Here is a 72,089-nt window from a genome sequence, read left to right as displayed (position 1 = left end):
AGTTGCTTTTATTTGTCTCATTGATACTTGTTGTATGTTCACCATGTCTACTTTATGCACTTTCATTATTATTATTGACCTCTAGTAAGTGTCAAGTCGACCTATCGTTACTACTTCTTCGAGGTTAGACTAGATACTTACTGGGTACACGTTGTTCTTCATACTCATTCTACACTTCTGCACTGATGTGAAGGTACTGAGACAGGTTCAACCAATGGTCATGCAGGTGTGTAGCCGGTCATTACGGAGACTTAGGGGTGAGCTGCTTGCCTTGCTACGATCCGCAGCACCGGAGTCTCCTTCCATCTTATTTACTATTGCTGTCTATTACTTTCGGATATTAGTTTTTAGTAGTTTTGTATATTCTTTAGATTGCTCATGTACTTGTGACGCTGGGTTTTGGGGATTTGCATCACTTATGTACTATTGTACTTGTCATTTTGATCAATGTAGACTGGGTACTTATTATGTTGATATTTTGTTCAAAAAGACTTGTCACAGTTGCATGAAATTTACCATTCCTGTCTATTACTTTCAGACATTAGTTTTTAGTAGTTTTGTATATTCTCTAGATTGCTCATGTACTTGTAACGCCGGATTTTGGGGATTTGTATCACTTATGTACTGTTGTACTTGTCATTTTGATCACCGCATACTAGGTACTTATTGTGTTGATATTTTATTTAAAAAGATTTGTCACAGTTGCATGAAATTTAGTGTAGTTAAAAATATGTTAAAAAGGGATAAATAAATAGTAGCTTCGCTTGTGAGCTTGCCTAACGCAGCGTTAGGTGCGGTCTCGACCTAGTACGGAATTGGTTCATGAAAGCTTGGTATCAGAGCTTTAGGTTCACATAGGTCTCACAAGTCATGAGCAGACCTAGTAGTCTTGCGGATTGGTGCGGAGACGTCCATGCTTATCTTCGAGAGGTTATTGGGTGTTAGGAAACTTCTCTTTCTTCATCTCCTATCATGCAGTTGATATTACAAAAAGTGTCTTTCTATTGATCTCCCACAGATAGTGAGAACGTGCATGGCAGATGTACCAGGCGGTCGAGGGGCTGCTCCCCATGTTGCTAGAGGGGGATGCAAAGGTCGGGGGAGGGCTTCAGCTCCAGTCAAAGAACGAGGGCACCCTAGGGTTTCTCCTATTGCACCACTAGTGGATCCAGTAGAGGATCCTGTTGTTGAGGAGCAGGATGAGGTGCCTGCAGCTGTGCCAGTCCCATCAGATTTCATGACTGCGCCAGGATTCCAAGAGGTCATGGGCCGTATGCTACGGTTTGTGGACTCTATGATGCAGGCTAGTTTATTTCCAGCGGACCCTGCCATATCTCAGGCGGGAGGGGGACCCCTATCGCTCAGGCTCTAGGGCACGTCGCTTCCGTTAATCAGACCCCAGGTACACTACCTACGGATGGAGGCCAGCCTGTTGCAGTGACTATGCCAGAGGCTGTACCAGTTGCGACCGATGATCAGTAGAAGCGACTGGACAGATAGTCTATGCTTTACCCCCTACCTTTGGGGGTGAGCAGTTAGAGGAACCCCAGGATTTCATTGACCGGTGCAAGGATATGCTCCGGAACATGGGGATACTGGAGTCTTACGGGGTGAACTTCGCTACTTTTCAGCTAGAGGGCAAGGCCCGTAGATGGTGGCAGGCTTATCTTCTTAGCAGGCCAGCAGATTCACCTCCTTTGACTTGGGATAAGTTCACACATATATTCTTGGAGAATTATATACCACCTTCTGAGAGAGAGAGGAGCTTCAGGGTCAATTTGAGAAACTCTGTTAGGGTCACATATCTGTCACTGACTATGAGGCGAGGTTCACCGACTTATCTCGCCATGCAGCTATTATACTCCCCACAGATGCAGAGAGGGTGCAGAGGTTCATTGCAGGTCTGCACCCTAAGATTCAGGTACCTATGGCCCGTGAGGAAGAAATGGGGTCTTTTTTTCTTCAGGTTGTGGATATAGCTCGGAGGATCGAGCGTATTTGAAACCCTAGTGGAGAGTTTTCACCGAGGGACAAGCGACCCCGGCAGTTTGGAAGATTCAGTGGCACCCAACCTGGGGGCATAGGTTAGTTCATGAGGGGTCAGCCCAGCAGGTCCATGCAGTCAGCACCACCGCCTGCTCGGGGTGCTCCAGCACGACCCTATTTCAGTGTCATTCTGGAGAGTACTTACCGCTCGTCAGCTATTCAGGGTTCCTCCAGGGGATATTCAAGCCATCAGGGTCAGACTTCAGGCCAACAGTCCACCATTCTGAGGGCTTGTTTTGAGTGCGAGGATCTTGACCACATGAAGAGGTTTTGTCCAGAACTTTGGGGCAAGGCTGAGCAGCAGGACTATCGGCCCGTGATTATAGCACCAGTTGTCGCACTAGCCGTCCGGCCACCCAGAGGAGGAGGTAAGGTGGGTAGGGGCGGTCCTAGAGGTGGAAACCAGTCAAGTGGCGCTCCATCTAGGTTCTATGCCTTTCCAGCAAGACCAGATGCAGTAGCCTCAGATGTCGTGATCACATGTATTATTTCTATCTGCGATAGGGATGTTACAATACTATTTGATCCAGGGTCTATGTATTCATATGTTTCATCTCTGTTTGCTCATTTTCTGGGTGTTCCTCGTGAGTCCTTGGGTACTCCTTTATATGTATCCACCCCAGTGGGTGATTTTGTTATTGTGGATCGGATTTACCAGTCCTGTATAATGACTTTCTGTGGTTATGACACTAGAGTGGATCTTCTGTTACTCGATATGATCGACTTTGAGTTTATCCTGGGCATGGACTGGTTGTCTCCATATCATGTCGTCCTTGATTGCCATGTCAAGACTGTTACCTTGGTGATACCAGAGTTGCCTAGATTGGAGTGGAAGGGTTCATCTGTCAGTGCATCTAGTCGGGTTATCTCTTTTCTGAAGGCTCGACACATGGTCGAGAAGGGTTGTTTGGATTATCTATCTTATGTTCGGGATACTGATGCAGAGACTCCGACGATTAATTCAGTGCTCGTGGTTCGGGAGTTTTCCGATGTATTTCCTTCTGATCTACTAGGCATGCCACCAGATCGTGATATCGATTTCTGTACTGATTTAGCTCCAGGTACCCAGCCTATCTCCATTCCACCGTACAACATGGCTCTAAAGGAGTTGAAGGAACAACTTGAGACGTTGCTAGTAAAGGGGTTCGTCAGACAGAGTGTGTCTCCTTGGGGTGCACCGGTGTTGTTGGTGAAGAAGAAGGATGGGACTATGCAGATGTGCATTGATTACCACTAGTTGAACAAAGTTACCATTAAGAAAAAGTACTCGTTGTCGCGTATTGATGATTTATTTGACCAGTTGCAGGGTGCCAAGTTGTTCTCTAAGATCGACTGGATATCTGGGTGTCATCACCTGAAGATTCATGCTACAGATGTTTCGAAGATGGCCTTCCGGACAAGATATGGCTACTATGAGTTTTTGGTGATGTCCTTCGGCTTGACTAATGCCCCAGCGGTGTTTATGGATTTGATGAACCGAGTGTTCAGGCCATATCTTGATTCTTTTGTCATTGTCTTCATTGATGACATATTGATCTACTCGCGTAGCATGGAGGAGCACAAGCAACATTTGAGAGTTGTGCTCCTGACCATACGGGAACAGAAGCTATATGCTAAGTTCTCCAAGTGCGAGTTCTGGTTAGATTCTGTGGAATTCTTGGGGCATGTTGTATCAAGCGAGGGCATTAAGGTAGATCCCAGGAAGATCGAGGCAGTCTAGAGTTGGCCTCGTCCTACCACATCGACCGGGATCAGGAGTTTCTTGGGGCTAGCAGGTTACTATCGCCGATTTGTAGAGGGCTTCTCATCTATTGCAGCACATTTGACTAGATTGACCCAGAAGGGTGCTCTATTCCGGTAGTCCGATGATTACGAGGCGAGCTTTCAGAAGCTCAAGACAACTTTGACTACAACACCAGTTTTAGTGTTGCCTTCCGGTTCAGGGATGTATACTGTATATTACGATGCTTCATGCGTTGGCCTGGGTTGTGTATTGATGCATGAGGGGCGAGTTATTGCATATGCTTCACGTCAGCTGAAGCCCCACGAGAAGAATTACCCTTGTCACACCCCAAACTCGGGGAGCGCGACAGGCGCTCAACCGAGAGAACCCGGCCGAGCAAGCCTGTTAGATTACCTTCTGCCCAAACTCATCTATGAATAAAGAGGGGATGTACTCCATTAATCAAACACTGAAAATTTTTTATTAACAACTTCCGTTTCATTCCCATTAGCAGCTTCATTCATAATTTCCAAACTTTTACGAGTTTATAGAATTAATGAAAAAAAACATGATTTCCAAATACCAATATTTCCAGTTCAATTTCCAACATCAACCACAACCCACAACCTATCTATGGAGCCTCTAAGTACAATAGAAGAGTAATAGGGATATAGCATGGAGAATCGAGCGTATTTGAAACCACATTGGAGAGTTTGCACCGAGGGACAAGCGGCCTCGGCAATTTTGAGGATTTAGTGGCACCCCACCTGGGGGCATAGGTCAGTTCATGAGGGATCAGCCCAGCAGTCCCATGCAGTCAGCACCACCGCCTCCTCGAGGTGCTCCAGCACGACCCTATTTCAGTGTCATTCTGGAGAGTACTTACCGCTCGTCAGCTATTAAGGGTTCCTCCAGGGGATATTCAAGCCATCAGGGTCAGACTTCAAATCAGCAGTCCACCATTCTAAGGGGTTGTTTCGAGTGCGAGTATCTTGGCCACGTGAAGAGGTTTTGTCCCAGACTTTGGGGAAAGGCTGAGCAGCAAGACTATCGGCCCGTGATTACAGCACCAGCTATCGCACCAACCGTCCGGCCACCCATAGGCGGAGGGAAGGTGTGTAGGGGCGGTCCTAGAGGTGGAGACCAGTCAAGTGGCACTCCATCTAGGTTCTATGCCTTTCCAGCAAGACTAGATGCAGGAGCCTCAGATGCCTTGATCACATGTATTATTTCTGTCTGCGATAGGGATGCTACGATACTATTTGATCTAGGGTCTACGTATTCATATGTTTAATCTCTGTTTGCTCATTTTCTAGGTGTTCCTCGTGAGTCCTTGGGTACTCCTTTATATGTATCCACCCCAGTGGGTGATTCTGTTTTTGTAGGTCGGATTTACCGGTCTTGTGTCGTGACTTTCTGTGATTATGAGACTAGAGCAAATCTTCTGTTGCTCGATATGACCGACTTTGAGTTTATCCTGGGCATGGACTGGTTGTCTCCATATCATGTCGTCTTGCCATGCCAAGACTGTTACCTTGGCGATACTAGAGTTGCCTAGATTGGAGTGGAAGGGTTCATCTGTCAGTGCATCTAGTCGGGTTATCTCTTTCCTGAAGGCTCGACACATGGTCGAGAAGGGTTGTTTGGATTATCTATCTTATGTTCGGGATACTGATGCAGAGACTCCGACGATTGATTCAGTGCTCGTGGTGTGGAAGTTCTCTGATGTATTTCCTTCTGATCTCCTAGGCATGCCACCAGATCGTGATATCGATATCTGTATTGATTTGGCTCCAGGTACCTAGCCTATCTCCATTCCACCATACAACATGGCTCCGAAGGAGTTGAAGGAGCAACTTGAGAAGTGTCTCCTTGGGGTGCACCGGTGTTGTTGGTGAAGAAGAAGGATCGTACTATGCAGATGTGCATTGCTTACCACTAGTTGAACAAAGTTACCATTAAGAAAAAGTACTCGTTGTCGTGTATTGATGATTTATTTGACCTTTTGCAGGGTGCCAAGTTGTTCTCTAAGATCGACTTGGGATCTGGGTGTCATCACCTGAAGATTCGTGCTTCAGATGTTTCGAAGATGGCCTTCCGGACTAGATATGGCCACTATGAGTTTTTGGTGATGTCCTTCGGCTTGACTAACGCCCCAGCGGTGTTTATGGATTTGATGAACCGAGTGTTCAGGCCGTATCTTAATTCTTTTGTCATTGTCTTCATTAATGACATATTGATCTACTCGCGTAGCATGGAGGAGCACAAGCAGCATTTGAGAGTTGTGCTCCAGACCTTACGGGAACAGAAGTTATATGCTAAGTTCTTCAAGTGCGAGTTCTGGTTAGATTCTGTGGAATTCTTGGGGCATGTTGTATCATGCGAGGGCATTAAGGTAGATCCCAGGAAGATTGAGGCAGTCTAGAGTTGGCCTCGTCCTACCACATCAACCGGGATCAGGAGTTTCTTGGGGCTAGCAGGTTACTATCGCCGATTTGTAGAGGGCTTCTAATCTATTGCAGCACATTTGATTAGATTGACCCAGAAGGGTGCTCTATTCTGGTGGTCCGATGATTGCGAGGCGAGCTTTCAGAAGCTCAAGACAACTTTGACTACAACACTAGTTATAGTGTTGCCTTCCGGTTCAGGGATGTATACTGTATATTACGATGCTTCATGCGTTGGCCTGGGTTGTGTATTGATGCATGAGGGGCGAGTTATTGCATATGCTTCACGTCAGCTGAAGCCCCACGAGAAGAATTACCCTTGTCACACCCCAAACTCGGGGAGCGCGACAGGCGCTCAACCGAGAGAACCCGGCCGAGCAAGCCTGTTAGATTACCTTCTGCCCAAACTCATCTATGAATAAAGAGGGGATGTACTCCATTAATCAAACACTGAAAATTTTTTATTAACAACTTCCGTTTCATTCCCATTAGCAGCTTCATTCATAATTTCCAAAATATTACGAGTTTATAGAATTAATGAAAAAAAACATGATTTCCAAATACCAACATTTCCAGTTCAATTTCCAACATCAACCACAACCTACAACGTGTCTACAGAGCCTCTAAGTACAATAGAAGAGTAATAGGAAAATGCCGGCAATAAGGACCCGGCTATACCTCTAAACATAGTGCGTGAGAAACAAAAGATACATGACCCCCAAAATGAAGGGGGCTCACCAAGTCAGCTGAAGAAGTGTACCGCTATCACATATCAATGCCGCGTGCTGTGGATCCACCTTCATCCATTAAAGATGCAGTGCCCTCGGCAAAAGGGACGTTAGTACTGTCGAATAGTACTAGTATGTAAATCTAAAAGTCCTCTTTCTAAATAGAATGACCATATAAGAAAAGACAACACATAGAATCAACAAGTCACAATCAACAATATCCAAATGTCCAGTTAAAACATAATAATTTTCAAAATACAAACTTCATATACAATTTTGGTTGGGAGATCATTAGCACCGATATACCGCCGTCTTTGTTAGCACGGAGTCCGATCACGCCCGATCGGCTAGGTCATCTCCCCACGAACAATGTGGTTTGACGAGTGATGCGAAATAAAGTTGTTACCAAGAGTAGTACCACCATGTGCGCAACATGGCGTCTGATGTCCACCCGATCAGCTAGGCCGCCTTCCCACATATACCGTGTGGGTTGACTTTTCCAATCCACAATTGTTACCAGTTTCATCCCAACTAAGGGGAATAATATCACAATTTTCTCCAATATTTCAATTTCATCCCAAATAAGGGGAATAATCACAATCCATCCCTACACCGGCACATGTAGTTTCAGGTGTGGGCCTTATGATCCACCCTTCCTCAATTTTGCTAATGATGCTCCCAAAAACATTTTTGATTTGATTTGCACACAAAGGTAACATAAATACAATTGTACTCACCTCAACATCTTTCACATTGTATAAATTCTTATTAGTATTTCCAGACACTCACAACAACAATATTTCCTTGGCTCATTTGGCCATTCACAAGATTCTTTGTTCCTGGCACGATGGCCATATTTCATATTTCACACTTTCACCTCTTTCAATTTCAAAGATCACCATCAAATATCAACATATAGAATATTTCAGCAATCATATAACTCAAATTTATTAGTAATGAGAACTTTAAACACAAAAGGTTTCTTCCCAAATAATGGGGCATACCGACCAACAATACAAGCGCACATCAAAATCATAAGCAATCAATACACCATTTATTCTTGCAATACACCTTCCCAGAAATGACAATATACAATTTCAACACCCGAGTATGTAAGAACTCGAATCACACTGGATATATTTATAAAGAAAAGCATTAGTTAAAGTAGCAACTTATGGGCATGAATTGAGTACAAAAGCTTTTAGGCAATTCTATTTTCGAAATCTTTTTAAATAATTGAGTCGAGGCTCATTTCATATTCTTTATCGCATTTTCTCAAATCATTTTCACTACCAGCCATAATCATAACTTAAATTCTTGGCACGTTGGCCTCACACTATATCCCTAATTCAATCATTTCATTTTCAGCCACTTTTATAGGTTATCAATAATAAAACTTTTCCAATCAAGACTTTAGGTACACATATGAGCAATTAAGAATCTTAAGAATATTGAGATTTTTTCATACAATTTGGCATACCAGCTTTCATTTGAAATACGATTCCAAGCCATAACATTTTAATATGCAACCCATACTTTGAAACTCACGGGAACATTATGGAATTCGATTCTAAGAGAGAAAGTTTAGTCAACATACCTCAATTGAGCTTCCTTTAAACTCTAAAATATTCCGTAATTCTTAGCACTTCGATCTATTTTAGAAATATAACAAGTTAGACAAAAAATTAGGAAGATGGTCATGATACTAGCTCATTTGAGCATATTATCAAACACTAGATGTGCATCTATGTTCTTAAGGCCTTTTTGTGAAAGATTCCATCATTCCCCAACCCATTCTCTACCATTTTTAGTTCACAACCTTCCCACATAATTCAAGAATACATGCATGCAAGACAACAACCACCACACCCAAAACTTATCTCTCTAATTATCCCATTATTTGTAAATTTTTGAAATTGAGAGCTAGGACATAGATTCTTACCTTTAGGATGAAGACTTCCTTTGTTAATCCTTAATTATTGAGCAAGAATTGATGGATAATAGGTTAAAGGTTACTCCCCCACTCTAAAAACTCTCTCTCACTATAAAAATATCAGAAATGTGCTTAAAATTGGCTATGACATATGTTTTAATGAAGAAGGGTGGGGTTAAAAACCCCAAAAAATGAAGCTCCGGGTTAGGATATGCGGTCGCATATACGACTGCAGAATGGATATGCGGTCCGCATATCGGCCGTACAAATTGGGTGGCAAGACTGGAAAGAAATTGACTGGGTCTGCGGTCACTATGTGGCTCGCAGACCTATTCTGCGGTCGCATAATGCACTGCAGAACCTCCCTCTGCAAAACTCCAAAGCTGATTGTGCGACAAGAGTGCGGTCCGCGAAATGGTTATGCGGTCGCATAATGGGCCGCGAAAATGACATCAAAATGACCCAGAAAAACTACCTCACTCTGCGACTATTCTGCGGCCCGCAGAGTGATTATGCGGCCGTAGAATGGGCCGCAGAAATGCCTATATCTGCCAAATATTTTCTTTCAACACCCCAGCGCACTGTTCAATCCAAAAAGTCTGAACCACGGCTCGTAAGCTCGCCGCGAAGAATTTCTACTATTATTAACCTCTATACCTGCCCCGGCATCACAGAACCCCGGTTTTTAGGAAAATTTTAACTAGGCCTTACAACCCCATACATGATTTGGAGTTGGCTGCGATAGTTCATGCTCTTATGATCTGGAGGCATTATCTTAATGGGGTGTCTTGTGAGGTTTACACTGATCATCGTAGTTTGCGGCATTTGTTCAAGCAGAGGGGTCTCAATTTGAGAAAGTGCAAGTGGCTTGAGTTACTAAAGGACTATGATATTACCATACTTTACCATCCGGGAAAAGCGAATGTGGTTTCGGATGCCTTGAGCAGAAAGGCTGAGAGTATGGGGAGTTTGGCATTCATTTCAGCAGAGGAGAGGCCATTGGCTTTGGACATTCAGTCCTTAGCTAACCGACTTGTGAGGTTGGATATTTCTGAGCCCAGTCGAGTTCTTGCATGTGTAGTGGTTCAGTCTTCATTACTTGAGCGGATCAAGGCTCGTCAATACAATGATCCGCACTTGTTGGTTCTCCGGGAGATGGTACTACAAGGTGGTGCCAAGGAGGTTACTATCGATAGGATGGTGTTTTGTGGCTCCATGGTCGCCTATGTGTTCCTAATGTTGATGGTTTGAGGGAGAAGATTCTAGAGGAGGCACACAGTTCTCAGTATTCTATTCATCCAGGTACCACAAAGATGTATCATGACCTGAGGCAACATTGTTGGTGGCGGCGGATGAAGAAGGACATAGTTGAGTATATAGCGAGGTGCCTAAATTCCTAGCAGGTTAAGTATGAGCACAAGAGGCTAGGTGGCCTACTTCAGCAGATGGCTATACCTGAGTGGAAATGAGAGCGCATTACTATGGATTTCATAGTTGGGTTGCTGCGGACTTTGAGGAAGTTTGATGAAGTTTGGGTCATTGTCGACAGGTTGACCAAGTTGGCACACTTTATTCTGGTTATGACTACATATTCTTCAAAGAGATTGGCCTAGATTTACATTCAGGAGATTGTTCGGTTGCATGGCGTGCCTGTTTTCATCATTTCAGATAGAGGCGCTCAATTCACTTTGCACTTCTGGAGAACAGTTCAGAGCGAGTTGGGTACCCCGGTAGAGCTCAGCACAACCTTTCATCCGCAGACTGACGGGCAGTCAGAGCAAACAATTTAGATTCTGGAGGATATGCTCAGAGCATGTGTCATTGACTTTGGAGGTCAGTAGGATAGATTCTTGCCCTTGGCCGAGTTTGCTTACAACAACAGTTATCAGTCCAGCATCGAGATGGCTCTATTTGAGGCTTTATATGGTCGGTGATGTCGTTCGCCCATCAGATGGTTTGAGCCCGGTGAGGCTAAGTTATATGGTACTGATTAGGTGAGAGATGCCTTGGAAAAGGTAAGTTGATTCAAGAGTGACTTCGCACAACACAGTCCAGATAGAAGAGTTACGCGGATCAGAAGGCGCGTGATCTATTATTTATGGTGGACGAGAAGTTTCTCTTGAAAGTTTTGCCGATGAAGGGGATCATGAGGTTCGGGAAAAAGGGGAAGCTGAGCCCATGGTTTATTGGCCCATTTGAGGTGTTGCGGTGAGTTGGGGAGGTTTCTTATGAGCTTGCATTCCCTCCCAATTTATCGGGAGTTCATCGGGTCTTCCATGTGTCTATGCTCCGGAAGTATCATGCCGACAGGTCGCATATGCTAGATTACAGCACGGTTTAGCTAGATGAGAGTTTGGGTTATGAAGAGGAGATAGTTGCCATTATTGATAGACAGGTTTGCCAGTTGAGGTCCAAGAAGATTGCTGTGGTGAAGGTCTAGTGGATGGGTCAACCAGTCGAGGAAGCGACTTGGGAGTCCGAGGAGTACATGAGGAGAATATATCCGCACTTTTTCATCACTCCAGGTATGATTCTAGACTCGTTCGAGGACGAACGTTTGTTTAAGAGGTGGAGAATGTAACGACTCAACCGGTCATTTTGCTTTCCAGATCCTCGTTCCCCTAATTAAGACTCCCCATATGTGCTTTTTCTGTTTTATGACCTGCGGGGATGGTTGGTTCGGGTTTGGAAGGGTTCGCGTTGAAATCGGAACATTTAGTTCCTTAATAGTAGCCTATACTAGTCAAGTTTGACTTGAGTCAACATTTTGAGTTAACAACCTCGGAATCAGAATTTGTCGGTCCCAATAGATTCGTATGATGATTTTGGACTTGGGAGTGTGTTCGTATCGAGTTTCCGATGACCCGGGAGGGTTTCGACACTTAATATTAAAAGTTGGCGCATTGAAGGTTTTCCATGTTCTTTAAGTTTGGTTTGGAGTAGACTTTGGTGTTATCAAGGTTCGTTTGGGATTCCGAGCCTGGGAATAGTTTCATATGGTGATTTATGACTTGCATGCAAAATTTGGCATCATTCCGAGTTGAATTGATAGGAATCGGACGCGCGGAATGTTTTTTGAAGTTTTTGAGTTTCATAATCTGATTCATGCGTTTTGGCGTCTGATTCATATATCTAGATCTTATTTTGGTGTTTTGAACATGCGAGGGGATCCGTATTATGTTGCTGTATGTGTGAGTGTAATTGGGCGGGGTCTCGGGTGCCCCGGATGCAAAATGGATCGGAATCAGACTCGAAATTGGACTTGGGGGAACTGCTGGTGCTCGAGTTTTGGTGCGTTCACGCCTGCGAGGTTTGGGCCGTAGGTGCGACCTCGCAGAAGCGGCCCATCGACCACAGAAGCGGCCTAGAGCAGGTTGTCTAGTGGTCACAGAAGTGGAGGGTTTACCGCAACTGCGAGCTCGCAGGTGCGAGGAAGATGGTCGCAGGTGCGGGCTAGGTGAAAGAGGCTTGGGTTCCAGGAGCGGGCGTTTCTCCGCAGGCGTGAGTGCGCAGATGCGGACCAACTCTGCAAAAGTGGATGAGCAGGTGCGCATGCTTCTCCGCAGAAGCAAACTTGGCCAATATGGGCTAGGACCGCACTTGCGATGGATTTTCCGCAGGTGTGGCGTCGCAGGTACGATCCCAAGGTCCGCAGAAGCAAAAATCGTTGGGCAGTGAGGCTTTTTAATCCGAGAGTTAGGCCATTTTTCCTCACATTTCATTTAGTCTTGGGAGATTTTGAAATCACTTTAGAGGGGGATTTTCATCAACATTCTAAGGAAAGTAACTCCCACTCATTTTCAAGTTAATACGTGGGTTTTAGGAAGATTAACCATGGGAAATGGTGAGAACTTGGGGGATTCGTGAAAAACCTAGGGTTTTTGTAAAATTGAGATTTGACCACGAAATTGGTTATTAAATTAAGTAAAAATTATATATTTGAGTTCGTGAGGCTATGGGTAATGATTATCTTCGAAAATTTTCGAAATCCAGGCACACGGGCCCGAGGGTGAAGTTTTAAGAATCTTCCAATTTGGGTTGGGTAATTACTCTAATAGCTAAATAAAGGACTTTTGAGCATATATTGATTAAATTATATAATGTTTGACTAGTTTCGGATTGTTTGGCATCGACTTGGGGCTTTTAGAGCGGATTAGTGGACCGGAAGTGAGCTTGGAAATGAGGTAAGTCTCTTGCCTAACCTTGTAAGAGGGAACTCATCCCCTTAGGTGTATCTTGTTATGTATTACTTGTGTGGGGAGCTACGTACGCACTAGGTGACGAGAGTCCATGCGTAGCTATATTCCATGATATGTCCTGGGTAGACTTAGACCCACATCGTGCCTTTAATTGTATTGCTGTGTTTGCGTATTAACTGTCTTGAATAGAGCTGAGACTAGGGATTTTAAAGTTGCAATTATCGACTTAGTCTTCTTATTTTGGAAAATAGAGGAATACTGAATAACTATGAAAAATGCATGTCCTCTCGCGTCGCAAGCACTTTCGCGAGCGAGGTAAAAATTCTCTACTCTAATGGGAACGAGCCGTTCGCCTCGGCAGTATGGTAACACCACTCTTATGGGATCGGGCCATTTGCCTCGGCAGTATGATGGTAACACTACTCTTGTGGGATCGGGTCGTTCGCCTTGGTAGTATAATGGTAACACCACTCTTATGGGATCGGGCCAGTCGCCTTGGCAACTTCGTGCTAAATAATCAAAACGGGTTCCAGTTTGGATATAATTGAGTTAGGGTCTTCACGGCCAGTTATGAGAAAACGGTGATGTGTTACGGATTCCTGTTATATTTATTGTAGTTTCTTTTTTTGTCTCATTGATACGTGTTGTATGTTCACCATGCCTACTTTATGCACTTCCATTATTATTATTGACCTCTAGTAAGTATCAAGTCGACCCCTCTTCACTACTTCTTCGAGGTTAGACTAGATACTTACTGGGTACATGTTGTTCTTCATACTCATGCTACACTTCTGCACTGATGTGAAGGTACTGAGATAGGTTCAACTAACAGTTACGCAGGTGCGTAGCCGGTCATTACGGAGACTTAGGGGTGAGCTGCTTGCCTTGCTACGATCCGCAGCACCAGAGTCTCCTTCCATCTTATTTACTATTCATGTCTATTACTTTTGGGCATTAGTTTTTAGTAGTTTTGTATATTCTCTAGATTGCTCATGTACTCGTGACTCCGGTTTTTGGGGATTTGTAGCACTTATGTACTACTGTACTTGTCATTTTGATCACCACAGACTATGTACTTATTATGTTGATATTTTGTGTAAAAGGACTTGTCACAATTACATGAAATTCAGTGTAGTTAAAAATATGTTAAAAAGGGATAAATAAATAGTAGCTTCGCTTGTGAGCTTGCCTAATGGCGATGTTAGGTGCCATCTCGACCTAGTACAGAATTGGGTCGTGACATGAAGCCTCACCAGTTTACACCAGGGCAATTGGTTCTATAGAAAAGCTTCCCCTACCAGGAAGAAGCTAGTGGAAAGTTCGCACCGAATTGGCGAGGTCCTTACGTTGTCCACTGAGTGTTGTCATGTGGAGCTCTAATCTTGGAAGAAATGGATGGAAGAGTCAGCACAAAGCCTATTAACTCAGTCGCAATCATGAGATACTACATTTGAAGGCAATAGAGTTAGGGTTTGGCTGTAACAGAACTACGTTCAACCTGACTTCCCACGGAGGGATACGTAGGCAACCCACGTAGGGTTCAGATTCTCTCTCCCCTTTCTTTAGTAATAGAAGATCCAAATATCATTCTTTATGTTGCTCAGAACTACGCCACGACTTGATTTCCTTTGGAAGGAATAAGTAGGCAATCCTCATCAGATTCAGTTGTCTTTTGTAATCGAACTACGTTCTAGCCTGATTCCATTTGGATAAGTACACCGTCTGAGTCAGACTCGGCCATTTCATTCTTAATCTCATCGTTTTGCATCTGTTTTAATCGAACTACCTTTTGACCTAATTCCGTTTGGATACGTAGGCTGCCTGAGTTAGGCTCAGTCATAGTTATCATACTTTCTTTATCATCATCCAAGAACTACGTTCAGATTTGATTCCATTTTGGATACGTAGGAAACCAGAAAGGGTTCGGTCATAACCCTAGGAAACCTTTATAATGCATTATTTCATATTAGGACGCAGTTGCTATGGCAAGCAACTGCGTCATCATAAGCATCGTGGAAGATTGACATCATCGGGATAAAGTTTGCAAGAAACAACGCTCGCATTCAAGGAACCTTCGAAGCATGTCATAATCCGGAACGACGATATTTGCCATAAAATAAAGATTTTCAAAATATTTTCTAAAATATTTAGTAATTTGTTCCACCTACTGAACATCATGGCGTAACCTTATCAAGAGCGGGGCAAAGCCATTACTACAGTCTACACGAACCTACAACCCCTGCTAAGAATCTTTCTTTGAGTGCAGGACCAACAGGATGCAAGGAAATGCTTGAAATACACTGGGGCAAATGACGGATCCGCCACTCTCTCAGCATTATTGATGGTAGGATATAATCTCATGTTTTAGTCACCTATTGCACACTAATTTACTGCACCTCAATTGAGTTTCAACTTTAATCACTAGTGTTTTGCACTAATTGTGTGTCTTATGCTTTGTAGGTGTGATTCCGAGCTATGTAGATGTTTTGGAATAAATTCAAGCTATTCTGGAGCTTTGAAGTCTGAGTAAAAGCCCAAAGATTAAGTTGGAGTCATGTTCGGGGATCAACAGGCAATAGTACACTTAACAAGAAAAATAAATTGTGAGCAAGAGGTCACCCAAGTGCGCGATCGTGCATTGGGCGCGCAAGTAGAGTAGTACAATGTCCAAAGTGTGCGAGCATACCTCCAGGTGCGCGGCCGCGCACGTCCAATTCCGGAATTGTCCTATTTCACGTAGGAAAAGGTGTGTTCGTTTGGACCCGACCCTAATTGGTATATATACATGGAAAAATGGTATTTTATGGACTTTTGACGCATCTAAGACCTAAGGAGGCTAAGGAGGAGTTAGAGTGCAAAAGAATAAGGAGTTCATCATTCAATCCTCACTCAAGACAAGAGTTTGGATCGTTTTATGTTTTTCTTTACTTTAAACTTACTTGTGATGAATTGCTCCATATCTATGGAGTAGTTCTCTTTAGGGTTTGATGGATTTGGTGTATTGATATTTGTTTGTGGATTATAACTCTAGTTTTTATGTATTGAATCATTTTGGTTGATTAAATTGTTTCATCTATATTCACATGTTCAGGTAATCGAGAGATGCATAACTTGTGATATCGTTGCATTATCTTGTTGTTTGAGTTCATAAATTCTTCTTAGTAATTGAAAGAGGCTAGTTGAATTATTGTTTAACCCTAGTTAGGAGGATAATCGAGAAAGGTTCTCCTAAAGACCAATCCACTACGAATTCTTGCATATCTTCACTGAGCTTAAATTGGTTCATATTGTGAGGTTGAGACTTAATCGAGAGAGGAATTTCTACTAAACGTTTGAACTAATAATTGAGTGAATTTGAGAGACTCACTTGAACATTAGAAGTGAATTAACTAGAGTTAAATCCCAGACATTTATCTTGCACCTATCCAATCAATCCCTATTTTTTTCTCATTGATATCTTCCTTTCTTACTTTTGTTCGAGTGTCATTCGTCAATAAGTAAGACTCTTAGTTAATTATAGTTTTTAATCACATAATTCTCAACTGTTAATCATCTAGGATAGCAACCAAGCTATAAACTACAAAAATACTATTTAACTTCAATCCATGTGGATAGATATTATATTATACTATATTTGACTAGCGAGCATATTTAAGTGTGCGTTTTGCACTCGTCAAATTTTGGCGCCGTTGCCGGGGATTGAAATCAATAGTGTTGGAAATAGTTTGTAGTGATAATTCAGGAATGTTTCCTTTTATTTTGTATTTCTCTATTTACGTTTGGTGTTCCTTGGTTGTGCGTAGACTACAGGTTAGATTGGTGCATGACTCAATCTTCTAGGAGGGAAGTGCTACCATACTAACCCGAAATTGAGAAATAATTGCGACAACTGAGGAAGGAAAGAACTCTCCCCGAGGATATTGAAAAGTTTGGGAAATCCTCAACCAAAGAAATTATAGCTGGAGATGATGATAATGTAGATTTGGCTGCAAGAGAGGTAGTCCAACAATGAGAGAAAGCTGCAAGGGATGCTGAGGAAATGACTCTTACAAAATGCACAAATTGTCTATGAAGAGGAGACAGCTCGGAGAATGGCTCAGAATCAACCTTTGGCAACAAACCAGTTTAGAAATATAGCTCCCGGTGATGGAAGACCACTTGGCAATTATGCTAGACTGGTCTACAACCAAGGCTTATCAAGTGTGAGACCACCTCCAGTTTGCAGCTAACAATTTTGAGTTGAAGCAGGGGTTGCTTCAAACTCTGCAAAACAGTTGTGTCTTCAAAGGAAAGATGAATGAAGATCCAAAAAATCATCTGACGGACTTCGAGGAGATTATGAACACCTTTCAATACAATGGTGTATCACAAGATGCAGTCTACTTAAGGGCATTCCCCTACACGCTCAAGGATGATGCAAAGTACTGGCTTTGAAGCTTGCCTAATGGGTCGATTAGAACATGTGATGAGATGACTAGAAAATTTCTTGATAAATATTTCTCATCAGCTAAGCCGGGCATGTTTAGAAGAGAAATCTATAACGTTTTCCAGAACGACACTGAAACTATGTTTGAAGCTTGGGAGAGGTTTAAGGAGATAGTGCGAAAGTGTCAACATAGTGAAATTGAACTCTGGATGCAACTCTCGGACTTTTGGGATGGATTGATACCCGATGCACGCAGAACATTGAGCAATGCAGCTGGAGGCCCATTGATGAAGAAGACTCCAAAGGAGATAGTCACAGTTCTAGATGAGTTATCTGAAGATGCAAATCAGTGGCCCTCTGAGATTGCAGAAAGAAGAAGATCAGTGGGTGTTCACCAAATTGATGCTAACACATCTATACAGGTACAACTTGATGCCATGGCCAAGGAAATAAGGAAGCTGGCCTTAGCTTCAATACATAGTGAGCCCCACGCAGCTTGTGATATATGTGGAAGAGAACACCCTACTCATGAGTGTCAAGCCTCAATTGAGAAAGTTAATGTTGTTGGGAATTATAACTTCAATGCAATAGGTCAGAAGCATCCCGATTTTTGTTGGAGTTCACCAGGGGTACTGCAAATGCATGGCAACAAAACAACTCCAGATTCTCGGGACAAGGAGCCCCAGGCTTCCAAGATTAGCAGAGGCCGCAGTTCCAGCCTCAATATTTCACTGAGCCTCGGCTAGAAGATATAATGAAGTCTTTCATTGTCAAGACAGATAAAAGATTAGATGCTCATGGTGCAGCTATCAAAGAACTTGGCACAGGGTTACAAAACTTGGAGAATCAAGTGGAGCAAATTGCAACTGTATTGTCTGAGAGAATCCCAGGTACTCTGCCAGCTGATACTGAAAGAAACCCCAAAGAAACAGTAGATGTTGTGACATTGAGAAGCGGGCAAGTGTTGAAAGATCCCACTCCACTCCAAAAAGAGGTGGTACCTGAAATAAAAAGTGAGGAGAAGCTGAAAATTAAAGTTGATAAGAAGAAGAAAGGCAAGAAGGTAGCTGAGAAAAAGAAGAAGGAGGACACTTAAAGAGAGGAGGATCGGAATGAGAGCGAGCACATGTCTACTCTACCTTTTCCCCAAAAGCTATATAGAGAAAAGCTGGATAAGCAGTTTTAAAAATTTCTTGATATGCTGAAACAGGTTAATATAAATTTACCATTCACAGAAGTTATCTCTCAAATGCCAGCTTATGCCAAATTCTTGAAGGATATCCTCACAAAGAAGAGGAATATAGAAGAGACCTAAATGGTCAAGCTCACAGAGCATTGTAGCGCAATCTTGCAAAACGAACTCCTACAAAAGTGTGGAGATCCAGGGAGTTTTACTATACCTTGCTCGTTAGGTACTCTTAATTTTGATAAGTCTTTGTGTGATTCTGGTGCCTCAATTAACTTAATGCCTTTGTCTATTTACACGAAGCTGGAGAATGAGATTGGAGAGATAAGGTTTGCACCATTATCTTTGCAGCTGGCAGACCAAACAACTATCATACCCGAGGGGATAGTGGAAGATGTCTTAGTTCGGGTAGATAAGTTGGTATTTCCTGTAGACTTTATAGTCGTGAAGATAAATGAGAATAAGGAGGTCCCAATCATTCTAGGAAGACCATTCTTAGTGACGGGTAGAGCAATATTAGGCATACATGATAGAAAACTCATGCTTAGAGTGGGTGAAGAGACGGTGACTCTTGAGATAAATGTAAAAACGGGGGTGAAACGGGAGAAGCCGGCTGTAAGTGTTGAGTGAAAGTTGAAGATTTCAAGAGATAAGGCTCCAGTGATTGAGAAAGATAAGTGTGGGGTGTATCCCAAGAAGGATGAGAAGAAGCTATCTGCATGGATATGCGCACTAGTTCGGGCGAGAAGAATGGAGCTCGACTTTAATTCTGACCCTGACTAGATATTGAGGGAAGTTTTTTTTACCTTATGCTTTTTAATTGTATTTTATGGGAACATGCCACAACTTAAAGTGTGGGGTGGGGATAACAGTATGTTGTATGTATATGTGTTAGTTTAAAAATTGTTTAGTAGGTTAGAGATAGAAAAAAAATTTGAAGAAAACATAAAAATTTTAATTTTCGATTTTTCTCGACGATGGATATTATACGACAGGTTCTTGAGGGATTAAAGTCGAAAGAAAAAGACAAAAAATTTCATTTGTATGGTAGTGTAATAATCCCTTCTTGGTTTTTCTTTGGGTCACGGTTCTTTTCCAAGGGTTTTGTTTGAACCAGATGTAGTTAGTTTTTTATTTTTATTAGTAGTAGGAAACCTTGTGTTATGATTTGAATGGAAGACAATGTTTCTTAACTTTATTATGCCTTGAGAATAGTGAGCGCTTTAGTTGTGACGCTTAGGCTCGGTTTTTGACTCTTGTGTAAGTACCTTAAAGTGTATGATCTTAACTTTGCTTTACTGCTTTGACTAGAGTGTCTTGATGATCCAATCTTGAGTGAGTTATGTGCCATGTGTGTGTGAGGTTTGTGTCATTCTGTGCATTGCATTTGATGTCTAGAACTTTCCCCGTGTGTTTGCAAAGAGAAATAGTAGTTTTATGCAGTCTTGCAAGTGATATAGGCATTTCTTTGTTGAGCCAGATATATGTATTTACCCACCTAATTGGTATGTATCTTAGTGAACCCCTTTGAGCTTGTGATCCTATTTCTTTGGCAACCACATTACAAGCCTTACCCATCTGTTTGAATTGACGATCTATTTGAACCTTATACCTCTCATAAGCACTTGAAATTGTTATGAATTGTGTAAAAGTTGGAGTGTGGGGTGATTGGTTTGGCTTTTGAGTGGAACTATTGAAATAAGGAGAAAGGTGCATTGTTTTTAAAATAAGTGACAACCACTTGAATTGAAAAAGAAAAGGAAAACAATAATAATTGTATGGTTGTGAAAAATATTCTTTGATGGTGGTAACTCTTGATGTAATTGTGTTTAAAGAAGTAGGGAGTTAATATATATTGATGTGAAGGTGGAATTTATGGTTTGACATAAGTGTGGAGTTTTGAAAGGTAAATTATATGTATTAAAGTGCTTAGGGAGGTGTAGTCACTCTTATATGCAAATTGTATCCTACCCATCACGTAGCCTACATTACAACCAATCAAAGTCCTCCTTGATCCTTGGCTGAATGAGCTCAATTAGTAGAGTAGTACACTACGGGCAAGCCTATGGTGCATCTTTTGTGGCATATGAATGTTGTTTTTGAGAGTTAGTGAATTCTTTCTATCTTGTTCCTAATTGTTCTTAATTTCTATTGTGTGTGGAATTACTCTCGGTTGTTGTGTGAGGGCACTTAATTCATGCAGCAAAGGTAATGTCATTGACCTCTATGTTAGAGTAAGGGAGCGGGTTATAAATAGTGTATGGTACTCGTAAGTCAAATCTTGAGGCTAGTATTGTGCTTAGTCTATTTTAAATATTCTTGGTATGATGAGTTATGAGAGTTGTTTAAAAAGGCCGTGTCGTTATAAAGTGTTTGATTGCTCGAGAACGAGCAATGGTTTAAGTGTGGGGTGTTGATGGTAGGCTATAATCTCGTGTTTTAGTCACCTATTGCACTCTAATTTACTGCACTTCAATTGAGTTTGAGCTTTAATCGCTAGTGTTTTGCACTAATTATGTGTTTTATGCCTTGTAGGAGTGATTCCGAGCTATGTAGATGTTTTGGAATGAATTCCAGCTATTCTGGAGCTTTGAAGTCTGAGTAAAAGCCCAAGGATTAAGTTGGAGTCGTGTTCGGGGATCACCCAAGAGGTCACCCAAGTGCGGGAACGCACACTGGGCGCGCAAATAGAGAAGTACACTGTCTAAAGTGCGTGGCCATATACGCGAGCACACCTCCAGGTGCGCGGCCGCGCATGTCCAATTCCGGAATTGTCCTATTTCGCGTAGGAAAAGGTGTGTTCGTTTGGGCCCGACCATAATTGGTATATATACATGGAAAATAGTATTTTCTGAACTTTTGACACGTCTAAGACCTAAGGAGGCTAAGGAGGAGTTAAAGAAGCAAAAGCAGAAGGAGTTCATCATTCAATCCTTACTCAAGACAAGAGTTTGGATCGTTTTATGTTTTCCATTACTTTAAACATACTTATGATGAATTGCTCCATATCTATGGAGTAGTTCTCTTTAGGGTTTGATGGATTTGGTGTATTGATATTTGTTTGTGGATTATAACTCTAGTTTTTATGTATTGAATCGTGTTGGTTGATTAAATTGTTGCATCTATTTCACATGTTCATGTAATCAAGAGAGGCATAACTTGTGATATCGTTGTGCTATCTTGTTGGTTGAGTTCATTAATTCTTCTTAGTAATCGAAAGAGGCTAGTTGAATTATTGTTTAACTCTAGTTAGGAGAATAATCGAGAGAGGTTCTCCTATAGAGCAATCCACTACGAATTCTTGCATATCTTCACTGAGCTTAAATTGATTCATATTGTGAGATTGAGACTTAATCGAGAGAGGAGTTTCTACTAAACGTTTGAACTAATAATTGAGTGAATTCGAGAGACTCACTTGAACATTATAAGTGAACTAACTAGAGTTAAATCCTAGACATTTATATTGCACCTATCCAATCAATCCCTATTTTCTCTCATTGATATCTTCCTTGCTTACTTTTGTTCGAGTGTCATTCGTCAATAAGTTAGACTCTTAGTTAATTGTAGTTTTTAATCACATAATTCTCAATTGTTGATCATCTTGGATAGTAACCAAGCTATAAACTACGAAAATACTATTTAAGTCAAATCTTCGTGGATACGATATTATATTATACTATATTCAACTAGCGAGCATATTTAAGTCTGTGTTTTGAGCTTGTCAAATTTTGGCGACGTTGCCAGGGATTGAAAATCAATAGTGTTGGAAATAGTTTGTAGTGCTAATGCAGGAATGTTTCTTTCTATTTTATTTTTCTCTTTTTATATTTGGTGTTCTTTGGTTGTGCGCAGGCTACATGTTATATTGGTATATGAATCCATCTTCTGGGAGGGAAGTGCTACCATATGAACCCGAAATTGAGAAATAACTGCGATAGCTGGGGAAGAAAAGAAATCTCCCCGAGGATATAGAAAAGGTTGGGCAATTATCAACTAAAGAAATTATGGCTGGAGATAATGATAATGTAGATTTGGCTACAAGAGAGGCAGCCCAACAATGAGAGAAAGCTGCAAGGGATGCTGAGGAAATGACTCTTAGAAACGCACAAATTGTCTATGAAGAAGAGAGAGCTCGGAGAATGAGTACATGCGCTCATCATCGAGATGCATTGCATTTGACATGCGTACTTGTGATACATGCATAGAGGTGCATTTCCTTCTGCTACCCAGTTGTGGGGACATTTATGATTTTACTTGTATCTTAACATGTAGGCATAGAGAAGTACTTTCCTCATGCTATCTGAAAATGAGACACCTTACTTATTATTGAAAGAAGTTTTGGGAAAATTACAGTTTTCAAACTTACTCGTATTTTGGCTTTTTCGGTAAAAGATTTGGGTTTTCACTGGAATACTTAAAAAGAAATGCCTACTTTTCTGGAAATGTGAATAAAATGGGCCTTTTATTTCTGAGATACTCTTTTATTACTTGTACTATGTTGTTATGTTGAGTTGTGGAATATTGGTGTTGGACCCGACCTTCGTGTTAGCTCGTCACTACTTTCAACCTAAGGTTAGGTTTGTTACTTATTGAGTACATGGAGCCGGTTGTACTCATACTACACTTCTGCACCTTGCGTGCAGATGTTGGCTGCTGATATTGCTGTGTTCGATGGGAGCTGGAGTGAAGATGTACCTGCGTCCCGGTTGTAGCTGCCTTTTGTTCGTGGTAGCTTTAGATCTATAAAACTCTGATTATGTACTTTTCAAACAGACCATGTATTTATTTCAGTTCGGCTCTGTAAACTCTATTCTTATAAGCTCATGATTTGTACTACCAGTTCTTGGGGAATGTATTAGATTCAGATATTTCTTTACTTAATTGCTTTATTAATTGTTATTGGAATTGGTTAGTGGTTAATTGGCTTACATAGCGGGTTGAGTTAGGTGCCATCACGACTAGTCGGATTTTGGGTCGTGACAGTATTCTTTAATTAATATTCATCTACTCAATTTGTAAGTATTTTACTTATCACCACATATTGTCCTACACCCTCATCCTTTAAGCAAATTCCTATACCAGTTAATATAAACTAAATTCTTTTATACTCTACTCATTGAATTAAAGGCGCAAGACATAGTGTTTGTACCATTTGACCCTGTCTGACTTATTATCTATCATTATTTATTATATTTTTTACTTTAGTCAAATACATATATCAATCATTTTTTCACTCGCTTAACCTATTCTTTTAAAAAAAATACTAAATTCTTCTCTTCGTGTCTTGTGCACCGATTTTTCAAAAATATAAATTATTTCATAAATTTTGTTCATTTACTTTTACTACATGTGCACATATATATAAATATTTTATTATTCGCTTGTTTCAATTAATTTTCCTTCCTTTAATGTATTTTTATAAAATATTAAATTAATTCCTTTCTTGCCATATTCATTACATAAAAATATTCAAAAATAATTCTCTCCTCCTCTTAGCCAATCACTTTAAAGTGAATTTTCTTTTTCTTTTACATTTAGTCTATCACTCAGAATAGTTTACCTTTGGACATAAATCAAATTCTTCCAAGTTCATTCTTTAACTACAATTCATCTAGTTAATTTACAAAATACTTCACTTATTACTACATATTTGCTTTTTACACTTTGTCAATTTATAAAAATACAATTATCACATACTTCATCCCCCTTTTGTATATAATTTATCATACATAGACATTTATCTTTCATCATGTGTCATTCTTGTTCAATCACTCATCATTCAAGCTACTTCACTGTTCTATGTATATATCAAATTAGTCATTCTTTTGAACCTTCCCTTATTTATTTGATCGAGTCCACAGGAATCACATTTTGTGGATCTTGAGGGATGTCTAACACCTTTCCCTCGAGATAACTTGAACCCTTATCTAGAATCTCAATGGTTTCGCAAACCACAATTTAGTGTACATTATATAGTGTAATATAGGTATCCTAGTATATCTTAAACACTAGGTGGCGACTCTAAACTTTAATTAACCTTGTAGAGTACTATAAGTTGTACATTATTTTGAATTTTGCAAAATAGGGTACAACATGTACAACCATTGGATCTCCTGAGTTCCATGAACTCAGGCCCAAACTCCGCGTCATGCATCTGAAATTTGGAGCATGTTGTTGTCTATTCTTGCTGATTCTTAGGCCAACCTCTTTCAGGCCCAAACCTGTCACGACCCAAAATCCACTATAGGCTGTGATGGCGTGCAACGTCTCCGTCAGGCAATCCAACGGTGAATTATCAACTTAATTACTCATTTCGTTATTTTTAAAATCATAAATCTCATTAAATAAATAGAGTAAAATCTGGTACTCATAGAAACATGTGCTTTTCTTTATTAAATCCCGTATAAAATATAATATTACAGGTGAAATGATAATAATAATAATAACATGAACTACAATAATGAACATCCACTAGGAACTCCCAAAACCCGGTGTCACAAGTGCATGAGCATCTACTAGAAGGTTCAATAACAATACAACATCTGTCTGGAGTACAAAATAGACAGGATAATATAACTAATTAAGATGGAGACTCTGTATGTTGCGGGTCATAACATGGAATGCAGCTCACCGTGTAGTCCCCACAATATCCGCGCCTTTGGGCCCCAAAGACCACCAGACATATATATACCTGCACAATAAGTGCAGCAAGTGTATGAGTACGTAAATCAATGCGTACCCAGTAAGTATCTAGCCTAACCCCGGAGAAGTAGTGACGAGGTATCGACATCGACACTTACTAGTGGTCCAATAAATCAAATACAATAGGAAGTAAACAAATATGAGTCATGGTAAATAAACAGTATAAACCAATATAGGTACGTGGTACAATCCTCCTCTGAACAGTAAACACATGCTCTCAATTATCGGTCACCTCCTCAACCAGAGTATATATGTAAATTGGCTCCCACCAGATAGGTCGTCACAACTCAAATCAATAAAACTCAAAGATACGATGGCTTCTTATCAAATATTACGCACGACGCTGCCGAGACGAACGACCCGATTCCATAAAAGTGTTTCATGAAGCTGCCGAGGTGAACGACCCGATACCATAAGAGTATTTATAGAAATGCCGATGTGTATGACCCGATCCCATTAGAATATAATTCTGCCGAGGCGAACGGCCCGATCCCATAAAAATATGATATTGCCGAGGTGAACGGCCTAATCCCATAAGAATATGATATTGCCGAAGCAAACGACCCGATCCCATAAGAGTGTGGTATATAATCCTGTCGAGGCGAACGATATGATCCCATAAGAGTGTGGTACATAATCCTTCCGAGGCGAATGACCTGATCCCTTAAGAGTGTGGTACATAATCCTACCGAGGCGAACGACCCGATCCTATAAGAGTGTGGTACATAATCCTGCCGAGGCGAACGTCCTGAACCCATAAGAGTGTGGTACATAATCCTGCCGAGGCAAATGGCCCGAGCCCATAAGAGTGAACGGCCCGATCCCATAAGAGTGTGGTACATATTCCTGTCGAGACGAACGACCCGATCCCATAAAAGTGTGGTACATAATCCTGCCGAGTTGAACAGCCCGATCTCATAAGAATAAGAAGCTTTAACGGGTCCTTGACCCCACTCACGAATATACGTGTGAGTTATGAAAATTAAAGAAACTTTTCGATGAAAACGCAAAATGCGAGAGAAATTCGTAAGGGAAGCACAATTATTTTGCGATTAATCAAGTAGCTCATCAAATCTCTTACAATAGGGACTCGATCACTCTACGCAAGCCTAGTCTCAAGTCGTAATGAAAAATAAAGGAATTAAACAGGCAAGGATAACCCAAATAATACAATTAAAGCACGGCGTAAACCTAAGTCTACCCGGACAAATCAAGAATCCTAGCATACGCACAGACACTTGTCACCTCATACGTGCGTAGCTCCCACAACATGTAGCACATAAGAATATAAGACCTATAGGGTAAATTCCCCCTCACAGGGTTAGACAGGAGACTTACCTCGCTCCGAAGTTCCATAACCGGCTCCAATGCCTCTCTAACACCTCGACTCAGCCAAACGATCCAAAACTAGTCAAACAATGTGCAAATCAATCAAAATATAGTCCAATGCTTATCATTAATCAATTTATAACAATTCCCAACTCCGCTCGAAAAGTCAATAAAGTCAACCTTCGGGCCCACTTGCCCGTATTCCAAAAATATTCGAAGATAAAATTTACCCATAACATTACGAACTCAAATATATAATTTATTCAAAATTCCATATCCAATTTCGTGGTCAAAATCGAAAAATACGATTTCTAAGTTTTTCTTCAAATATCCCACAATTTCCACCAATTCCATGTTAAATCTGTATATAAGCCATGTAAAATAGTTGGAAATTGAAAAACATTACTTAGCCAAAGATTGTAGATGAAAATCCCTCTTCAAAATCGCCTCCTACCGAGCCTAGGGTTCCAAAAATGAGAGAATATCTCCAAAATCCTGTCTCCGAGCCCTTTTACCAGGTGCAGATGTCGCATTTGCGACACAGTGTTCGCAATTGCGAAACAAGGAGAAAATCTACAGACTTCGCAATTGCAAAAAAATGTTCGCAATTGTGATACCTGATCTCCAGCAACGCTATCAATGTTTCCCGACACGAAAATGGGAATAACTCTCTCATACAACATCGGAATTCGATGATTCTTGTTGCTATGACTCCGTAATTACGATACGGATCCTATGGTTCAATCAAATCACAAATCAAAGGTCATTTTCTTAATGTAGTTTCCTTTATACCTAATAAAACGACGTTGAAACATCAAATAAGAGCACGACACTAGCCAAACACATCTGAAATACACCCGAGGCCCCTGGGACACCCCCAATTACACAAACTAGTCCGAAAACATAACACGAATCTGCTCGAGGCCTCAAATCACACCAAACAACTCCAAAACCATGAATCCGCAATCAAATACTCCTTTTAACCTTCAAACATTCAAACTTCGACGAACACATCCAAGTTACACTTAAATATTCCGGAATGACGCCAAACTTTACGTACAAGTCATAAATCACGATACGAACCTATTCCAAGGATCACAACCCCAAATGGACATCGATAACACCAAATTCCACTTCAAACCAAAATTAGGAAATTCTAAAACCTTCAAATTGCCAACTTTCCACAATAAGCGTTGAAATGCTCCCAGACCACCCGATACTCAACCCGAACATATGCACAAGTTTGAAATTATCATACGAACCTATTGGAACCTTCAAATCCTGATTCCAAGGTTATTTTCTCAAAAGTCAAACTTTGATCAACTCTTTCAACATAAAGCTTCTGAATTGAGAATTTTCCATCCGAATCAACTCCGAACCTCTCGAAATTCAATTCTGACCACACGTACAAGTCATAAGACATGAAGTGAAACTACTCAAGGTCTCAAACTGCCGAAGGACCTGCTAGAGCTTAAAACAACCAATCAGTTATTACAAAACTAGAGTCACTTTTCATGCTTTACTGTTTTATTAATATTTCATTATCTATATTCTTTACATGTATATAACATTGCTCTTGTCATGTTTGATTTACCTTCTGAATTACATAAACAATTTAGGCAAGCTTTAAAGAACATAGGGTCAAAAGAAATACTAGATAGTAACTATTTTTTTCAATTCATTAATCATGTACTATTCACATTACTAATCTGCTATGTTTTGCTAACCGTTCCGTGAAGATTTTGAAGCTAAAATTACTTAGCAAAGACGGCATTCCCTCTTTCAAAACCATAAACGAATTAAGGCTTGCCTTCTAAAAAGCAATCGACTCTTTCAAACTTAAGGGATGTCATCCAGCAAGACTTTCAAACATCCCCTCAAGTCTAAGATTTAGGTAATTCAGAAGCCAAGGTATACCTTAGACTCATTTTCTTACAGCATCTTAGAATTATAAGAACATCGAATCTTTAAAAAAACAAAGTATTTTCTACATGCTTCATGCAAACCATTCAGTTTTAGAGCTCTTTTAATTACATCAATGGTAGTTTTTTTAAGACTCTTTCTAAAACTCAACCCCTTTTAAATCTCGAATCCTTTCTAACATACTACTCTCACTTAGATAAATATTAAGCCATTCCTCTCCAATACTAATTAAGCAGGATACAAACAACTAACACTTTAGACCTAGTCTAAGTCCTATGGAGCTACCTCATGTAGATTCTTAGGGGTGCCTAACACCTTCCCCTTAGAAGAACAAGAACCCTTACACAAAATCTTACCGGTTAGCAGACTAATAAAGAACATGACTTTAGTGATTAAATAGGTATCCTAGTATACCTTTAAATATTAGGTAGCGACTCTCTTTCATCAACAACAGAGAAATCACAAGTTGAATCTTGTTTTGACTCGTACAAAATAGGGTGCAATAATCGGCACCAGCTGCGTCACCTCCATCGGTACTAGCTTCTCACGAAAGGAATGCCTCTCCCCCTCAGTCCCCTAACCATAGGAACTTGGAAAAAATTACTCAACCCCTTCCCAAGATTCTCGAGGGAGGCGAGGTGCCACTCTTTCGATTTTGAAAGAGTGTCATCTTTTATCCAAGCTGGTAGAGCTTGCTAATTATCTGAAGCCACTGGCTTCGGAGAAGGATTGGAAGAAGATGGGCTTCCTTTCTTGGGAGTGCCTGATAAACAACAACATGCACAGTGCAGCTCAGGTATCATACTAGTTTCCTCGTTTCTTCTTTTTTGCTTACATATTGCAATGGTAATCCTAATCTCAACCTTCTCCTTTTAGGCCAAACTTCTTACTTCTAAAGGCCTACAAAGATTGATCCTTAACAAATAAGGACTTGCTTTCGAGCGGGATCAACTCTTAGCTGAAAGGAACCATCTTGTTGTGCGCCTCCCCGTGCTGGAGGCAAAAGTTACTGAGATGGATGAGCTCGAGGCTCTGTTACATGAGAACGAGCAAGATAGAATGGCCCACAGCCAAGAAGCTGCCTAATTAGATAAAAAGCTTCAAGAAGCTAAGGCTAAGTGGACCGGACTTCACGATGCTACCATCGCTGCTGCTGAGCGCGAATCTGCCTTAGAGGAGCAAATCAATAACTTGAAGGCCAACTTATGCTCCAAAACCAAGGAGGCCAATACTGCCGAGGAGAAGAGGGCCCGAATGAAAGAGAGGCTTAAGAGGGCCATGGAGCAAAACTGAATTCACTCAACTACAAATGTTGAGCTTGAATCCCACCTCAGTGCAATAAAGTCTGAAAGAGAAGAGCTCCAGGCCGAAATTGATAAACTCCTGGCAAAAATCTAGGATCAAGAAGACTCCATTTATCTTCGAGAAGACCTATGCTATATATCATATGAAGAGGAAGACCTTGGAGGAGGCCAAAATGGGAATCGCCAATATAGATGATTGCATTTCCTAGGCTCGGGAACTGGAGTTATTCGCTCTTGAGAACCTACCGCTCAGCCCGCTGTGACTATCTACTCGAATACTAGTTCCGAGTATTCGGGAACCAAAGGGAGAGTGAAGAAGATGTAGGCCCCAAACGGGCATTGAATCCGCATTCTCCTCCTCCTTCGAGTTCTGGCAGCACGAATGATGTATAATTTTTTTATCTTCTGTAATTATGCCAAAACTTTTGTTGAGATTGACACTTTAATAAGAGAATTTTTTGCTGAAGTATTGTGCAAAAATATCCTATTTATGTCTAGTTCATTAAAGCCTCATCTATATTTTTTATCGTAACTCGTACTACATATTTCTACGTGGCTGATCATGCAGTCCCCAATCCTAAAGAAACACTGATCCCGGTTCTCGCAGTCCCGATTTTCGGGGCATTGCTTGGTGGCGTATCAGACATTATTTCCCCCAGTGTTCGAATGTGAAGCATGCAAATTCGAACACTGGAAGTCTTGTACCCAGATTGATGCTTCACCGATGGAAACAACTTATGAACGGTTAAATAATCCCTTTTTAACAATGGAACAAGGCTTGCCATCAAGCCAAAGATTATTTAACCATCTACACAACCATTTTTTTGTGAAAATTTTAGTGCCTTGATATTCAAAGTTCTTTCCTTTGCCAATGACGCTTCCTTCATAGTATGCTTTCCGTCGCTGCCTCATTAAAAACCTTTCCAGAAAAACCCATTTGGGACAAAAGCTGATCGAAGAGAAAAAGAGTGCAACACAAACTTTCAGTATTGGCAGGAACCATTAGTAATAAAACCTTTTGAAATGAGTCACGTTCCAATTACTGGGCAATTTGACTCTATCTTGATTTTCCAAATCATATGATCCCCTACTAGTGATAGATGAAACCCGATAAGGACCTTCTCACGTTGGCCCCAGTTTTCCAGCATTGACTTTCTGAGTGCTCTAGTCACCTTCCTCAAAACCAAAACCCCTACCTTGAAATGGTGGAGATTGGCCGTGCGATTATAATATCTTTCCATCCTTTGCTTTTGAGCCACCATCCTCGTGTACGCCAAGTCCCGGTGTTCATCGAGCAAGTTTAGCTTTACGAGAAAAGCTTCATTGTTTGTATCTTTGTTTGCTCGAAAAAACTTTAAAGTCAGCTCCCCCACTTCTATCGGTATCAGAGTCTCGGTGTCGTACATGAGTGAGAAGGGTGTTTCTCCCGTGATCGACTTCGCCATTGTCCAATATGCCCAAAGTATTCCCGGTAGCTCATCGGGCCAATTGCCCTTAGCATCTTCCAACTCCGTCTTAAGTTTCTGAATAATTACCTTGTTGGTTGATTCCGCCTGTCCGTTAGCACTTGGGTGGTACGGTGAAGACGTAATTCTCTTAATTTTTAACCTTTCCAAAAACTTTGTGACTTTTGAACCTATGAACTATGGCCCGTTGTCACAAGCAATTTCCTTCGGTATTCCAAACTGGCAGATTATGTGGCCCCATATAAAGTCAACCACTTCGCGCTCACCGATCGTTTGGTAAGGACCCACTTCAACCCATTTAGTGAAATAATTAGTTAAAACAAAAAGAAATCTTACCTTTCTGGGGCTCGGTGGTAGAGGAGCAACTATGTTCATCCCTCATTTCATGAATGGCCATGGGATAGCACAAAATACAAAAGTTATGCTGGTTGGTGCACCAACTGCGCATGACATTGACATTTGTCACATTTCTGAACGAATGCCTTTGCGTCCTGCTCCATCTGAGGCAAGTAGTAACCTGCCCTGATCAACTTTAGCACTAACGAGTCTACACCAAACTGATTTTCGCAAACTCCTTCGTAGACTTCCCTCATCATGTATTCTGCCTCCGAGGCCCCTAGACACCATGCCAATGGCCCTTGGAACGACCTCCTGTATAACTGCCCATCTACAAGGTAGTAGCAAGCTGCTTTGGTTCGCAGTGCCCGGGATGCCTTTGGATCCTCGGGTAATTTACCATGTCGGAGTTACTCGATGAACTCATTCCTCCATTCCCAGACCAAGTTGGTTGAATTTACCTCGCATTAACCATCTATGTCCAACACTGAATGTAGAAGTTGGAAGACCATTCTGAAATCAAATCCTTTCATCTCCATGGATGACCCCAAATTAGCCAGTGTATCTACTTCCACATTTTCTTCCTTTGGAATGTGAATGATTGGCCATTCCCTGAATCATGTAAGCACGCTTGAACCTTTTTGAGATACTGTTGCATGCGTTCTTCCTTTGTGACGAAAATCCCATACACTTGGTTTACTACTAGCTGGGAGTCTCATTTTACTTCGATGACCTTAGAGCCTAGTCCCCGGGCTAGTTCTAGTCCTGCAATCAAAGCCTCATACTAGGCTTAATTATTAGTTAACGGAATAGTTTTAATGGCATGCCTCAGAGTTTCCCCCAAGGGTGTGAATAGAACTACCCCGAGACCTGATCCTTTTACATTGGAAGCTCCATCTGTAAATAAGGTCCAAACTTCTGATGCCATTTCTGACACCAACCCTGCTTCCTTAGCAGCCAAAGGGCATTAACCTAGGATGAAATCGGCCAAAACTTGCGACTTGATTACACTCCTGAGTTTGTACTCAATTTCAAATTCGCTAATTTCGACTGCCCATTTAGCCAAACGGCATGACAATTCAACCTTGTGAAAGACATTCCTTAAGAGAAAGGTTGTCACAATTACTAATGTAGTAAATAGAAAATTTCTTACCTTTCTCTTCTAGGACCAAAACGGCAATTACCGCTACTTTTGAGGCCGCTAGATATATCAACAACTACTCGCCTTCCCTTGGTTTGACAGTAACGCGGGGCTAGACAAGTACCTTTTTAAGTCTTTCAATGCCTACTGGCATTCCAAAGTCCATTTGAAATCGTTCTTCTTTTCCAGAAGTGAAAAGAAGTGATGGAACATTTTTGAAGATCTTGAGATGAATCTGCTTAGATTCGTCAACCTTCCGGTCAGCCTCTGTACTTCCTTCACGCTCGTCAATTGGTTCGGAATGTCTTCGATAGCCTTGATTTTATCGGGATTTACCTCGATCCCTCTTTGCAAGACCAAGAACCCCAAGAACTTAGCGTAACCAACTCCAAACGCGCACTTCTCCGAGTTGACCTTCATGTTATGCTTTCTCAGATTGTCGAAAGTTTCTTGAAGATGTTTCCAATGATCTCATGCATTCAAGGACTTGACTAACATGCCATCAATATATACTTCCATTATTTTGCCTATCTGATTCTCAAATATTTTATTAACGAGCCTCTGATAAGTGGCTCCGGCGTTCTTAAGCCCAAAAGGCATCATATTATAGCAATATGTGCTAAAGTTTGTTATGGAATAGGTTTTTTCCTGATCCTCCGGGTTCATCTTGCTCTGATTGTACCTGGAGTAAGCATCAAGGAAACTCATTAGCTCGTGTATGACCATGACATCAATCATTTGATCAATGTTCGGCAACGAGAATGAGTCTTTAGGGCATGCCTTATTTAAATCCTTAGAGTCTACGCACATCCTAAACTTGTTATTCTTTTTTGGTACTACAACTACGTTGGCTAACCATTTCGGATATTATACCTCCCAGATTGAACCAATATTGAGTAATCGGGTTATCTCTTCTTTAACAAACTTGTTCCTGACCTCTGCTATCGGACGTTTCGTTTGCATTAACGATGGGAAATTCAGATCCAGACTCAGCTTGTGAACTGCTACCTCTAATGGGATACTTATCATATCCGAGTGCGATCATGCAAAGAAGTCAATGTTAGCTTTAAGAAAATTTATAAATTCTAACATGAGATCGAGATTTAATCTTGTTCCCTGATGAAACTTTCTTTCCAAAAATTCTTCGAACAGGGCCACTTGCTCGAGTTCTTCCGCGGTCGATTTGTTCGCATCCATCTCCTCTGGTATCTGAAAATATCTCGGAACTTGATGGGATTCCGATGACTCCTCACTTTTATCGTCTTCATTCAGAAAGGGAGAATGTATCGGTTCCTATAATTGCTATTTGTTGGACTCTTTCCCTTTGCTTCTTTGAAAAGGTTACTACGTTCATCTCCCTCGCCGCCGATTGGTCTGCTTTTATTTGCTTGATTCCTTTCGGGATTGGAAATTTCAACAACAGATGATATGTTGAGGGTACGGACTTCATCTCGTATATCCACGGCATTTTAAATATTACATTGTAACCCATATCTCCATCTACCACTTCGAATAAAGTGATCTTTTTTACTCCTTGTTAGTAATAAGCGAATAGATCAAAGCAATTACGCAACTGTCTATGCTCCACGGTGGACGCCAAACTGTTTACCCGTAAAACAGTACAGTTAAATTTATAACGTGGTTTATAGATAAGCGAATCGATTTGACCCAAAAAATAATTAAAAAAATAAGGCTAAAATAAAGATTTAGCGATTGAAATTAAAGAAGATAACAAGCCTAGTTCCGAACTCAGCCTTTCCGAGAGTAAAAGTGAAGGTAAAGATAAAGCAACGACGACGCTATCAAATTGAGAGCTAAATAGTAAAGTATGAGAGCAAAATAATAAAGTATAGCTTTTGCGTGTAGAGTGTTTCATCTTCCCACAATGATTTTTAACCCCACCATTTATAGTTCTATCTAGGAAATCATGATCTTAGGATTAAACTCCTTTTTAAATAAGAATAAAAGTGTCATTGATGAAGATGTAACGGCAGGCCTTGAATGTAAATATTCTCTGTAACGGCTGCTCATTTAATGCTAACAAATATTCCTTCATAAATATTATCTGATGGCAAATGTTTGAACTTCTACCGCTGACTATGTTCCCTTCGGAATCCACCTGGTACCGTTCACACACGTCGCATTCAGTACTAATTATCTTCCGACTCGTCCTTTGTCTACCTTTTACTCCACGTGTTATCTTACCATTCGATCACATGTTATCGACCAATTTTACCTCATACACATAATCCCCCTACTTTTCATGTCAGATAACCATCTAGATATTTAACGACGATCCTGATTCAATAGCAGTCTGGAAATTAGACTGAATAAGTCTTGGTTAAGCTGGGGCCAGTGTTAGAAGTTCTTCTATCTCCTGAGATAAGGTTGCTATAGGCATAAATTGCTTGATTTTTTAAGATTAATGGGAACCAGATTTCTGGACCAACTTCTGCCCTTATGTTATTTTGCGAAGAGCAAATAAATCCATACTAGTGCTCTCTCGAAGTAGAATAAGCCCCTACTTATGTTTTGGTTATATTATTTATTCAATTTCGGTAGAAGACATTCTCGTTATTCTATATTTATAAATTCAATTCATTATTCAGTGGCATTTTTTATATATATATATATATATATATATATATATATATATATATATATATATATAGGTAAAAATCTTACTTTATATAGCTTATATATTATTTTTGAACACCCTTGACATAGCTCCAAGAAGTAGAGCACCGGCCAAGGGTGTTCAAAGTTTGGTGCTGTTAATGGGTTTGAATCCTTGTCTAAATATTTTTATCCGCCTATAAACGGAGACTAAAAACACTCACGACTCTATCTTTTCTTTGATTTTATGCTTACTTTTATTAGTTGATTTTTTTAATACTCCATTAGTTTTAATTTATAAAATTATAGTATTTAGCTAAATTATGCTTAGTTTAATTTAAAATTTGACGTGTACATATTCATCAAGAAAAAATTATTGACTTCTTTAAAGTTTGAACACCGATTGTTGTGTAATTGATGGGTGAAATTCAAAAATAGCCAGATTTACAAGTGGTAATTCAAAAATAGCCTCAGTTTCAAAAGTAATCGGAATTTAACCACTTTTTATGTAAAGATAAATCTGAACGAAAACACTGTTCAAAATCCGGAAAATATTCCAGCATAATATACTGGAGTTCAGATTTTTTACATGTGAACTTCCAGCATAATATACTGGAGTTCCAGTATAATATCTTGGAGTTCCAGTATAATATACTAGAGTTCCAGTATAATATACTGGTACAACATAATATGCTGAAAGTTCATATACAGGTGCTCCAATCTCCAGTATATTATACTGGAACTTTCCGTGTGCTGGAAGTTCATACACAGGTGCACCAATCTCCAAGATATTATGCTGGAACTTTCCATGTTGCAGCAAAATAGTGGCTACTTTTTAATGACTTTGTATACGCTGACTAATTTTAAATTACCAGTCCGAAAACTGGCTAGCCCGTGCTATTTTCACGTAATTGAGCTGTATTGTTCTCTCCTTCCATATTTGCACCCTCACATGCAACAACCCGACCGATCGTTTTACTTTCTAGAACCCCGATCCCCTAAATAAGACTTTTCGTACTTGCTTTTACTGATTTATGACTTGCGGGGATGGTTGGTTTGGGATTTGGAAAAATCTGGGTTGGAATCGGAACCCTTGGTTCCTTAAGGTTTGCTTAAAAGGCGATGTTTGATTTCGGTCAATATTGTGAGTAAACGACATCGGAATCGGGATTTGATGGTTCCAATAGGTTCGTATAATGATTTCGGACTTGGGCGTATGTTCGGATCGGGTTTTGGATGACGCGCGAGAGTTTTGGCGCCCAATAGTGAAAGTTGGTTCTTGAAGAACTATGAAGTTCTTTAAATTTGGTTTGGAGCAGATTTTGGTGTTATCGAGGTCCAAACAGAAATCCGAGAGCAAAAATAGTTCTGTAATGGCATTTAAGACTTGCACGCAAAGTTTGGTATCATTCCGAGTTGTGTAAGCACGTTTCGGCGCATTGGAAGTAAATTGAAGAACTTGAAGTTCTTAAGTTTGATTCAATTGGTTTTAGGGTGTGATTCTTAGTTTTAATGTTGTTTTGGGCATTCCGAGAGTTCGAGCGAGTCCGTTTTCTGATTTCAAACTTTTTAGTATGTTCAGACGGGGCCCCCGGGGCCCCGAGTGTCAATCGGACGAGGCTCGGACCAAGTTGGAATTTGGAAGCCAAAGCTGAACCTCCGGCTACTGTCATAATCGCACCTGCGCTTGGTCAGCCGCAGGTGCGAGTCCCGTGATCGCAGATGCGTCCTAGCATAGGCTGCCCAGCCATCGCAGAAGCGGAGGAAGGACCGCACCTGCGAAAGCGCAGGTGCGAAGGCAGGCATGGCAAGAGCGGGCAGTGTCGCAGATGTGCGTCGTTCGTCGCTGATGCGTGATCGCAAGTGCGATCACCTGGGTGCAGAAGCGAGATGAGGCAGCCTGGGTTTGGTCCGCACCTGCACGAGTTTGTCCGCAGAAGCGGAATTGCAGGTGCGGAAATCGCTGAAGGTCAGTGATGTTTTAAATCGGGGTTTGAGCACTTTTGCTCACTTCTTACTCTTCTTGGGGGCGATTTTTGAGCTGGTTAGAGAGGGGATTTCCATCAACTAGTTGAGGTAAGTAATTCCTATCTAATGTGAGTTAAATACATGGTTTATGAGTAGGTTATAACATGTAAATTAGTGAAAATTATGGGTTTAGATGAAAACTTAAGTTTTTGATAAAAATGAGATTTAACCACGAAATTTGTTATGAAATTTAGGTAAAATCATATATTTATATTCCTAAGGTTATGGGTAACAACTTTCATTAGAATTTTCGGAATCCGGACACGCGGGCCTAGGAGTGAATTTAGGAATCTTGCAATTTAGGTTGGGTAATCACTTAAATGGTGGAATTATGAACTTTTGAGCATAGATTGATCAGTTTATGTAATGTTTGACTAGCTTCGAGTCTTTTGGCATCAAATTTGGAGGTTTGAGCGCGTTTTTGAATTGGGAAGTAGACTTTGAGGTGAGGTAAGTCTCCTTTCTAACCTTGTAAGAGGGAATTAACCCCATAGGTGAATTAAATAAATATTTGTACCTAATTGTGGGGGCTACGTACGTACGAGGTGACGAGAGTTCGTACGTAGCCACTATCATGCTATTGTCCGGGTAGTTTAGGACTCGTATCATGCTACACTTGGAATGTTTGTGCCCTCACTTGCTAATATAATCACTTAGTCATGATAGAAATTGATAAACGAATTTTATGAGGTTGAATACATTTACTTGAAGGTTTGTATGAGATACTTGACTGTAAATGAGAAACCTGTATTTTATTGAAAATACTTGTTATTTGTGGATCGGGCCGAGCGCCTCAGTAAAAATTCAATGAATCTATGGTTCGCGCCGTTCAACTCTCCGACAATGCACAGTTTAAATATTTTGTCGAATCGGGCCGTACGACCTCGGCATAATTGCGCATGCTAATTATTTGGAAATTCTCCATAATTTATTCTGCTTAAATGCCTTGAAATGTAAGTTGCTAAATAGTATTACTGAAATTTTTGTTATAATTATGAAAGAAGGACTTATCTCTTCCTGTTATTGAACTGACAGTATCATTCATGATATCCATGCTTAGCATAGTACTTTAATTATATTATTATTGGCCTAGTAAATGTCAAGTCAACCCCTCGTCACTACTTCTTCGAAGTTATGTAGGATACTTATTGGGTATATATTGTTTATGTACTCATACTACACTTCTGTATTTAATTGTACAGGATCTGAGGCTGGTGCATCTAGTTACCCGCCCGGCGCGCATACTTGATCTTTGACCAAGACTTCATGGTGAGCTTCCCCTTCTGAGCCGTTCAGCAGCATGCCAGAGTTTCTCTTTTGTTTTTATCTGTCTATTCTATTTCAGACAGTAGGATAGTCATCTTTTGTATATTCTACTAGTTGCCCACACACTTGTGACACCAGATCTTGGCACGTATTAGTAGACTTTGATTTTTTGGTTGCAATTCAATAGTTATAACTGCTTTTAGATGTTTCCATTTGTTTGCCTTAAAAATCCTTTATTTACCAAATATTTTAAAATAAGTAAAGCTAAATGGGAAATCACTAAGTTGTTCACTATTGGCTTGTCCAGCAATGGTGCTGGATGCCATCACGGCCTGAGGATCCCGTACTTAGCGCCACACCAGAGAGTTCTTACCGCCCCAGCCATCCAGGGTTCTTCCCGTGGGTACTCAGGTCACCAGGGTTCTTCCAGCTCCTATTTTAGTTCATACCGCACATTGGCTATTCAGGCTTCTTCCAGTGGGTCGACAGGCCATCAGGGTCAGACATCAGGGCAGCAGATCACCGCATCGAGGGGCTGTTTCGAGTGCAGAGATCTCGGTCACATGAGGAGATTCTGCCCCAGGCTTCGGGGCAAGGCAGTACAGTAGGGCCAGCAGCCCATGATTTCAGCACCGGCTGTCCGGCCGCCTAAAGGCGGAGGGCAGGCTGGTAGGGGCCATCCTAGAGGTGGAGGCCAGGCGGGGGAGGCCAAGCAGCTGCTGTTCAGTCAAGCGGGGGCCAGCCTGCCGGCGCTCCAGCCAGATTCTATGCTTTTTCAGCCAGACCAGATGCATTGGCCTCAGATACCATGATCACAGGTATTATTTCTGTATGCGGTAGGGATGCTTCGGTATTATTTGATCCAAGGTCTACCTATTCATATGTGTCATTGGATATTTCTCGTGAGTCCTTGGGTACTCCTATTGATGTGTCCACTCCTGTGAGCGATTCAGTGGTTGTGGACCGGATCTACCGGTCCTGTGTTGTCACGTTCTGTGGTTACGAGACTAGAGCGGACCTTCTGTTGCTTGATATGATCGACTTTGAGTTCATCCTGGGCATGGACTGGTTATCCCCATACCATGCCATCCTTGATTGTCATGCCAAGACTATTACCTTAGCGATGCCGAAATTACCCAGATTAGAGTGGAAGGGTTCCTCGGTTAGTACAGCTAGCCGGGTCATCTCTTTTCTGAAGGCTCGACATATGGTCGAAAAGGGTTGTTTGGCTTAACTAGATTATGTTCGAAACACCACCGTAGAGTCTCCGACATTTGATTCAGTGCCAGTAGTCCGGGAGTTCGTCGATGTGTTTCCTTCTGACCTTCCAGGCATGCCGCAAGATCGTGATATTGATTTTTGTATTAATTTGGCTCCAGGCACCCAGCCTATATCTATCCCATCGTACCGTATGGCTCCAAAAGAATTGAAGAAGTTGAAGGAGCAGCTAGAGGAGTTGTTAGCAAAGGGGTTTGTGAGACCAAGTGTATCACCTTGGGATGCATCAGTGTTATTTATGAAGAAGAAAGATGGAACTATGCGGATGTGCATTGATTACCGCCAGTTGAACAAGGTTACCATCAAGAACAAGTACCCGTTGCCGCGTATCGATGATTTGTTTGACTAGTTGCAGGGTGCTAGGGTGTTTTCTAAGATCGACTTGAGATCATGGTACCATCAGTTGAAGATTCAGGACTCAGATGTTCTGAAGACAGCCTTCCGTACCAGATATGGTCATTATGAGTTTCTAGTGATGTCCTTCGGCTTGACTAATGCCCCAGCGGCGTTTATGGATTTTATGAACCGGGTGTTCAGGCCTTATATGTATTCCTTTGTTATTGTCTTCATTGATGACATCTTGATTTAGTCACGTAGCCGGGGGGAGCGCGAGCAGCATTTGAGAGTGGTACTTCATACCTTGCGAGAACAGAAACTATATGCTAAGTTCTCCAAGTGTGAGTTTTGGCTAGAGTCTGTGGCATTCTTGGGGCATATTGTATCAGGAGAAGGTATTAAGGTGGATCCCAGGAAGATTGAGGCAGTTCAGAGTTGGCCCCGTCCTACTTCGGTGACCGAGATCAGGAGTTTTTTGGGGTTGGTAGGTTATTATCGCCGGTTTGTGTATGGTTTTTCATCCATTGCAGCACCTCTGACTAAATTGACCCAGAAGGGTGCTCCGTTCCGTTGGTCTGATGATTGTGAGGCGAGCTTCCAGAAGCTCAAGACAACTTTGACTACAACACCGGTTCTAATGTTGCCTTCCGGCTCGGTGATGTATACAGTATGTTGCGATGCTTCACGCGTTGGATTGGGTTGTGTATTGATGTAGGAGGGGCGAGTTATTATATATGCTAAGCGTCAGCTGAAAATTCATGAGAAAAATTACCATGTGCACGATCTAGAGTTAGCCGCGATTGTTCATGCTCTTAAGATATGGAGGCATTATCTGTATGGGGTGTCATGTGAGGTTTATACCGATCATCACAGCTTACAACATTTATTCAAGCAAAGGGATCTCAATTTGAGGAAACGTAGATGGCTCGAGTTACTAAAGGATTACGACATCACCATTCTTTATCATTCGAGCAAGGAAAATGTGGTCGCGGATGCCTTAAGTAGGAGGTCAGAGAGTATGGGTAGCTTGGCATTTATTTCAGCGGAGGAGAGGCCATTAGCTTTGGACATTTAGTCCTTGGCTAACAGACTTGTGAGGTTGGATATTTCAGAGCCCAGCCGAGTTCTTGCATGTGTTGTTGCTCGGTCTTCATTATTGGGGCAGATCAAGGCCCGACAGTTTGATGATCCGCTCTTGGCAGTTCTTAGAGAGACGGTACTACAGGGTGGTGCCAAGGAGGTTTCGATTGGCGATGATGGTGTTCTACGACTCCAGGGCCGTCTATGTGTCCTAATGTCGATGGCTTGAGGGAGAGGATTCTAGAGGAGGCACACTGTTCTCGGTATTTTATTCATCCAGGTGCTACGAAGATGTATCATGACCTAAGACAGTACTATTGGTGGCGGCGGATGAAGAAGGACATAGTGGAGTATGTAGCTAGGTGTCTAAATTGCCAGCAGGTCAAGTATGAGCACCAAAGGCCAGGTGGCCTACTTCAGCAGATGACTATACCTGAGTGGAAATGGGAGCGCATCACTATGGACTTCGTAGTTAGATTACCGCGGACCTTGCGGAAGCTGGATGCAGTTTGGGTCATTGTCGACAGATTGACCAAGTCGGCACACTTCATTCCAATTGTGACTATATATACCTCAGAGAAGTTGGCCCAGATTTATATTCGGGAGATAGTTCGGTTACACGGTGTGCCTGTTTCCATCATATCAGATAGAGGCCCTCAGTTCACTTCACATTTATGGAGAGCCGTACAGAGTGAGTTGGGGACCTGTTTAGAGCTCAGCACAGTATTTCATCCACAGACCGACGGGCAGTCAGAGCGGACAGTTCAGATATTGGAAGACATGCTGAAAGAATGTGTGATTGACTTTGGGGGACAGTGGGATCGAATTTTGCCTTTGGCTGAGTTTGCTTAAACAGTTATCAGTCAAGCATCGAGATGGCCCCATTTAAGGCTTTATATGGTAGGCGATGTCATTCTCCCATCGGGTGGTTTGAGCCCGACGAGGCTAGGTTATATGATACTGATCTGGTGAAGGATGCCTTGGAAAAGGTAAATTTGATTCAGGAGCGACTTTGCACAACGCAGTCCAGACAGAAGAATTATGCGGATCAGAAGGCACGTCATGTATCATTTATGGTAGGCGAGAAGGTTCTCTTGAAAGTCTCGCCGATGAAGGGTATTATGAGATTCGGAAAGAAGGGCAAGTTGGGCCCAAGGTTTATAGGCCCATTTGAGGTGTTGAGGCGAGTTGGGGAGGTTGCTTATGAGCTTGCTTTACCTCCCAGCTTATCAGGGGTTCATCCAGTTTTTCACGTGTCTATGCTCTGTAGATATCATGCCGACCTATCACATGTGTTAGACTTCAGCACTATTCAGCTAGATGAGAGCTTGAGTTATGAGGAGGAGCCAATTGCCATTGTTGCTAGACATGATCGCCAATTGAGATCCAAGAGGATTTTTGCGGTAAAGGTTCAGTGGAGGGGCCAACCAGTCGAGGAGGCGACCTGGGAGTCCAAGGAGGATATGCGGAGTAGATATCCACACTTATTCAGCACTTCAGGTATGAATCTAAACCCGTTCGAAGACGAACGAACGTTTGTTTAAGAGGTGGAGAATGTAATGACCCGACCGGTCATTTTGCTTTCTAGAACCCCGTTCCCCTAAATAAGACTTCTCGTACTTGCTTTTATTGATTTATGACTTGCGGGGATGATTGGTTCGGGATTTGGAAGAGTCTGGGTTGGAATCGGAACCCTTGGTTCCTTAAGGTTGGCTTAAAAGGTTAAGTTTGACTTCGGTCAACATTTTGAGTAAACAACCTCAGAATCGGGATTTGAAGGTTCCAATAGGTTCTATGATGATTTCGGACTTGGGCATATGTTCATATCGAGTTTTGGATGACCCGAGAGCGTTTTGGCGCCTAATAGTAAAAGTTGGTTCTTGAAGAACTTTGAAGTTCTTTAAATTTGGTTTGGAGCGGGTTTTGGTGTTATCGAGGTCCAAACGGAAGTCCGAGACTGGGAATAGTTCTGTAATGTCATTTAAGACTTGCACGCAAAGTTTGGTGTCATTCCGAGTAGTGTAAGCACATTTCGGCGCATTGGAAGTAAATTGAAGAACTTGAAGTTCTTAAGTTTGATTCAATTGGTTTTAGGGTGTGATTCTTAGTTTTAATGTTGTTTTGGGCGTTCTGAGAGTTCGAGCGAGTCCGTTTTCTGATTTCAAACTTGTTGGTATATTCGGACAGGGCCCCGGGGTCCCCGAGTGTCAATCGGACAAGACTCGGACCAAGTTGGAATTTGGAAGCCAAAGCTGAAGCTCCAGCTACTGTCATAATCGCTCATAATCGCACCTGCGCTTGGTCAGCCGCAGGTGTGAGCCCCATGATCGCAGATGCTTCCCATCATAGTATGGCCAACCATCGCAGAAGCGGAGGAAGGACCGCACCTACAAAAGCGCAGGTGCGAAGGCAGGCATCGCCGGAGCGGGCAGTGTCGCAGATGTACGTCATTTGTCGTTGATGCGTGGCCGCAGGTGCGATCACCTGGGCACAGAAGCGAGATGAGTTAGCCTGGCTTTGGTCCGCACCTGCGCGAGTTTGTCCGCAGAAGCGGAATCGCAGGTTCGCTAATTGAACCGCAGGTGCGAAAATCGCTGAAGGGCAGTGATGTTTTAAATCGGGGTTTGAGAACTTTTGCTCACTTCTTACTCTTCTTGGGTGCGATTTTGGAGCTGGTTAGAGAAGGGATTTCCATCAACTAGTTGGGGTAAGTAATTCCTATCAAATGTGAGTTAAATACATAGTTTATGGGTAGGTTATAACATGTAAATTAGTGAAAATTATGGGTTTAGATAAAAACCTAGATTTTTGATAAAAATAAGATTTAACCACGAAATTCGTTATTAAATTTAGTAAAAATCATAGATTTATGTTCCTAAGGTTATGGGTAACAACTTTCTTTAAACATTTTCGGAATTCGGGCACGCGGGCCCGGGGGTGAATTTTAGGAATCTTGCATTTTAGGTTGGGTAATCACTTAAATGGTAGAATTATGAACTTTTGAGCATAGATTGATTAGTTTATGTAATGTTTGACTAGCTTCGAGTCGTTTGGCGTCAAATTTGGAGGTTTGAGCGCGTTCTTGAATTGGGAAGTAGACTTTGAGGTGAGGTAAGTCTCCTTTCTAACCTTGCAAGAGGGAATTAACCCCATAGGTAAATTAAATAAATATTTGTACCTAATTGTGAGGGCTACGTACGTACGAGGTGATGAGAGTCCGTATGTAGCCACTATTATGCTATTGTCCGGGTAGTTTAGGACCCGTATCATGCTACACTTAGAATATTTGTGCCCTTACTTGCTAATATAATCACTTAGTCATGATAGAAATTGATAAAAGAATTTTATGAGGTTGAATACACTTACTTAAAGGTTTGTATGAGATACTTGACTGTAAATGAGAAACTTGTGTTTTCTTGAAAATAATTGTTATTTGTGGATCGGGTCGAGCGCCTCGGTAGTAAATAGATGCATCTATGGTTTCGACCCTCCGGCAGTGCACAGTTTAAATATTTTGTTGGATCAGACCATACGACCTCGACATAATTGCGCATGCTAATTATTTAGAAATTCTCCATGATTTATTCTGCTTAAATACCTTGAAATGTAAGTTGCTGAAATGTAAGTTGCTAAATAGTATTACTGAAGTTTATGTTATAATTATGAAAGAAGGACTTATCTCTTCCTGTTGTTGAACTGACAGTATCATTCATGATATCCATGCTTAGCATAGTACTTTAATTATATTATTATTGGTCTAGTAAGTGTCAAGTCGACCCCTCGTCACTATTTCTTCGAGGTTAGGCGAGATACTTAGTGGGTACATATTGTTTATGTACTCATACTATACTTCTGTATATAATTGTACAGGATCTGAGGCTGGTGCATCTAGTTACCTGCCCGGCACACATACTTGATCTTGGACCGAGACTTCACAGTGAGCTGCCCCTTCTGAGCCGTTCAGCAGCATGCCAGAGTTTCTCTTTTGTTTTTATCTGTCTATTCTGTTTCAGACAGTAGGATAGTCATCTTTTGTACATTCTACTAGTTGCCCACATACTTGTGACACCAGATCTTGACACGTATTAATAGACTTTGATTTTTGGGTTGCAATTCAATAGTTATAACTGCTTTTAGATGTTTCCGTTTGTTTGCCTTAAAAATTCTTTATTTACCAAATGTTTTAAATTAAGTAAAGCTAAATAGGAAATCACTAAATTGTTCACTGTTGGCTTGTCCAGCAACGAAGCTGGATGCCATCACGGCCTGACATGGAGTTGGGCCGTGACATCACATTTGGATATAAAAATTAGTGGACGACTCCTTTTTGAGTCAAACACTAGCCCTTAAATTTCTTTTCTTGGTCTTCCACTTGAGCTTTTTCTCCCAATCTTTATGATATACTCCATATAATAATCAGAATCAATTTTTTTCTTGAATGAAACTGCGCAAAATTGACTTTTACAATAGTTGTGGTTATTACCTGTATCATGCCCCATATTATAAGTTGGAAAATTTCTCGAAAACGAGTAGCTATCAAACTACCAGCCTCACACCCACCCACATTGCCATCCTTGCTTATATAATCTTATTAGGGATTTACATTGGTTGGGTTGGTTTGGATTTTTTAATTACCAAACTAAATTAATGGTGTCGGATTTTTAAATCTGTAAATCAAATCAAACCAAACCAATAACGTCGGGTTTTTCAATCTCTATTTTTCTCAGATTTTTGATTTTTTTTGGTTTTCGAATTTTTTCCTATAAAGTCTTCATAGCACAAAATATATAACATGTACTCCAAATATATTTTTAGTTCTAATAAGATACAACTACATAATGTATTTTCCAAGAAAGCAACACAATAATATGAGATAAGTCATAACATTATACTAAAATATTCAATAACAAAGATAATAAAATTGCATAAAGCAAATATTGCTAATTAATTAGCCATAATATAAATTAACGTAATATAAAAATACTTTATAGGTCATGCTAAAATAAGTATAGCATAAGTACTACATTATTCTTTACATAACTAAGCACTAAAGAAGAAATAAACTAAGTTATGCATTTCCATCATAAACCAATATAAAATTAAAATATATATATCCAACACTATTACCATTCCTAGTGTTGAATTAAATTTTTTTTGTTAGCATTGGTATTGCTTTGAACTTTGTTTGAGTTACTACATTCATGAGTTATAAAATTTATTTACCATTCAAGAATGTTAAGTCCAAACTTGAAATAATACGTTAAAAGATAAAACTGTGAAACAAATTAAGAAATACTTATAAATTACATTACAATAAATATTTATATGTATAAAATACTTTTAAAAATTGTATAAATGTACTATGAAGTTGGTTTGATTTCGGTTTGACCTTTTTTAGTTAAAACCAAACCAAACCAATTATGGTTGAATTTTGTTTCCCAATACCAAACCACAATTAGATTTTTTTTTTTCCGATTTGACTCAAATTATCGGTTTGGTGCGGTTTATCGGTTTTCTCTATACACCCCTAAATCTCATCGTGATTCTAAACTACAATAGAATAAGGGGAATCTTACATAAATATCTCAAATAAGTTCCAACTTACCAACCTCTAGCCATTATTATAGACTAACCAAAACTAGCCAAGCACATATAAAAATTGAATACCCAAATAAATAAGATTCTTTCTCTCCAAGAATCACATGCAAAGGTCTCCTTCCATATTTTTAAGCGTGATCAGCAATATTAGAAGCAAGACAGAAAGAAAATTTTATGGATGAGGTAGCGAAGAAGGTGATGATATATATAAGATTACAAAAATCTAAGCAAAAAATGATATTTTTCAATGGGTATGGTTGAAATTCACTGAAACCATATAGTAGAGTCAATATACAAATTTTGAGGAAGACTGGAGGTGATTCTGACTGATTTTGTATCAAAATTTATAGTTAAAATCGAGTTCAAAAAATTCTTCTTGCGACACATGTATCATATATATATATATATATATATATATATATATATATATATATATATTGAATACAAGATTTCAAAAATGTAATAAAAAATGACCTTTTTCAATGGGTATGGTTGAAATTCATTGAAACCATATAGATGAGTCAATATACAAATTTTGAGGAAGATTGGAGGTGATTTGGACTGATTTGGTATCAAAATTCATAATTAAAATCGAGTTCAAAAAATTCTTCTGCGACACATGTATCACACACAGAGGTATACATGTGATACATATTTGATATAAATATGATACATATGTGATACACAAATGATACATATTATGATACATATCTTCTTCTTTTTTCATGTTTCATCTTCTATTTCGAATTTTCAATTCAAACCAACTCAAAGAATTGTCAAATCATCCCAAAACTGAGATTTAAACTCCTTAAGATGTACCAAATCTATTCTAATAACACACACTCAAAAGAAAGCAAAGATTTGACCTTTTTTGGCTACAAATAGCTAATTGGCTAATATTGAAAACATTTGGCTAATATTAATAATATTTAAACAATTGGCCAATTTTTGTAATAAGCTAATTATAAATGGACATAGGTGGTAGTTTCCTAGAATACGTGCTAATGGTATTATCTTGAGAGTATAAATATCTTTTTACATTATTAGACTACCTAAAAATTAAAGTAACTTGAATGTAAATCTCTCCGGATTATGTCTTAGAAAAAGAGGATAATAAACATATGACAATTAAGTATAAACTATGCTAATCATGTAAGAAAATTCTCTATATTAGCTAGTACTATGTAGTACTGTAATTTAATAGATTTAGCATTACTTTTCACCTCACAGTTCTAGGGAAAAATGAAAGCTAGACTTGGTTGTCTTGCACAAGTCTTTGGGCGGATTAGAGGAATTTTTGCCACCATATTTATATTTATGATTGAAACGTGCTAAGATTTGGTTGATTTGGTCGTCTTCCGTTCATTAGAGGCTGAGACAGAACTAGGATTTTAGCTTTATGGATTTTGGATTTTAGATTTTGCATTTTAGAATTTAGAATGATGACTTCAAGTGTTAATAATTGAGTTCTACATTTAATATTTGTACATATTCAATGAAATTTTTAACACAAAATACATTGTTTGAGCAAAAACGAATAGCTCGTCTTTTGCCTCCGTACCTAATTAGAGGAAGAATTTTGATCACCATCATTAGTCTTCGGAGCTTGTTAAAGTAATTGCGTTGATAATTGATATGGAAAAAAGGGTTACAATATTATGTTAAATATTAACAGTTCACATTCTTAATTGTGTCTTGTAGCTCCAATAGGGTGGTATTCGTCTTGATATGACAATAATGAATGAAGAAAAGTTTTCCCTTCTTCCATAAAAGAGATTGAATGAAAAGTCTCATAAAAAGATATTTTAATAATCATGAAGACCAAAGAGGAGATCTCTTCGCTATTTAAAGTCACAAAACCACATCGTTAACTAGCCATACCATTTCCTACTATTTAATGCAATTATGGAGAAAGCATTCACCTCTTTTATCTCAACATGCTTGTTGCTTTACTATGTTATGGCTAGTTCAGCCATGACACATACCAACATTACTACTGATCAGTTAGCTCTTCTTTCTTTGAAATCCCAAATCATTTCAGACCCCTTTCACTTCTTTGATGAAAACTGGTTTTCAACTACTTCTGTTTGCCATTGGGTCGGAGTCACTTGTGGCTCTCGCCACGAGAGAGTTAAGTCCTTGAATATTTCCAACATGGCTCTCACAGGCAAAATTCCCCCTGATTTTGGAAACCTCACTTTTCTTGTTTTTCTTGACTTCAGAAGCAACAATTTCTATGGCAATTTGCCTCAAGAAATGGCACGTTTGCGTCGACTAAAGTTGCTTAATTTAAGTTTCAACAACTTCAGCGGGGAGGTTCCTGCTTGGTTTGGTTTTTTACACCGGCTTCAAGTTCTAAATCTTAGGAATAATAGTTTAACTGGTTCCATCCCCTCTTCATTTTCTAATATTTCCAAACTCGAAGCCTGGAATTTGGATTTCAATTTCTTAGATGGTCATATCCCAAAAGAGATTGGAAATCTTGAAAACCTGAGATACTTAAATTTGTTTGGAAACAAACTCACAGGTTCTATCCCTGTGTCTCTCTCGAATGCCTCAATGTTGGAGACTTTAAAACTCTCTCAAAATTTCCTTCAAGGAAACATCCCAGATAGGATCGGCAATCTTTACAACCTGAATGGGTTGTCCATAGAAGATAATCAGCTTACAGGTTCTATACCATTTTCAGTTTTCAACATTTCTAAACTTGAAGTGATTGCATTTACAAACAATAGCTTATCAGGAAACCTTCCGAATGGTTTGTGCAATGGTCTTCCATTACTCAAAGAACTTCATTTATCTTTGAACAAGCTTCGTGGTCATTTGCCTACAAGCTTGTCAAATTGCTCAGAACTTCAAATATTGTCTTTATCATATAATGAGTTTGATGGACCAATACATAGTGAAATTGGAAGATTGAGTAACTTGCAGACATTGTATCTCTCAAAAAACTATTTCAGTGGTATAATCTCTCATCTAACCATTTCATACATTATTATCTTATGAATGCTAGTAGTGTTGTATCTGATTACTTCCATACAAAAAAAAATTATTGCACATGAATTGCAGGGATAATTCCACAGGGAATCGGAAATCTTGTTAATTTGTTGGAGTTAGGCATTTCGAAAAATCAGATTACATATCCAATATGTCCTCGTTGCAACATATCTCTCTAGGGATTAACAATCTCAATGGATCCTTATCACAAGAGATTGGCAACTTAACCAAGATGCAGTTTCTATATCTTAGTCATAATATGTTTACTGGTACGTATTCAAAGTGATTTTGAAAAAAATACAACCTAAACTAGATTATACCAACTCTTTAGTCACAATTCTTCTTTCTTCATGTGTTGCCAGGTGAAATACCCAATGAGATAAGCAATCTCGTTGACTTGGAGTTATTTGATATTGCGTTTAATAGTTTTAGTGGTTCACTTGCAATGGAGATCTTCAACATATCAGGGATGAGAACGGTTAGTCTTTCAGCCAACAATCTATCAGGAACTCTACCATCAAACATAGGTTCTATCTTACCCAATATTGAAAGTCTTTATCTAAATGGTTTGACCAATTTTGTTGGGACTATACCTCATTCAATCTCCAATTGTTCAAAACTTACTATTTTAGGACTTGCTAGCAACAAACTCTCTGGCTTGATTCCCAGCTCTCTTGGATATTTGACTCATCTGCAGAAACTAAACTTGGCAGGAAACAATTTAAAGAGCGACTCATCGTTAAGCTTCTTGACTTCCTTAACAAACTGTAGAGATTTAACACATCTTTATCTAATTTCGAATCCTCTAAATGGCATGCTTCCACTTTCCATAGGTAACCTTTCCACATCACTTACAAGAGTTTTTGCCAATGATTGCAAAATTAAAGGACAAATTCCAAATGAAATTGGGAACTTAACCGCCTTACTAGACATTAATTTTTCTGGAAACAACTTGGTTGGATCGATTCCCGCATCAATTGGAAACCTGAGAAACCTTCAAGGCTTGTTATTGAGTAACAACAAACTTGCAAGAATTATTGAAGATTATCTATGTAAATTGCAGCATTTGGATGCTATTTACTTGGGTCAAAATCAACTTTCAGGATCACTTCCTAATTGTTTAGGTAACGTTACTTCCCTTAGGGAGATACATCTGGGTTATAACAGATTCAGTTCCAATATACCAACAAGCTTAGGGAACCTTAAATAACTAATAATTCTTGACTTATCATCAAACAACATGGGTGGTTCTTTACCTCCAGAAGTCGAAAATCTAAAGGCCGCTACAAAGATGGATCTGTCAATGAATCAATTTTCAAATAGCATTCCTAGAGAAATCGGAGGCTTGCAAAATTTGGTGAACCTTTCTTTGAGACACAACAAGTTGCAGGGATCTATACCTGACTCAATGAGCAACATGGTAGGTTTAGAAATCCTAGATCTTTCTCATAATAATATATCAGGAACCATTCCCAGGTCTTTTGAGAAACTTCAATACCTGAAGTATTTCAACGTCTCTTACAACAAGTTGTATGGTGAAATCTCCTCTGGGGGTCCTTTTAAGAACCTCTCAAGTCAGTTTTTTCTCTTCAATGAAGCATTATGTGGTTCTCCGAGATTTAGTGTCTCACCATGCCCCATTTCATCCAAGCATAGATCAAATAGGAAAAAAATACTTTTATTTCTTCTACTGGGAATTGCTCTATCATTTGTTCCTATCACCTTTGTGCTTGTATGGATAAGGTATAAGAAAGGTAAAAGAGCTCCTCAACAAACTGATTCATCGTCTATTAAAACAAGAGAAAGAATTTCATATTATGAACTGCTCCAAGCAACTGACGCGCTTAGCGAAAGCAACCTGATTGGTTCTGGGAGTTTTGGCTCTGTCTATAAAGGCATGCTCAGAAGTAGGACTCCTATTGCAGTTAAGGTGTTCAATCTTCAATTGGAAGCGGCATTCAAGAGTTTTGATACAGAATGTGAAATTTTGTGCAACCTCCGCCATAGGAATCTCACAAAAGTCATCACTAGTTGTTCCAACCTTGATTTTAAGGCTTTAGTACTAGAGTACATGCCCAATGGAAGCCTCGAAAAGTGGTTGTATTCACACAACTACTTCTTAGACATCATGCAGAGACTGAATATAATGATAGACGTGGCATGTGCATTGGAATATCTCCACCATGGGTGCTCATCGCCTGTGATTCACTGTGATCTGAAGCCTAGTAACGTCTTGCTGGATGACAATATGGTAGCCCACCTAAGCGACTTTGGTATTTCAAAACTGCTTGGTGAAGATGAGAGTGATTTATACACTAAAACCTTAGCAACATTGGGTTATATTGCACCGGGTATGTCTCTTTGTTTTGCTTTGAACATTGATTTTCCTTTTTACCACAAATAAATATTACATTTTTAAAATTGTTTGATTGTGTAGAGTATGGACTGGATGGACTGGTGTCAATAAAATCTGATGTCTATAGTTACGGGATCATGTTGATGGAAACGTTTACAAGGAGAAAGCCTAATGATGAAATGTTCGAGGGAGATCTTAGCTTGAAGCAATGGGTGAGTTATTCACTTCCAGAGGCAATAGTGCATGTAATAGATGCCAACTTAGTAACAACACAGGATAATCACTTAAGCAAGAAGCTAGATTGTGTGGCATCGATCATGAAAGTGGCACTAGATTGCGGTGCTGAATCTGCTGCAAGAAGGATCGACATGACAGATGTTGTAGGGATGCAAAAGAAGATCAAGATTCAACTTCATGCATGTTGATCATATTCTTGGAAACTCTTGTTCCAAATCACTCGTTTGTTGCAAATGTTGGCTAAATTTTGGGGTTCATGTAAGAATTTTCTTTTTATTTTAGCACTTGTATTGACATGATTCTGCTTTAGCTTCAAATATGCTAGTATTAATGAGTATTATTTCCTATTAAATATAATAACATACGCCAATAAGATTTATGGTGTAAGAAAACTGCTCATTTTTGGTGTCTGGAGATATTTTGCAGGACCTTTGGGCATTTCAATAGATGTACATTCTATTAGGGTGATGTTACAAAAAATGGAACATAGATAAGAATTCTGTGCAGAAAATAGTGTATCATGCTGTCCCTATTTTCATTTGTTGGGAACTTTGGGAAGTTAGACGTTGTGCTAGATATGGTAAGACTACTATGTGAATACTAGTAGTAGCACAACTTTTACAATCGATAAAGCAAAACTTTAGAGAAAAACATATTGGTGTATTGTTGAAACATAATGAGTTTTTAAAATTGTTTTTTTTTCTTTTGGTTTCTTACTCGTGTTTAGTATCCACTTTGGGGCGCGACTAATTCGAATTCGCATTGGGAAGTCCCAATATAAATGTTTGACATGGAAAAGATATTTACACTATACAATTGAAAAATAATTAATAAAAATTACCAACGAGTTATTAGCAGAAATATAACAGCAAGACAACAAACAAATTAATGGCAATAGCAAAAAAACAAAAACCATATCACAGAGCTTACATGGTATAATTGAAAAATCAACATCCTTACTTCATTATGTAGGGCTAATAATTTCACTCATGTCATATTGGAGATAGACTCACTATTGGTAGTTAACTTGTTGGAGAACAATACTAATCCTCCTTGGAAAATGCGAGATGAAATTAGGAAGATGAAAAATATTATTCATGAATGTCATTACAGAGTAATGCACTGTTATAGAGAAGGTAACGAAGTGGCAGATGTACTTGCCAAGCATGGAGATTCAATGTTGGAACTCTCTTTAGCATCTATTCCTACAATGTACTATGAGGTTCAAGAGATGCCTAGAGAAGCAAGAGGAGCATATAGAATGGACAAGATGCAAATACCTAACTTTAAAATCTAACAAAGTAATAGGAAACATGCAGTTTGCAATTTAAGTAAAGAGCAAGTGCAAGAAAATGCCAGAAATACTCAAGTCTCCATTTCAGGTGGATTCACTCATCCCTCCAGACTTTAACAGTTGCAAAAGCTACAAAAATGTAGCAGGACACAACCTCTCGCATCAGTTTGGTGTAACTAATCCTCTAACAACACCACAGTATTATAGGAGCACAGAAGAAGTATCACTTTCTCCCACAAACCATAGGATCAGCTCAAACAATGTCTATGATGTACATTGACTTGTATTTTGTAGATGTTTGGAGGGAGATTGAATACTTAATTTATCTCACGCTTTTTTGCACAGGCTAGTGCTGTAATGGTAGTCCTAGTCTAGAATATCTAAGAGTTTGGAGATGTCCAACTCTCTGTTTTAGGAAGTTAAGAGGTAAGGTTATATGTCCCCATCCTTTGTACTATTTTGGATGTTAATATACATGGTAGGGGTCGGCCAAACTCCCCGGTGCAGGAGGTGAAAGCCTGGGTGGATGAATTTTTTTTAAAAAATAAAAATAAAAACCTCCTTACTTCAAGGTTTTCTGAACAAACAATTAAGAATAGAAATATATTATTCTTCCCAAGAGAGAAACTTTACCCCCACAACCTTATTTTTTTATATTTTCTTGAGTAGATATTCGTTCATAATTACTTCCTTTTTCAAGACAGAAATTATTTCCTTCTAGTCAGTAGGATAAGAAGTCCAGATACTCACCGCGTAGACTTAATGGTTGATCTTCTTAATTTTGAACACCTATAGAAGAATCCCCTCTCACAATTCCCTTTTATTATTGAATTTATACATGTTTAATCTAGTCAAATCAATTAAATTTGTATTTTAGGGCACCGAACAATCGATTTGATACACTTTATCATATATAAATGGCAAGAAATAATGAAAACAACGAATAAGGAAATCAAATATAAAGTAAAAGGGCAGAGAATTCTTATTGATCAAGATAGCCTATTTCTTGTATCTTGTTTTGTTTGACTAGCCATAAATACAATGCTCTTATTAGAGGGTAAGGGATCAATTTCTTATTCGTTAGTGTCTTATTAGTGGAGGAATAGGAAATTTGAATAGTAAAACTATCTGTAACTGCACCTCCCCTTAATGTCTCGCCGGCCCGTTATCCCCATTAATTGTGCTCCGAACATTACGATAAGAATCTGTATCGTGGAATTATCAAATCATGCTTTATTCGGGATTGACCGATTCTCCACTTTTCTACACTTATTATGTATCTTCTTGAGAAATCTTCTGTGCTGCTCATAAATGATTATGGTACAAATGATACCGGTATTGACGATTATTGTACCAATGATACTGGTGCTAAATAACTCTCAACTCAATCCCGAGCTCATCTTTTATGTGATCTTCTAATATTTTTGATACGAATCGAGTTTCAGTTCGTCCACATGGAGAGTCTATGTTTTACCATTACAATACAATCAATATAACATTAATAAGTTGGTTAATAAAATGAGTAAAAATCATAGAAAATTAGGTTCAAATCCTAACAAAAGAAGGTTTCTTCTCATCTATTGAAATCATATAATAACTAAAGTCTCAAACTTCAACAACTAATATAAAAAAAATATCCATAACTCAGTATATATATAATAGCCCAAAACCCGGCGAAATACAAGTCACAAGCTCTATGAAGTGATACTGAATATCTCTATACGTTAGTGTCTAATAAAGGATAAGGCAATAAAATAGTCTAGGTAGAGGGGGACTTCGAGCCCTGCGGACGCCGACAGGTATATCTTGAAGTCTTCGAAACTGACCTCTCGCTAGTGCCTGGTCTGATAGAATATACCTGGATCTGTACAAAAAGACGTACATAAGCGTAGTATGAGTACACTACAACGGTACCAAGTAAGTGCCAAGCCTAACCTCGGTAGCAATAGAGATGAAATAATTAAAGAAGTACACCGAGAACAACTACACTGAACTAAGGCAAATAATGCAACACAGAGAAAACACGGAATGGCATGCTAAGGAAACAACAAAACCAAAGACAAGTGTAGCAATAGAGAAATACCAACAAGAGTCACTACCGAGGTACCGCCTCATAGTCTCAAATCACAAGTATGATTCACATTCTTTCCTTATATCACTGCGGGAGCCTTGCATTTAGTTTTGAAAATTATTTTTTCCGAAATAGCATCCCGCATTTTAGCCCACCTTATCACACCGCATGACTTCTAGTAGTTCCCCTACTATCCATGCGTGTCGAGCCCACCTTATTTCACTACATGCATTTTAACCCTAAAATCTTATACTACTGTATGCGTATTAATATCACAACGTATCACAAATCTCACCTCAAGTGCCCAATATCACAATCTTGCCAAGAAACCAACAACAATAGTATTTTCACAACAAGTAGGCCATAGCTCAACCACAATGTGCACAAGAGTATCAACAATGACAAACGGAAATGTATAACTCAACAAGAATAGTATTTCACACTTAACACTTTGTCTCGATGTGAATCACGGGAATAGTATGAGAATGGCAGTTCTCAGACGAGGGAATCATTCCTCTCTAAATAAAAAGAACGCCTTTATAACTCAATACCAATTTCAACAATAAGATATCCCAAGAATAACAATTTCAAGTAAAGAGTTCAACGGCTAAGCAATGAATATGGAATAAAGGAAACAAGAGCTTCAACTAAACATGTAGAGCAATTAGCAAATAAGAGATAAGACAAGTACGAAAATATACTGATGATGATGAGTATAACGTGTTTAAATAACTCAACTAAGGCATGAAAAGAATCTACATAGTTAAAACTAGTAAATTTAACCTCGCTTTGCGCGGTAGAGAAATGAATGAATTTAAAAGAAAATTATGTAAATTTAGTCGAATTAGAAAGATATAGAAACATTTTCATGTATGTGTATAGAAATGACTATAATCTATTAATGAAATCACAACTCTGATATTTTATAAGAATTAGAGCTAGATAAAATGCATTTTCATTATCATACTTCTCTAAAACAAAGAATTTTAAGGAAAATTTTCTCTCGTGTGTGGTTTAATACATGAATCTGTTAGTCTAACTATATATTAGATACATCATAAATGTACATAGGTATTTGAGAAAGTTTTCCATTCTAATTACAGAAATTAACATGAAATGAAAATTAAGAAACTAAAAAACAAAGAGAAAACAAAACAAAACAAAAAATGAGGCAAGTCTGTCCATTAAATTCATTTCCGCTATCTATTTTACGTTTCAATTTTTTTTCTTCCTTTTATTGTTCTTTTCCTTTCTTTTCCTATTCCTTAATATCCCTCTCAATTCCCCATCCCTTAGTTCAGGGATATACTTCTATAGAATTTTTTTTGTCCTATTTGATGCTTCAAGGTGACATTATGTAGCAGCACATACTGCGGTCCATGCAACGATCATCCTCCTGATCATCCAAGAACATGTGCCATCAAATTCTCAAATCAAAATATTTTCAGATTATGAAGATCATGTCTCCCTATAAAAATGGTTTTAAAAATTGTACTCCAATGTATTCATATATAAGCCAAGAATTATAGGAATCTCACCCGTATATCAATTAAGGAGCAAAATTAAACCTCTAGCCACACAATGATGATATCATATTATAGTGAGACAGAACACAAACAACACCATAAGTTTCTTCCCGCGTACCCATATATGTGTCATATGGTCCCAAATATATCGTATTGGTCTCAAGTAAGTTCAACACTGTAATAAAAGAAACTCGTGTCCTCATGGATGGATTAGAAAAAATCATCGTCATATATAGTTTTACCTTCGAAATATGGAAGGTATAAAATCCCTCCCGATCTTATAAACTCTTTCAACCTTTTTTGTTTTGCTCGATCCAAGATGAAGTAGTCACTTTTTTGTATTTTTATTTGAGCAACTTTATGGTTCTGAATAACATGGAGGGAATATATGAATGGTAGCATATCTCCATTGTTGGTATATTCATAAGTCTGGTGCTGGAGACTTTAGGGATTCTTTTTTCCACCATAAATAAGGAATATGGAAGATTGCAACAGTTATTCTCCCAATTGTTTGTTTCATTAATATGTGAATAATGATTAGGTAACTGCTACCAGTATTAATGTCTTTATGTTGGTATGCGTTTGTTTTATGCATGTGGGTAAACGTTTCTATTATAACCTCATGATGAATATGTCAATTGTGGGACGTGACTTTTGGGTGGAGGTGTAATTAAGAGATTGGGGAACGTGACTTTTGAATTTTTTAATTTAGCACATAATATTAAATGGGAATCTATATCTCTATATATTATATATATAAAAAGGAGGGACATAAGGGAGGTGATGTGGCATCTTTATAGCATAGGGATTCTCTTTATCTTTTTTTCTCATTTTTTGGACTTTTTCCTTCAATTTTTCCATTTATCGGATCTTTAAAAGTCTACATTTACTACTCACGCCTCTTCGTTGGGGTTATGACTTTTCAAGTTCATAACCTCCAATTTTTTATTACTACATTATAAATAACTTTGGTCATGTCTGTTTCATGCTCGGACAAGTTTTCAGTGTTTTCACCTCCATTACCTTCCGCTTTTTCCTTGAATGTACATTCGGTGTCGCTAGCCATTCCTCTGCAGTTACTATTTTCCTTTTTTTTACAGGTACTTTCTTTTTTTATTATTCTTTTTCCTTTTTTCCTTCCTTTTATGATAAACGTCTTATATTGTCATTCTGAAATGACAAATTTTTTATTTACAATCGTTTTAGTTTTGTTGTTTTATGTAAACGCATGCAGTCGTGTTGGTGTTAACAAAAACAGAATTTGGAGAACATAACAAGCAGTTTACCAGTAGGAAAAAAAAACTTTTTACAATCGTTTTAGTTTTGTTGTTCTATGTAAAAGCATGCAGTCGCGTTGGTGTTAAACAAAAACATAATGTGGAGAACATAACAAGCAGGTTACCAATCGGGAAAAAAAAGGAACAAGCAGGTATAATCATTTTTCATTGCATGATTTATTTATAAGGTAGTGACTACAATCTATACTTAAATATTTATAAGTTTTAGAACTGACAAGTTTATGCAGCATATTTTTTTCGCCATAAATCTCATTTATCATTTTTCTCTATTTTAAAGTTTTTTTTTAATTCCTTAATTTGAACATTTTTGGACTGGAAAAAAAGGAGTTATGGCACTTTCTCTGACCCAAAAAAGAAGAAGTTATGGCATCCTATAATCAGTAACTGCTATCTTATTGTACCAGTTATTACTAATCAGTAACTGTTTCTATTTTATTGTACCGATTATTACTTGTGAATGCTTCCTGTCGTTTGAACGCCATAATTCTTTTTTTGTTGGCATTAGTCTATATCTGTTTCCAAAATTTGATAATTAAAACTACTAATATTTCTTCCTATAATCAGTTTCCTCCTCTTATAATTTCCCTATGTACTCAAATACCATCTCTTCTTAAAGTTGAAAATATTTACAGTGAAGTTTTAATGTTCAGGATAATGGGATTTTCATATTCTGAACAGTGCAATTATATAGAGAATTAAAGTTTCTTTCTTTTAATTTGTTCTCTTAGTTTTTGGAAAAAATACTAGCAATTACAAGAATTAGAGTTATAAGTGTGTGTTACAAGAAAAAAGAATTTTCATGTTTTAATGTTCATGACACATTGGCAGAAAATTTATTAAAAGCTTTCTCAAGACTTCATTCTATCAAGGTACTTTAAGGACCTCTCACAATTTACACATATATTCTCAAGCCATTTTTCGTTGGCATTGACCCTTTCTCGCTACTTTCATTCCACCACTTTACCTTTAATCGTTCTCTCTATACAAATTCTTCAGCCGATCTTCTATGATATTAATTTTAATTATAAGAAAACATCTAGCAATAATAATTGGCTTTTTTCTCTTTTATTCTTTGAAGAAATAAACTAAAAAAACATGGACATAATCTTCTTTTCCCCCCCTTCGGTTTGTCCTATATCAGATAATCCTTTTATTTTATTAATTCTGAAAATTTTCTTATTTCTTTTCGTAACACGAGTTCTGTGTCTTTTTATGCTTTTAAATGCAAATTCATGTGAATGAAACTATTTTTATATTATTTTCAAACAAAAAGTAAGAAGAAAGGGCTGTGAAGGGTAGTGTGTGTTATTGTCTAATGTTTTGATTTTTGTGTCTTTTTCGGTAAATTACCTTTCTTCGGTGGTTAATCTCGTATGCCCTATCGTTGTGTCTTTATTTTTATGTAAGTATTCATTTCTTCCTTGCCATTCAAATTAGGTTAAACATTAAATTTATTTATTTATTTGGTTCAACATTGCTGAGATATTTTTTGTTTGTTATACCTTTCATGCTTGGTTTTTCGTATTGGCATCTCTAAGATAAGGTAAATGAAACAGCGAGAGAAAAAAAATACCAAAATTCTGGTTATACTTTGCTTGCTAAGCCCTCTCAAGTTTTCTATTTCTCTTACATAAACAAATTTAATATGGGAAGTTGTAGGTGCATGAAGTTATAATTTATAGACATTCACAAATAACTGCTTCTTCTTCTTTGCTGATGTACAACATTGACAATGATCTACTAGATACTCTACGGAAGACAATTTCGATTGATTTTTGTACAATTTTTACAAAATGTCACTTTTGTTCGACAACAATTTCTTGATATGTATGCATTATGAAAAAAAGAGGATGATATAGTTTTTTAAAAACAAGGCAGAAGCTAAGTTAGATCTGAAGTATTTGCAGCCACAACTAACGAAACCTATATGCAAATGTACACTGCATGTTATTGAAATATCAAAAAACAAAAAGATCATCAAGCTGAATTTTGATATATTAGAACAACAGCAAGATTGAAGTGGTCCTGCATTTCTTTGCTGCATTGAATTTTATCAAAATCATATTAAAAATACAAATAGAACAATACATGATGAAGGACAAAACAAATAAACTTTTAAGCAAGTGAATGATATATTTCACAACCGCGCGAAGTGCAGTGAGTTCACTAGTATAAGCATAAAAAGTAGGGAAAAACTCAAAAATCTGAAAAAATAGATAAATATGATTCTTGGCATATTATGCCAAGTCATCTCTTTCATGCCCTCTTTTATATATATATATATATATAGATCGGTAATTTTTACATTTATTCTGTGTACACATTCGTCACCTTGCGTACACGGCTTCCACACATCACAATTATCACAACCAACACCAATCATACGGGGATAATTCTCCCACACAAGTTTAAGCAAGACACTTACCTCAAAATACGCTAACTCAATCCACTAGTAGGCCTTTCCCTCGATTATCTAACTCTGAACGGCTCGAATCTAGCCAAAACAACTTCATACCATAAATATAAACTATAGGAAACTAATTCGAATAATAAAGTTACGATATTTGCAAAGAAATAAAAAGTCAACTCAAAAAGTCAACCCGGGCTCGCATCTCGGAACCCGACCAAAATTATAAAATACGAACACTCATTTGATAACGAGTCCAACCATACAAGAATTACTCAAATCTGACCTCAAATCGCCTTTCAAAACTCAAAATATTAGTCTAGGAAGTTTTCACAAATTTTGCACAAATATTTCAACTCAAACCACTAATTAAATATTGAAATTTATAATAGATTCGTGAAATATAGTCCAATCGGGATTAGAATTACTTACCCTAATAATTTTCTTGAAAAATCCTCGAAATATCACCTCACACCGAGCTCTCTAGGTCCAAAAATGGATTATGAAATCAAACCCTCGAAATTCCCTATTTCTGCCTAGCGATTTTGCTTTTGCGGGCCTTTAGTCGCATCTGCGAAGTTTCACCTGCGAAAAAATATCGCAAGTTCGATTCCCACCTAACACCAGGGATTCCGCTTCTGCAGACCATGGCTCGCACCTGCGAGCCCGCTTCTGCGGAGAATCTATCGCATCTGCGGTTCCTGCCTAACGACCCTTCCCAAATTTCGCTTCTGCGGAAGAGTTGCCCGCACCGGCAGAGGCGCACCTGCGCTCAGGTGTCCACACCAACGAACCTAGACCTGGGCTCTCCTTTTCTCTTTCGTGCTTCACCTTCCGTACCCGCGATTTTGCACCTGCGATTCCGCACTTACGGTCAATCTCTCTGCAGGTACGATGACACTAGCAGGCCTGGGACTTCAGCAATGAGGCTAAGTCCAAAATTGATCCGGATTCAATCCAAATCACACCCAGGGCCTCCGGGACCCCGTCCAAATAGACCAACAAGTTCCAAAACACATAACGGACCTACTCAAGGCCAACAATCACATAAAGCAACATCGATTCTATGAATCGTAACCCCAATTCAAGCCTATGAAGCTATGAACTTCTGAATTCTGAAACCAATACTGATTCATAATAAAACAACTCCGATTGACTTCAAATTTTGCACACAAGTCATAAATGACGTGACAGACCTATTCCAACATCCAAAATCTAAATCTAAGCCTGATATTAATAAAGTCAACTCCCAGTCAAACTTTTCAAATCTTCCAAACCTTTAACTTTCTAACTTTTGCTAATTCACGTCGAAATGACCTACGGACCTCTAAATCAATATCCGAACACGGTCCTAAGACCAAAATCACCATAAGAGCTATTGGAACTATCAAAAATCCATTCCAGAGTCATCTACACAAAAGTTAAACTATGGCTAACTCTTTCAACTTAAAGCTCCAACTTAGGGACTATGTGTCCCATTCCACTCGAAAACTCGCCTGAAACCAAAACCAAATACCCCCGGAAAATCACATAACCATAATACAACATAGAGGAGGCAATAAATAGGGTATCAGGGCTATAATACTCAAAACGTTCGGCCGGGTCGTTACATCCTTCCCCTCTTAAAATAAACGTTTGTCCTCGAATGAGTATAGAGACATACCTGAAGTGGTGAAAAGATGAGGATAACAGCTACGCATATCATGCTCGATCTCCCAAGTTGCCTCTTCAACTGAATGACCCCTCCACTAAACCTTCACTAAAGTAATATTCTTCGACCTCAACTTTCGGACCTGCCTGTCCAAAATTGCCACCGACCCCTCAACATAAGACAAATCCTTGTCCAACTGGACTGAGCTGAATTCTAACACATGAGATGGATCGCCGTGATACTTTTGGAGCATAGAAACATGGAATAATAAATGAACTGCAGCTAGACTAGGTGGCAGTGCAAGCTTGTGGGCCACCTCTCCAATCTTCTTGAGAATCTCAAAAGGTTCGATATACTTAGGGCTCAACCTGCCCTTCTTCCCGAACCTCATAACACTCTTCACGGGAGAAACTCAGAGCAAGACACGCTCCCCAACCATGAATGCAACATCGCGTACCTTCCAGTCCACATAACTCTTCTGTCTAGATTGGGATGTGCGAAGCCGATCTTGAATCAATTTAACCTTTTTCAAAGCATCATGAACCAAGTCTGTACCTAATATCCTAGCCTCACCTGGATCAAACCAACCCACATATACCGATATCGCCTCCGATACAAGGCCTCATACTGAGCCAACTGAATGCTCGACTGGTAGTTCTTGTTATAGGCAAACTCCGCAAGTGGGAAGAACTAATCCCAAGAACCTCCAAACTCTATCACATATACACGAAGCATATCCTCCAATATCCGAATAGCGCGCTCAGACTGCCCGTCTGTCTGGGGGTGAAATGTTGTACTCAACTCAACCCGTGTGCCTAACTCAAGTTGTACGGCCCTCTAGAAATGCGATGTAAACTGCGTACCCCGGTCAGAGATGATGGATACCGGCACGCCATGAAGTTTGACGATCTCACGAATATAGACCTGAGTCAGCTGCTCTGAAGAATAAGTAGTCACTACTGGAATGAAATAAGCCGACTTGGTCAACCTATCCACAATCACCCATACTGCATCGAACTTCCTCTGAGTCCGTGGGAGCCCAACAATAAAATCCATAGCAATCTGCTCCCATTTTCACTTTGGAATCTCTAGCCTCTGAAGCAATCCACCTGGTCATTGTTGCTCATACTTCACCTGTTGACAATTTAGGCACCGAGATACATACTCCACTATGTCCTTCTTCATTCGCCTCCACCAATAGTGTTGACTCAAGTCCTGATACATCTTGGCGGCACCGGGATGAATGGAGTACCGCAAACTGTGGGCCTCCTGAAGAATCAACTCATGCAAACCATCTACATTGGGCATACATAGCTTGCCCTATATCCGCAACACACCGTCATCCCTAATAATGACCTCCTTGGCATCGCCATCGCCATGCTGAACCGTGTCCTTGAGGACAAGCAAATGGGGGTCGTCATACTGACGCTCTCTGATACGATCATATAGAGAAGACCAAGAAACCATATAAGCCAAAACTCGACTTGGGTTCGATACATCCAATCTAACAAACTGGTTGGCCAAGGCCTTAACATCCAATCCTAATGGCCTATATGTTACCGGTAGATATGCTAAACAGCCCAAGCTCTCTGCCCTACGACTCAAGGCATCAACTACGACATTGGCCTTCCCGCGGGTGATACAGAATAGTAATATCATAGTCTTTAAGAAACTCTAACCATCTTCACTAACGCAAGTTAAGATCCTTTCTTCTATTTAAACATATGTTGTAGACTCCGGTTGTCGGTATAGACCTCACAAGGGACACCGTACAAATAGAGCTACCAAATCTTCAAGGCATGAACAATAGCTACTAACTCAAGGTCATGGACATGATAGCTCTTCTCATGCACCTTCAGTTGTCTAGACGCATAGGCAATCCCCCTACCGTCCTGCATCAACACTATGCTGAGGCCAACATGCGACACATCACAATACACATTGTAAGACCCCGAACCCTTAGGCAACACCAACACTGGGGCTGTAGTTAAAGCAGTCTTGAGCTTTTGAAAGATCTCCTCACACTCCTCGGTCCACCTAAATGGAGCACCTTTCTGGGTCAATTTGGTCATAGGTGCAGCAATAGATGAGAAACCTCTACGAATCGACGGTAATATCCTGCCAAATCAAGAAAACTCTGGATCTCAGTAGCTAAAGACGGCCTGGGCCAACTCTGCACTGCTTCAATCTTCTTCGGATCTACTTTGATCTCTTCATCAACACTACACGACCCAAAAATGCTACTGAGTCAAGATAGAATTCACACTTTTGAAAATTTTGCATACAACTGCTTTTCTCTCAAGGTCTGGAGCACGGTCCTCAGATGCTACTCATGATCCTCCCGGCTTCGGGAGTATATCAAGATGTTGTCAATAAACACAATGACGAATGAGTCAAGATAGGGTTGGAATACACTGTTAATCAAGGGCATAAATGCTGCTAGGACGTTGGTTAGACCAAACGACATCACAAGGAACTCGTAATGCCCATATCGAGTCCTGAAGGCAGTCTTCGAAATATTCGGATCCCGAATCTTTAACTGATGATAGCCTGACCGAAAATCAATCTTTGAGAGCTCTCTGGAACCCTGCAACTGATCAAATAGGTCATCAATGCATGGCAATGGATACCTGTTCTTCACTGATACCTTGTTCAATTGTTGATAATCAATACACATGCACATAAAACCATCTTTCTTCTTTACAAAAAATACTAGAGCAACCTAAGGTGACACACTAGGCCAAATGAAGCCCTTATAAAGCAACACTTGCAACTGCTCATTTAACTCGTTCAGCTTCGCTGGGGCCATACGATATGGTGGAATAGAAATAGGCTGAGTGCCCGGTAATAAATCAATACCAAAATTGATATACCTGTCGGGCGGCATGCCCGGAAGATCCGCCGGAAATAAATCCAGATAATCCCTTACTACCAGAACTGACTTAACGGCAGGAGTATCAACACTGACATCTCTCAAAAAAGCTATATATCCCTTACATCCCTTCCCAACCATCCATTGTGCCTTAAGGTAGGACACCACCCTACTAGGAACATAATCTAAAGTACCCCTCCACTCCAACCGCGTTAAACCTGGCATAGCCAATGTCATCGTCTTGGCGTGACAATCGAGAATAGCATGATGGGGCGACAACTAGTCCATACCTAAAATAACATCAAAATCTATCATACTAAGCAACAACAGGTCAACTCTGGTCTCAAAACCACCATAGACAAATAAACACGACTGATACACACGGTCAACAACAATGGAATCTCCTACCGGTGTGGACACATAGACAGGATAACTCAAAGAAGCATGGGATACACCCAAATATGGAACAAAGTAAGATGATACATAGGAATAAGTGGAGCCTAAATCAAATAAGATTGATGCATCTCTATGACATACCGGAACAATACCTGTGATAACTGAGTCAGATTCAACTGCCTATGTCCTAGCAAGAAGAGCATAATATCTGGCCTGGCCTCCCCCTCTAGGGCGACCTCTACCTGCCCGACCTCCACCTCTAGTTGGCTGTGCAGGTAGAGTGGCAACAGGTACGGTAACCACGACCTGAGAAGCCTGAGGGCCCTGTGGAATTCATGGGGCCTGAGTAGTTTGTGGAGGTACACCCCTCCTGAGTCTGGAGAAATCCCTCACCATATGACGAGTGTCACCACACTTAGAACAAGCGCTCTGAGGACGTGGTTGTTGGAACTGTCTCGGGCCTAGTCGGATGGACTGGCCGCTGAAAGTACCTCGTGCAGGAGGTGCACTACACAGTGGCAGTGAATAATGGGCAACCTGAGGCATGGGAGTAGCCGGAATGCCGCTGGAAGCTAGAAGTGCTGAATGAACAAGACGGCTCACATAGCCTCTACCATGATGGGTTACAACTAAGGCACAGGTACCACTATATGTGCCAGAATCTCGAGGCCTCAAGTCTTCCATCTCCTCTCTCCCCCGGGCGCACATACCCTCTAATAGTCTAGAGATCTCAACTACTTGCTGGTATGGTATGCCCATCTCCAACTCTTAGGACATGCTGAATCTGATACCAGGGTTGTGCCCCTCGATAAATCGACGAACTCGCTCTCTGAAAGTGGAAACTAATGCTGGTGCATGTCTCAACAAATCATTGAACCAGACTACATACTTTGATACAGTCATAGAACCCTGGCACAACTGCTCAAACTCTGCGCGCCATACATCCCTAAGACTCTGGGGAACAAACTCCCTCATGAAGATCTCTGAGAACTAAGCCCATGTAAGTGAAGCTGCCTCGGCCGGGCTACCCAGATCATACGCCCGCCACCACTGATAAGTCGCTCTCTTAAGCTGTAACATAGTGAAAGCAACCCCACTCGATTCCACAATACCCATAATATGGAGGATACAGTGGCACTCCTCAAGAAAATCCTGGGTATCCTCTGAAGCCAAACCGTTGAAAGTAGGAGGATGGTACTTTTTCTACTTCTCGAGCTGCTCCCCCTTAGAAGCTAGTTCCCTAACCTCGGGCTAAGTTGGGATGATCGGTTGCATTGGTATGACCTCTAGGACCTGATCAACTTTGACCTACTGCTCTGGAGTACGGGCGGCGGGAGTCTGTGCTCCTCCCATACCCTGAGATGTGGCAGGAGCAAGTGGGATCAACCTTCCTGAGATAGGGTGCCAAACATGCTCAAAAACTGGGCGAGTGTCTCCTGAAGTGTAGGGGTAGTAACAGGCGTATCGGATTCCTGCCCTCCAACTAGACCTACTGGTGGCTCCTCTGTAGCAGCTCGGGCATGTGCTCTGGCTGCACCACGTGCCCGTCCTTGTCCTCTGCCTCACGCGGCTCTAGCAGGGGGCGTGGGTGTCTGATTATCCGATCCAGCTATGCGCGTCCTCACTATCCGTGATAGAATAGAAAGACAGAGATTTAGAATTCTGAAGTCTAAAATCCGCACAATAAGGAATCAAAGAAGTGAATCTTTTCCTAATAGTTCCATAGCCTCCCGAAGATAAGTACAAACGTCTCTGTACCGATCCGCGAGATTCTATTAAACCTGCTTATGACGCGTAACACCTATAAGCCTAGAGCTCTGATACTAACTTGTCACAACCCCAAATTTCTCTCTGTAGGATGTCGTGATGGCACCAGTCTCTAAGATTAGGTAAGCCTAACAAACATGTGAGAATAACGGATATAATAATTAAAGTCTCAAAACTCAACAACTAATATAAAGAAAATATCCACAACTCAGTATATATATAATAGCCCAAAACCCGGCAAAATATAAGTCACAAGCTCTATGAAGTGATACTGAATATCTCTATACATCAGTGTCTAATAAAGGATAAGAAAATGAAATAGTCTAGGTAGAGGGGGACTCCGAGGCTTGCAGACGCCGGCATGTATACCTTGAAGTCTTCGAAACTGAGCTCTCGCTAGTGCCTGGTCTGATAGGAGGTACTTGGATCTGCACAAAAACATGTACAGAAGCATATCATGAGTACACCACAATGGTACCCACTAAGTACCAAGCCTAACCTTGGTAGAGTAGTGACGAGGTCAGGTCAAGGCCCTACTGGAAGAAAACTATACAAGTGTAATACTGTGAAATAGTAATAGCTATAGAGATGAGAGAATTAAAGAAGTGCACCGAGAACAGCTACACTGAACTAAGGCAAATAATGCAAGAAAACACGGAATGACATGTTAAGGAAACAAAACAACCAAAGACAAGTGCAGCAATAGAGAAATACCAACAAGAGTCACTACCGAGGTACCGCCTCGTAGTCTCAAATCACAAGCATGATTAAGAAGTTTTCCTTATATCACCGCGAGAGCCTTGCATTTAGTTTTGAAAATCATTTTTCCCAAAATATCACCCCGCATTTTAGCCCACCTTATCACACTGCATGACTTCTAGTAGTTCCCCTACTAGCCACGCGTATCACACCCACCTTATCTCACCGCATGCTTATCAATATCACAACGTATCACAAATTGCACCTCAAGTGCCCAATATCAAGATCCTTCCAAGAAACCATCAACAATAGTATTTTCACAACAAGTAGCCCATAGCTCAACCACAATGTGCCCAAGAGTATCAACAATGACAAACGGAAATGTATAACTCAACAAGAATAGTATTCCACAACTTAACACTTTGCCTCGATGTGAATCACGGTCTTTATAACGCAATACCAATTTCAACAACAAGATTACCCAAGAATAACAACTTCAAATAAATAGTTCAACGGCTAAATAATGAATATGGAATAAAGGAAATAAGAGCTTTAACTAAACATGTAAAGCAATCAGAAAATAAGAGATAAGACAAGTAGAACATATAAAAATATACTAATGATGATGAGTATAACATGTTAAAATAACTCAATTAAGGCATGAAATGAATCTACATACTTAAAATCGATAATTTCCACATTTAGCCCATGTACACACTCGTCACCTTGCATACACGGCTTCCACACATCATAGTTATCACAAACAACACCAATCCTAAGGGGTAATACCCCCACATAAGGTTAGGCAAGACACTTACGTCAAAACACGCCAACTCAATCCACTAGTAGGCCTTTCCCTCTATTATCCAACTCTAAACGGCTCGAATATATCCAAAACAACTTCATACCATAAATATAAACAATACAAAACTAATCGAATAATAAAGTTACGATGTTTGCAAAGAAATAAAAAGTCAAGTCAAAAAGTTAACCTGGGCCCGCGTCTCATAACCTGACCAAAATTACAAATTCCAAACACCCATTCGATAACGTGCCCAACCATACAAGAGTTACTCAAATACGACCTCAAATCGACTTTCAAAACTCACAAATTTAGTCTTGGACGTTGTCACAATTTTCCCCTAAAATTTCCAACTCAAACCACTAATTAAATGATGAAATTAACAATAGATTCGTAAAATACAGTCCAATCCGGGTTTGAATTACTTATGCCAACGATTTCCTTGAAAACCCTCGAAATATTTCCTCACACCGAGTGCTCTAGGTCCAAAAATGGATTATGAAATCAAACCCTCGAAATTCCTTATTTCTGCCCAGTGATTTCTCTTTTGTGGGCCTTCAGTCACATCTACGACGCCGCACCTGCGAAAAAACCATCGCAGGTGCGGTTCCCACATAACACTAGGGATTCATCTTCTCCCAACCATTGCTTGCACCTGTGAGCCCACTTCTGCGGAGAATCTATCGCATCCGCGGTTCCTGCCCAACGACCCTTCCCAAATTCCACTTCTACGGAAGAATTGCCCACACCGGTGCCAAGGTGTCCGCACCTGCGAGCCTAGCCCTGGGCTCTCCTTTTCGTTTCTGCGCTTTACCTTCCGTACCCTCGATTCTGCATATGCGGTATATCTCTCCGCAGGTGCGATGACAGCAGCAGGTCTGGGACTTCAGTAATGAGGCTAAGTCCAAATTGATCTGGATTCAATCCGAATCACCCCCGGGGCCCCCAGGACACGGTACAAATATACCGATAAGTTCCAAAACACATAACGGACCTATTCGAGGCAAAAAATCACATAAAGCAACATCAATTCTACGAATAGCAACCCCAATTCAAGCCTTTGAAACTATGAACTTCTGAATTCTAAAACCAATGTCGATTCATACCAAAACAACTCCGATTGACTTTAAATTTTTCACACAAGTCATAAATGACGTGACAGACCTATTCCTACTTTCAAAATTGAAATCTAACCCTGATATTAGTAAAGTCAACTCCCGGTCAAATATTCTAAATCTTTCAAACCTTTAACTTTCTAACTTTCGCCAATTCACACTGAAATATCCTACGAACCTCCAAATAAATATCCGAACATGCTCCTAAGACCAAAATCACCATACGGAGCTATTGAAATCATTAAAACTCTATTCCAGAGTCGTCTATACAAAAGTCAAACTACAGTCAACTCTTTCAACTTAAAGCTCAAACTTAAGGACTATATGTCCCATTCCACTTTGAAACTCGCCCGAAACCAAAACCAAACACCCCCGACAAATCACATAACCATAACACAACATAGAGGAGGCAACAAATAGGGGATCAGGACTATAATATTCAAAATGACCGGCCGAGTCGTTACAAGAATTTCTTCGGTGAAGTACACAGAAAAGAAAGCAAGACTTGGTTGACTTGTAGTCTTGCACAAGGCTTTGAGGGGTTGATTAGATATTTATAGTTACAAGATCATGTTGATGGAAATATTTACAAGAAAAAGTCCTAATGGTGAAATGTTCGAGGGAGATCTTAGTTTGAAGCAATGGGTGAGTTGTTCATTCCCAAAGGCAGTAATAGATGTTGTAGACGCCAACTGTTTAACACCAATAGATAATCACTTAAGGAAGAAGCTCGAATGTGTAGCATCGATCATGAAAGTGGCACTAGATTGTTGTGTTGACTCTCCTACAAGAAGGATCGACATGAAAGATATTGTAGGGACACTACAGAAGATCAAGATTCAACTTTTTTGACATTGAGAAAGTTCTTAGAAACTTTTCTTCCGAATCACTCGTATGTTGCAAATGTTTGCTAAATTTTTGGGTTCATGTAAAGATTTTCTTTTGATTTTAGCACTTGTGTTGTACGTGATTATGTTTTAGTTTAAATATGCTAGTATCAGTGAATACTATTTCCTCTTCAATATAATAAAATACTCCAAATAAGATTTACGAGATAAGAAAACTACTCATTTTTTTGTAACAATATAAATATTACCATTGACAACAAAAACAATTACACTTATAGAGCACCTAAATCTGACCATAGACCTTAGGCCTCCAACACAAAAAAATAGCTAATTACAGAGTATCTGTTGAACTAAACTCCTACATTTTTGCGCTTTCTTTGACTTCTTAAGTAACTCTATCCTCTCAGTAATTTCCCTCTTAATTTATGTAACCACCTCTGATCTATGTACATTTCTTCTTTGAAAAACATTAATATTCCTGACTCTCTAGGTGTGGTATATCACTGCTCCATTAGCTGCTGCTACCACCTCCTTCTTGAATTGTTTCCAGTGCTTCCGTTTGATCAGTTCAAGCATTAGCTTGATGTCTGCAACTTGCACTGTTTGCCCTAACCACTGGTTGATTTCTTGCCTCACTAGTTTGATTCAGCTACATTCTATAA

The 72,089-nt window shown here is 39.7% G+C and overlaps 4 protein-coding genes and 1 non-coding gene across 5 annotated transcripts; 4 read left to right on the top strand and 1 right to left on the bottom strand.

Annotated features, from left to right (window-relative positions):
• Positions 1–2,116: 2,116 nt before the first annotated feature.
• LOC138896132 (uncharacterized) lies at positions 2,117–3,283 on the top strand. The gene is made up of 2 exons (XM_070180913.1): positions 2,117–2,830; positions 2,927–3,283. Exons 1-2 carry the CDS (start codon positions 2,117–2,119, stop codon positions 3,281–3,283), a joined length of 1,071 nt encoding a protein of 356 aa, XP_070037014.1.
• Positions 3,284–17,594: 14,311 nt separating this feature from the next.
• On the bottom strand, positions 17,595–17,701 carry LOC117280921 (small nucleolar RNA R71). Its single transcript, XR_004511513.1, has one exon. It is a non-coding gene; the product is annotated as a small nucleolar RNA R71 (small nucleolar RNA).
• A 1,116-nt stretch (positions 17,702–18,817) lies between these two features.
• On the top strand, positions 18,818–19,318 carry LOC138896131 (uncharacterized). Its single transcript, XM_070180912.1, has one exon. It carries the CDS (start codon positions 18,818–18,820, stop codon positions 19,316–19,318), a length of 501 nt encoding a protein of 166 aa, XP_070037013.1.
• Positions 19,319–48,996: 29,678 nt separating this feature from the next.
• On the top strand, positions 48,997–51,298 carry LOC104099332 (LRR receptor-like serine/threonine-protein kinase GSO1). The gene is made up of 3 exons (XM_009606281.2): positions 48,997–50,053; positions 50,268–50,357; positions 50,451–51,298. Exons 1-3 carry the CDS (start codon positions 48,997–48,999, stop codon positions 51,296–51,298), a joined length of 1,995 nt encoding a protein of 664 aa, XP_009604576.2.
• Positions 49,205–52,977, top strand: LOC104099331 (probable LRR receptor-like serine/threonine-protein kinase At3g47570). The gene is made up of 4 exons (XM_009606279.4): positions 49,205–50,053; positions 50,161–50,357; positions 50,451–52,439; positions 52,526–52,977. Exons 3-4 carry the CDS (start codon positions 51,329–51,331, stop codon positions 52,867–52,869), a joined length of 1,455 nt encoding a protein of 484 aa, XP_009604574.2. The 5' UTR covers positions 49,205–50,053; positions 50,161–50,357; positions 50,451–51,328; the 3' UTR covers positions 52,870–52,977.
• The last annotated feature ends 19,112 nt before the right edge of the window (positions 52,978–72,089 follow it).

The sequence above is a fragment of the Nicotiana tomentosiformis genome, chromosome 7 (assembly GCF_000390325.3).
Source record: "Nicotiana tomentosiformis chromosome 7, ASM39032v3, whole genome shotgun sequence".
Lineage (NCBI taxonomy): Eukaryota > Viridiplantae > Streptophyta > Magnoliopsida > Solanales > Solanaceae > Nicotiana > Nicotiana tomentosiformis.
The sequence above is the reverse complement of the archived record's forward strand: the minus strand, read 5'-3'. Positions and strand labels throughout refer to the sequence as shown.

Coding starts and splice junctions, on each gene's coding strand:
- LOC104099332 (XM_009606281.2), top strand. CDS start 48,997: ATGGAGAAAGCATTCACCTCTTTTATCTCAACATGCTTGTTGCTTTAC. Junction 50,054..50,267: donor CTCAAAAAACTATTTCAGTG/GTATAATCTCTC, acceptor ATATCTCTCTAG/GGATTAACAATCTCAATGGA. Junction 50,358..50,450: donor TAGTCATAATATGTTTACTG/GTACGTATTCAA, acceptor ATGTGTTGCCAG/GTGAAATACCCAATGAGATA.
- LOC138896132 (XM_070180913.1), top strand. CDS start 2,117: ATGCAGTCAGCACCACCGCCTGCTCGGGGTGCTCCAGCACGACCCTAT. Junction 2,831..2,926: donor ATGTCGTCCTTGATTGCCAT/GTCAAGACTGTT, acceptor TCTTTTCTGAAG/GCTCGACACATGGTCGAGAA.
- LOC104099331 (XM_009606279.4), top strand. CDS start 51,329: ATGGGTGGTTCTTTACCTCCAGAAGTCGAAAATCTAAAGGCCGCTACA. Junction 52,440..52,525: donor ATTGGGTTATATTGCACCGG/GTATGTCTCTTT, acceptor TTGATTGTGTAG/AGTATGGACTGGATGGACTG.
- LOC138896131 (XM_070180912.1), top strand. CDS start 18,818: ATGGTCAAGCTCACAGAGCATTGTAGCGCAATCTTGCAAAACGAACTC.